The sequence below is a fragment of the Diadema setosum genome, chromosome 22, assembly GCF_964275005.1.
Source record: "Diadema setosum chromosome 22, eeDiaSeto1, whole genome shotgun sequence".
NCBI lineage: Eukaryota > Metazoa > Echinodermata > Echinoidea > Diadematoida > Diadematidae > Diadema > Diadema setosum.
In genome coordinates, this window is record NC_092706.1 from 13877794 (window position 1) to 13949882 (window position 72089).

At 36.2% G+C, this 72089-nt stretch overlaps 2 protein-coding genes across 2 annotated transcripts; both read right to left on the bottom strand.

Annotated features, from left to right (window-relative positions):
• Positions 1-2367: 2367 nt before the first annotated feature.
• LOC140245380 (uncharacterized) lies at positions 2368-25570 on the bottom strand. Its single transcript, XM_072324954.1, has 14 exons — positions 25436-25570; positions 23855-24040; positions 22628-22825; positions 21781-21978; positions 17557-17754; positions 16636-16779; positions 15245-15339; positions 10630-10672; positions 9797-9882; positions 9358-9525; positions 7918-8134; positions 4603-4902; positions 3426-3535; positions 2368-2574 (listed from the first exon to the last, which is right to left on the bottom strand). The coding sequence occupies exons 1-14, from the start codon at positions 25470-25472 to the stop codon at positions 2368-2370; spliced, it is 2187 nt and encodes a 728-aa protein (XP_072181055.1). The 5' UTR covers positions 25473-25570.
• Positions 25571-49794: 24224 nt separating this feature from the next.
• Positions 49795-59266, bottom strand: LOC140245155 (caspase-3-like). The gene is made up of 6 exons (XM_072324754.1): positions 59116-59266; positions 55663-55745; positions 52289-52505; positions 50676-50906; positions 50175-50284; positions 49795-49986 (listed from the first exon to the last, which is right to left on the bottom strand). The coding sequence occupies exons 1-6, from the start codon at positions 59264-59266 to the stop codon at positions 49795-49797; spliced, it is 984 nt and encodes a 327-aa protein (XP_072180855.1).
• Between the last annotated feature and the right edge of the window lie 12823 nt (positions 59267-72089).

Consider the following 72089-nt stretch of genomic DNA (forward strand, 5'->3'; position numbering starts at 1 on the left):
ACTATAAGAGCTAGCTTTAGATCGGAAACTAGCTATCTTATCATAAAGTTAACATTTCTGCCCAAATGAGAACGTGGCTGAGATGATTAGTCTTACTACCAGACACAGCCGAAAACGCAAACCACATTCCAAGATGAAAAATGACTTAAAAATGCGCCACAAATATGTTCGGCACGAATAGTATGAAAAAATTAAATGTTGATGAACTTTTCAGTTTGTCATTACCAATGTAGAGATGGCGGAAAATGTATAGTAAATGATTGTTATAGTGTAATCTACGGTGACTACGCTGTACTGCAATTGGCTTATTGCTAAAGGAATAAAGAAGAATCAATTTTCTAGTTTGGTTTTGGTTCGGTTGGGTTTATTTCTGCATTCAAACAAGTACAAATTCAAACTAAAAATACAAAATATACAATGACAACTATTACACAAGTAGACAAACATAAACAATAGTATCATACAATAAACATGTACCATACATATAAATAGATAAGAATATAGGAAGTATTTTTCCAGTAAACGACAGAGATAATTGAACGCAGGAGAGCGGTTAGGCTGGAAATATAATATGGGGCCTCAAGGCAGAGTTGTTTCTCAAAATGAAGCCCCCAAACAAGGAGTTCACATTGCATTCGGTTTATTGCATGCTTAGGTTTCTACACAAAATGAAGGAATGAGAGAACTATTTCGTAATTCACAAATATATTACATGACCTTGCGATCCATAAACAAGCCTACATGTTTGTAATTGCTAATAATAACACTACCATTTTGACTAGCCATTAAATGACCCGTGACAGCAATACCAAAATTTGACTAATTGTTAAGTGAATTTTATAAACAATCAACTGTGTTTCATACAATGAAACAATGTGACGTCAAATTTCACAACGATTTCTGCTCCCATTTTTCGTTTATTATGACCTTTACAAATCACTCTTACTTTTATAATTACTTTTATATTTCTATGTTATGTATTCAGAATGTATTCCCTAGGAGTGTAAATGTGCATTGTGACTTTTGATGTTGGTTTTTGAAAATAATTTGCAGTATACTTTCACACACTGCAGACAGAAGTATGGTCAAACTCATGCAACCCTGCTAGAAAAACATAGTGTTTCAGTGTGTGTTCACAATGTATTCACATAGTCGACAATGCGAAAACGTTCAATTTATAACAGAGTAAAGATGATTTCACACTGTGGTGTGGTTTTTCACAGAAAGTTCACATAGTAATGTTCTGTTTCCCACTGTGAATTGATGATTCAGAAACGCTCGGATTTAACAGCTTGAAGAGATTTCAAACTATGTTTACAATGTGTTCAAACTGTGTTTCATATTGTGTTTCACACTCGGGACACTGTGTTTTTTTTCCAGCAGTTAACACAAAACAACATTACACCGCCTATTATGTTGTAATCATATGTTATTATGAGTTTCATTTGAGAGGTGACACAAAAGAGCGGCTTGTGAAATAAAGTAACTCTATAAAATGTTGCAATTCCATGTGTCTGGGGATAATACTAGAAGATGAAATATAAGCTTCACTCTAAATCAATAGGTGCATTTTTCCACGAAGAGCGCAGTTACAATACTCGTCACTGAGTAAAACAAAAGAAGCAAAATCATTCTGCGGAAGGAAATCATTCTATGAAAGAGACTGTTCAAATGAAATAACGTTTATCATTCATTTTTGTTTGAGAAACAATGTTGTCTATCTTCAAGTTGTGAAGCATTTTAGTTGTATCCTGAAGTTTGCCAGTACCAGCATGTAAGCGTTTCAAAGAATGAGATTACAATTTTGGAAGCTTTGCAATTTCCGTCTCATTGGTTATCAAATCTAAATCACAATGATTGAAGCTATCTCTGAAATTAATAATAATCCGAGGTTGTTCTTCTTTGCTCAGGTACAGTTACTGCATGCTAAGCATCATTCTTCACCTCAAACATGTAAAAGGCGTCTGATAGAAACAAGCCATACAGCACAGTCATGAGGAATCATTATACACACCACAATTCCTTTTGAAATATCTATATATATACAATACATATATATATATATATATATATATATATATACATATATATATACATATATACATATATATATATATACATATATATATACATATATATATATAATTATATATATATATATACATATATATATACATATATACATATATATATATACATACATATATATATACATACATATATAGACATATATATACATATATATATATTATATATATATATATATGACCAGTTTTATAATGGCAACCTTTTATTGTATATATCATATACAATAAAGGGTTGCCATTATAAAACTGGTCATCTAGCCTTTCTGAACAGTCTCAGGCTTTACACCAATCTCGTTTGACTTGTCTGTCTTTTGACAGAGTTATTATTCCTTTCAGCCGGCATGTGTCTCCGTAAGGGCGGGTACTTTGGCAAGAAGTAGATTTTTTTCTCGATCCCTTGCTTGATTGCCTGTGGTGTTTGATAGGTGATGTGCTTGTACCCGTTGTATTCGATTTCTCCCTTTAACTTCTTTACACGCTTAGCCACCTAAAAAAAAAAAAAATCACAAAGGAGAAGATAGCGAAATGAAATCATTTTACGAATCGCAAACCTGAGATAAATTTACAGTCATTTCAGATCGTCTTCCAGTGGTGAAAGTTCGGAGCGTTGCACAAACTTGGGAATCAGGTTTATTAAATCTCCGTCGGGCTGATGAATTAGTATGATTTCTTAGTATCAATACTTGAACTTATAATATGAAACATCAGAACTACATAGATGCTCCAAATTTCAAAACATACTTGGACTTTTACAGTTTAGATATCAAGAGATCAAAGTGAAGATTTTTTTTTTTTTTTTTTTTTTTGCAGAAATTTGAGTTTTCCTGCAGTTTGACGAGACATACATAGCCACGTTCCTGAACTGTTACACTCAAGACTATATCTGGTTAAGCCGGTGGCGGGTCACATATCAAATGAAAACGATGCATTGTTCAACGTGACATGCGGGACATGAGCATTAAGGAGCTGTTATTCCGGTCATACAGCTTTGGTTTCTCTGTCTTGTAATATTTCACCATTTTCTTAGTGTGATTTTGGTTACGTGGTCATGATATTGTTATTACTCTTATTTTCGTGTTTGACTAGCTGGCTTTTTACTGCGGTTTGCAGCCTTAAGCTTCCCCGCAACAATATTCACCTAGATTTGATTAATTTACTATATTGGTCGCTTGCAGTGCATACCACGCGATAGCCATATCATTTACCCTTGTTAACGCGTAAGACGCTCATATCGTCTCCTTCGATATACCATGCAACATCGGTTAACTCTGAGCAGCGAACTCATGGGATATAATAATGATATGATTGACCCGGAAATAAACGATTTGACCTCTTTACCTTGGTCATTATTGTGTCGAGGTCATAAAGATGGGCCCCTGTAATGAGTTCTTCGCACAAAGCCTGGATGAACCACGAACCATTCACTCGGTCTCTGATCGCAAAGTAGCCTTTGACAAAAGAACAAGAAAAAAGAAACCACGGACGAAATCAAACACTATTTTTTTTTTTTACTTTTGCCTCGCTTAAAGGGAGGCAGTCCTGAGATTTTCACTGTACTGATAATTCAGAAGAGTAAAAAAATATAACCTTTCACCAGTTTATACGCATGGACATTAAAAATTATCTCCGTATGCGAATTTTGAAAAATAAATCGTGCAAGCGATCGTGTAAGAGCCTGCAAAAAGATGCTACGTCATGCATGCCCTACTCACCAAGTTGACAGCCGTGCCTCTAAAAACCAATTTAAGTGTTCAAATGATCAGTTGTAATTTTACCATAAAATGTGAACGTTTGTGATTTAATTATTCTAAACAAAATATTTCAAGCTTAGTTATATATAATTCATGTCAATTAATATTGTAAACAAAAATGTATATATATTCTAAAATCAAATAAACCATGTACTTGACATCAAATAGGCACGGTCCTTTTCTATATCTTCTGTCCGTGTTGCATACTACTTTACTAATTTACGAGCTTATTTGGTGATTTGAAAGTTTGTGTTTGGTGAAAGTAGTTCATTGGAGGTACCAACAACATATATATATATATTTTTAATTCGTGAGGACTGCCTCTCTTTAACTGTTGTTTTTTTTTTTGTCTTTTCCAGTTACACTATTATATGATAACAGCTTAATCGCCATCTTCATTTCATTGTTCAGTGTTCGTCCCACCACATGCTGTTAAATGTGTATTCAACGTTGATACAATGAACTGGATTTTGCGTATTAATTGTCATTTTCCATTACCAGTTCATGCAATGAACAGAAAACAGAGATAAAAACCAAAAAGAAAAACGGTCATAAGAGACGAATAATAACTAGTTTAGAATTTTTCATTATGCCTGATTCTCATAACTACAACTTTTCATGTTTTCACTTTAATGTGCTGATACAATCGCCACTGGGGTTACTTCATAGAATTATGTCACTACCTAACCTGACATTACAGCAGCATCTAGAATGGTGATGTCTTTGTTCTTGTTGCTTTTGTTCAACCTTGTTCAGAGTTTTACCTTCTGAGGTTGCATGGGCGATGTACATGTCGGCATTATCGGGGACGCCGTCCGTCTCGAGTGCTGCCAAGCAATTCGTTGCCGTATTTCCGGTACTCAGGGTTTGTAGTTCACCCCGTGCTTCCAAGCGATCCGTTGCCATACTTCCGGTATTCAGGGTTTGTAGTTCACTGTCTCTCGCTGGATCGATGCCTTCGGTTTCCTTCGCAAGTGTGTTGAGGAAGCCCCCGTCCTCCAGGTTGTGTGACGTTGGTACGACTGACAGAGTCCGGTCGTCGGTGGCGCTCTTTGTTAATTTGTCTATCGTAAAAGGGCAGTAAAAAAAATCAAACATTTTAGCACAGGATATGTTAATTTAATGATTAAAGCATCATTCTGTTCTCATCTGTTCCTTGGATGAGATTGTGATTCATACAATGATGTATATTGATGAATATGTGAAAACATTCCCTCCATGCAACAACACATTACCGAATTCCAGTCAAACGCATCATAACTTCATTTTAATAATGAGCTAACCACAATGAGGTAAAAAAATTGTCTGTTTTTGTTAATTCTCTCTTTCCTACTTACTTTTTTTTTTATCCGAAAACCGGCACATATTAGATCCCAAGGGAGCCGAAACGCACGTAAATGGGCAGTGAGTGTCCATCATCTTTCTTCATTTTCCATGTCCTATAGGACAGTAAGACCCGCGAAGGAGGATACTGTTCAATATTTCTCACATTTCTCTAACTGGAATGCTTTTAAAATGTATTGTCAGTTGAAACATGATAAATTGCACCTTTTCAGGAATGATTATACAATAAGGGAAAGGTCTTGACTCACGCAAACATCCCTTGTAGGATAATATTATAATAATGACTGCCTAGTATCCCATTCGTTAGAATGAATAATGAATTGTAGGACAACATGAGATTACCGTTAATAACAATGTATTAACCCTACTGTTTTCCTCGCTAATGCGGAATGCGGTTGGAATGAAAATTCTTCCTGCCTTCCTGCATATTCGAAGTGCATTCTTAAAATTCTGACGACATTCTGAGTGCGTTCCAAGCATTCGGGCCCATTCTTGTGGCCAGTCCGAATGTTTTAAGCATGCTTAAAACATTCGAGGAGCATTCGAAGTGGAGAAATATCGATTTTTATTCGAAGGATATTCTAACTGCATTCTAAATATTCCTACGGCATTTATTCTAACGGCATTTTAACAGCATTTGAAACAATCTGATCTCATTTGAGGGAGAATCGGAACGGTGTTGGACCTCAAATTTTGCCAAAATATCTCAAATGTTCATACAATTACCCTCAGTTAAATAATAGTTAATGAAAAGGTTAGAGTAATGGGTTAGGGTTAGGGTTAGGATTAGGTTCAGGATTAGGAGTAGGGTTAGGTTCACGGGAATGGTCTGGGGTAATTGCCCAGGGCCCCAGGGGGTAATAGCCTAGACACTTCCTGGAAAGTTCTGACTGCATTCGAAATGAGTTTGTACCGCATGCGAGACGCTTTCCGACTATCAGACTTCGGGCAGCCATCGAACCGCGCTCGTGCGGCATTCGAAGTGCTTTCTAAAGATTTTGACCCCAGTATTCTGAATATTCCTACAGCATTCCAAGTACATTCGAGCAGCATTCGAGAGCTAATTCGTTGGGAATGTGCCAGAATGGTTCGAGAATGATTCGAAGTACATTCCATGTATTCGAACAGCATTCCTTACCAAATTGTTAGAATTTGATTTTTTTTTTCCCGAATGTGGCACGAATTTGGATAATCTTTAATTCCGACTGGTTCTGCTTGATTCGTGCTGATTCCGAATAAGTGTGACGGGGGTAGCAATACATACTGTATGTCTGCATAATTATAGTGTGCAAACAATGTTCACTAATGTGGGGCTCCTACAATCTACCACAGCTTACCTGTGGGATGGTTAGGGTAGTTGAATATCAAAATATGTTTTAGGCATTATACTGTATATTTCCTTCTTATTAAATATTGCTGTGTTGCTTTTGTATGATAAAGTGTTGCTTTTGTATGATAAATTTTATCATACAAAAGCAACACCCCCCCCAAAAAAAAAAAAAAAAAAAAAAAAAACACACACAGCAAAACAACATTTCATTCAATTCAAACAACTTGTCGGCAGTATTGTTTGAAGGCCGTTTGAAGGCAGTATCCGGTGGGCTGTATTTTCCCCGACTACCGGAAAAAAAGGGGTGAGGTTGATACACCGTTATTTATGGTATATTCAGATTACCGCCCGCGCCAAGACAAGACGGCTGGATATCCAATATTCAGCTTTAGGCCCATATAAATTCATGTTCATTATACATTTTGATGCTTCCAAGCAAAATATTTATATTACATCACATTGCATGTCTCTCTCTTTTTTTTTTTTTTTTTTTTTTTTTTTTGGTACTGATCGTATACAAATGGACATTTTGTTATCCCAGCGTGGCTGTGTATTGCACGCATGTCAGATTTCACATGTTTCTTTGTACATTCTGTAGAAAAAAAAAGTGAAAATAAAATTTGAATCATTTTAACCATAAATGTTCGCTGTAACTGCTATATAGCCGTAATTAACACGGTTTTAGCTCTACAAAATTTGACTGCCACCCTTTTCCCAGTTAATATTATAGTACGAGCTGATTTCAGTGGGACTCTTTTTACGGTAAAAAAGAAAAGAGAGATGCATACTATATAGAAATGATCCATAAAAGTATGATTTCTGATCACCGCGTTCGTGGTGCTGTTCAGTATAAGAGAAGTATAACAAATGGTAATAATAATAATAATAATGATAATAAACTACTGCTAATACTAGTGCAAATTCGAGGGCATAAAGTAGCCTATGCCATATCGGATTCCATTAACGAAGTTGCACCTCCAAAAATGTTTAACATGACTCTCCTCACTTCATTAATCCTATCAAGGCCTGCGTCCTTCTTCAGTACAAGGATGAAAGTGACCCTGCTTCTTCCTCTTTCTGCAATTCCCTGTTTGGGCTCCCAGAGTACGAAGGAATTGGCAGATAGCTCATGAAGAGATATCTCTTTTTCACGGGCTGGGAGTTCTTTTGGTGCACTTCTTGTGAAAAGGTTCACGTTCATTCATTTACTTATTCTCTATCTCCAACAAAACATAGATATACAATTTTGTTTTTTACGTTACAACTTATAAGTGAAACTTATATGTATGCAAGGAAGGTAAAAAGGAAAACGACAAAAACATTGTGAAAATATGGTAATTTATATGGCATAATTATGCTTATCTGCTTTGAGTTCGGCTTTGGGACAGATATGAATAATTCTTACTTCCTCTGCATGCTTGGAAGAAGAATATCTTGGGTTTTCCGATGAGGGCGGGGCAGTTCTTTCCGGAGAACATCTCTTTGATATCCTCCACAGTGATGACGACACCGTCGCTGCCGTAGATCCCTTCCTGTACCCCATGACTCATGAAGACCAGTACCACTGATGTGTGAATCTTCCGGATGGCTCTCTTGACCTCAGCCAGAGCTCTTAGTATCTCCTTCAAATTGGAGCATCCAAATACAAATCGTGATTTCAACACGTGAACTGGGTTTATGGAAGAATTACAAACTGTCCTTTTTATCTCTTATCTATTGATATATGCATATATATATATATATATATATATATATATATGTATATATACAGGTTAAATTGTTCATACTTTTTTCTAGTTAGTTATACATTTATCTATTCATATTTACTTATCAATCCATCTGCCTCTATATGTTTTCTGGTTAACATGCTCTTTCATATTGCAGGGTCGACCACTATTAAAAACAAGATAATTCCTGTGAATGGCGTTCTATTTCTTTAACACTGCCCAGGCGAAAATGAAACTTTAATAGATACAAAGTATTGCATGTAAACTTTTAAACAGACTTTAAAAGAAAGAAACAGGGAATTAATCACACAATATTGGACAACGAAGCTACTCTATCGAAAATCTTAAGTTAATTTTATTTTTGTACGATTTTTAAAGCAAATAATCGAATATGCCATGTCTTTGTTTTCCCAATATCTGTTCCCAGGTATACAATATCCCTAGACAGTATAGATCACAAAGAAAAAGCAAAAATAACAGAATCAAGAAAGACTCCAGTTGTAGGCGAACTAAATTACTGTCGACCACTTCTGTTTATTATCACAATTACTATAAGGTTCCTCGATTATCAAAGCTCAGCTATCAAAGGAAGTTAAATGTATATGTTTTGTTGAAAAATGAAATTTACTTTGAAATTGAAATCAAATTTGAAGATACGAGAAATTAACATTAATGAATAAACAAACATGTAACTATACTTGACACTTTCGATTATAAATGTAGGACATGGAAACTGACAGAAAATTCAAGGTGGTGTAAGAAAACTAAAACACTGAATCCCAGGCACGAATTTAGGGACGAAACAAATTGATAACACAATTTATTTGATTGATTAAAGACTGGGTGAACGCTACATCTGGTTTGAAGAAGTAAACAAATAATGAAAATGATGGCGATGATAATAATAATGATAATAATAATCATAATCATACTATCATTACTATTAATAAAAAATAGTAATAATAATATGACACGCAACAAATACATCCAACAACAACGATAACAAAATAAACAGATTAAAACAAACAACAGAAATATCAGGCGATGTTTTGCCAGCACATGGTTTATTTTTTTTTATTTTTTTTAAATCTTTTTACAGTAGGTAATAAGGAACTAACCTGTCCGGTCAAATTTTGTTTGACAACAGGAGTGTAGCCGATCTCGTTGAACACGTGCGTCACATTGATGACGTCGATTTCTGACCCTTTCCTGACCCCTCTGTCTACGTAGTTGTTGTTGTTGAGAACGAATACAATTCCTTTATTTCTCAGGCTCATGCAGTAGCACTTCAAGAAAAAAGACAATAAAGAAGAAGAAGAAAAAAAAAACCGTTATAAGACATCCGAACATATAGTCGTGGACATCACCGTATTTAGCTATATCTACCATTACTTAGTACACATCCAGAAACATTATATACGTAAACGTTTGCTACTACAGACATGCAAACATATTACACATGTTTTATATATATATATATATATATATATATATATATATATATATATATCATATATATATATATATATATAGAGAGAGAGAGAGAGAGAGAGTTACCTCGCTAGGATCGAGCTGCTCCCTAGTGGGCGTGGCTGGAGTCACGTGTTCATGCTTGTAGTATCCGTCAACATCTGGAGAGATATCTTTTTACGAAGATCATACAAAAGTTCAGCACGAGATAGATCAAATCCTATTGCTTTTGTACACTGCATTATATCATACTATCGTCTCAAGTTATAGGAATATTTCATCTGAATGAATGTTTATCATAATCAAAAGGAAGGTAAAAATGCTAGTTTGGTGTACCTCTCAATTCTAAACATACATGTTCGCTGAATGGAAACGTAATGTGTGTTGCTTTTTCCGTTTTTGTTTTGTTGATTGTGCGTTAATCAGATCTTACATTCATATGCCTTCGTTTGTATACATTCATTCATTATATGACTGTGTATGTGTGTATATATATATATATATAATTTGGTTTTTGAAGTTTAACATTGTTGACGAGACACAAATTATCTACATAAGGTCACGCGTCTCCTAAAAAAATTGTATATAATAAATGAATATACATATACATATAATTATATATATATATATATATATATATATATATATATATATATATATATATAGTATACACATTTATGTGTGTATGTGTGTGTGTGTATAAGCATACACACATAAATAAATAAAATGTTAATGTTGAACCCTGCATGATTATTTCGAGCCAATACATTTCTCTCTTTCTCTCTCCCTCTCTCTCTTCGGGTCAAGTTAATGACTACGTTTATAAAAACTTTTTTTTTTCACTCGCTCTAAAATCGGTTACTGCTCCTACATTATTGTATCAGTGTTGGTATAACATCATAGAAAAACAATAAACTTACTTGGTAGGACACATTCTTGGGAGTTATCCAGGGGTTGGTAATTCTTAATAACAAAACAATACAAATAGAAATGAATAAAAATCATTATTACCTATACAAGGTAGTTTTGCGAGGCAATTACAGTTGGTATTTTGCAGGGTCGGGAGTTCAGCAGGCGACATTAGAGCATATCACGAGCATCCGGAGGTTTTACATATACAGTGGACTCCTGTTATAACGAAATCCTCGGGACCGGCAGTTTTCTTTCGTTAGATTGGAATGTTGTTATAACTGAACAAATAAACAATAGAAATACAGTATATATAGTGGATGACATTGCAGCCCAAATTTTTACTTCGTTATAACCAGAATTTTGTAATAAACGTGGTCGTTATAATAGGAGTGCACTGTAAAACAGGGAGGTGGGAAGAGAAAGAGTGGAATCTCTCTCCTCGTAAACATTCCGATCGACCACAAAAAGAAAATATTCCAGGACGTCCAGGGTGTCAGTTACACGCACCGCAGGAGAACGCTGATAAATCAATTCATACAAGGTCGACCACTTACAGCAGCACTAGGCGTCAAACAATGACTAGTCCATTTGTGCTCAGTAATTGCACAGTAACCATTAGTTTTACAACTCTCCAACTTCAAACAGAGAAGTAAAAATAAAGTGTAAGAGCGTTCAGATGTTTGAATTTTGCCTGTTACAACTACATATATATGTATCTTTGAATTTGGAGTTGAATGATATACATTGATGAACAATTTTGCAATTATTCAACATGTTGATGGTCTACAGGTAGTCAAATGTGGCTTGATCTGTATCATAGTGTATAGCCGTAATCACATATTTTCTTAATTAACCTAGAGGATAGGTAATAATTATGATATTGACTGGCCTTTCTCTCGGGAGGTACCAGATAAATATTGCCCGCACTGAAAACATATTGCCCTCGTCTTCGACTCGGGCAATATGCTTTCAGTTTGGGCAATATTTTCTGGTACCTCCCTCACGTCCAGTCAATATTATATAAATGTCACTACAGATTTTGCAATTCATATTTACCACACGACTTCATGGTTTGACTCTACGGGACAAGGATGTGAAATTGTTCATGATATCAGAGCCCTGATGTGAAAGGAGTTCCAGAGTGAGGGCAATTTCCCCTTGGCGCCATTTTGTATTCAAAGCTGCAATTTTGCTGACACATATTGCCAATATGTTGGAACTATTTCTCATTCCTCTCGAAAAAAATCCCAAAACTACAACCCGTACTTCATACGGTAACACTCCAATTCGTGCCCAGGCATAACTAGAGCAACAAGAACATCTCAGCTCAAATTGCTTTGTTCTAATTAGATTTGATGTGATTGCTATATTCCTTTTTCGTACGTTAATGTAGCACATAGTCAGTTAAACAAAGTTATTGAGTAACATTTGAATCTAACGGTGAAAAAGTGCAAGAAAACAGGTACATGCTTAACTGAAATGTACGGCATTGTTTTATGATGATTGCAAATAAAGACGAATAGGTGTCATTCTAAGCATATTCAGACTTTAAGATATCATGTTCCTATGCTTAGAAAGGCAAATTATGTAAATAAATTAAGGTGTAATAGAATGCAGGAGACTGTTATCAAAAGCAGACGCGAGGATAAGTGCCTCATCACAGATTATACAATGCGACAGTGTAAATGGATAATCGATTTACCACCGACCAAGAGGGAAAAATGTTCAGTGGTGCAGAGTGCAAATGTGTGGACAGTTCGTATGGCGATGATTTGTGCGTATGGTGTTTGAAAGGTCTAGATGTCATTTATAGCTAGTGCTTTTTTTGACAAAGCAATGGATAGAATGCGGTCTGAGTTCGCAATCAATAATTACACGGCTCATTTTCGTAGAATAGTATTGAGTTTGCTTTGACTGAACCCCAATTTCCACATAATGATGCTAACAGAACATTCAAGGCCTTTTGAGAGATTTTTCTTTCAGACGGTATAAAATAGAATTCCGATACCTCTAAAAACTGAGGTACGTAAATTATATGCTCATTCCACGACAAATTTGCATCAATGCATACCTTGTACCTAAAAAAAAAGTTCAGTAGATTTTTTTTTTGACAATGGGATGTCCGACAATTAAAACTAGTTATGAGTATAATTGACATTTGAAAAATTATGAAATGTATATTTTATAAGAAATGGAAATTGTTCAGAAATATATAGTAATGATTTGTTCCACCCCCTCAAACGTACTTTAAATATTTCTCAAGTTAATTTAGCCGTAAGACCTTCAAAGATTTTATCGGAATGAAAAAATATTTGTATCGTTAAAAAGTATAAACTTATAAGCAAAGGTGAATGTAATATTGTTAACAAAGTTATTTAATTGAACTCTGTCTGCACTCGGGTAGTAGAGTATTTATATCACCGTATTTTGTCTAATAGTATGGCCAAGTACATCGAAGAAGGCATCGCACTATTAAATGATAGCATTGTGTTCGACCGATCCGTAATATAAGATTAAATGTGTCAGGCGTGTTTATGAAACAAATTCGTGAAAAACCAAACAAAAGCAACCGGAAACATTTTTACGCCCATCAATGTCTTCACGATCGATAAAGGTGGGCAATCAACTCAACCCTCCTGTTTAAGTCCAAAGTTTGGATTGCTGCAATCTTACGTAAGCCTTTGGTATCGCAACTGAATACCAAAGTGCATTATATCTCTTCGAGGATGATGTCGATTAAGACTGGCTACCAAACTATACTTTGTGAAAGATGGGTAAACAAAAGAGGCAAGACAGTAGTGCAATAGTTCGAGAAGCTTCCTCATTACGCGAACTTTGGTCTGCTCCTAATTCAGGCAGTTGATTTGTTACACTGTAAAAACATCGGTGATAGATTTAACACCACGGGTGTTAAATCTAACACCGATCAAACTTCAATAAAGAACCACACCCACTGTGATGCACTGTGATGCACTGTGATGGTGTTGAAAAGTGTTCACCTGACACTTCATGGTGATAATTTGTACCTGGTGTTATTTTGACACTGTACTGGTGTTAATTCAAAAATGACACCACATGGTGTTGATTTGATATTTGTTGGTGTTAATATCAATGGTTTAACACCCGTCCAGCTTCAATAAGAGACCACACCAGCTGGTGTTACTTTGGTGTAAATTTATTTTCACATTTTTTCAAAAATCTAGTATTTTAATGTAAAATTCTTGATCGTCTTGTTTAAATTAAAAATCAACAAGAAGTGCAGTTACTGAGAAACTCTTCAAAAAAAAAAAAACAGTTTAAAATTTGGAAATGACACCCGGGGGTGTTAATTTAACACCATAAATGAGCACCGAAAATTTAACACCAGCTAGGTGTTCACTATTAAACACCGGACTTTTTGAAGTGTACGTTTCCCCAAATGACCCTGAAAATATATATCTGTGACGAATTACCCTTTCCTAATCTCTGTCTATACTTTTTCTGATTTCATCCCTTCTCTCTCTGTCTCTACCCTTTTATCTCTGTCATGATAATCTAACTTGATACTTGATAAGTATCGAAGGCAATGATTAGCGCTCAGAGCATTCGACATAGCTTTCGAAACTAGTTTCGAAGAAAGCACATTCTACTTTGTATGATACGTTAAAGGTCAGCAGTTCCTTAAAAAAATGACGTAACTTCAGACGTCCCCAAGTAAATCCTTTTTGCCAATAAGGATACTGTTGCATAATGATGAAAGCAGAAACTAAAGTAAAGTTCACCGCATGTTAAGGTTGACTTGAATAAAGAGAGTAAAATCACATAGAGAGAAGGTTGACGCTAAGAACATTTTGGAACTATCTCAACTTCGGTATTTTACACATTCTGATGTCAGTCACAAATAGGTCTTGCGTAGAGTATGAATGAGGCGATGTCATGTGGATTTTGCTCTCATGAATCATCTCACATTGCTTTGTAAATAATTATACACTGTCTCTCATGAAGGCAATTATTAAATTATATCGTTTGAATCACGTTATTATCTCAACTGGCTTTACTATGTAGCAGTAACGACAGCTTTTAGGCCAGATTATAGACACTATGTATGTATACACACACACACACACATACATACACACAAATGTATATATATATATATGTATATATATATGTGTGTGTTTGTGTATGTGTGTGTGTGTATTACTATACACTGTCTTTCATAAAGGTAATTATTAAATTATATCGTTTGAATCACGTTATTATCTCAAATGGCTTTACTATGTAGCAGTAACGACAGCTTTTAGGCCAGATTATAGACACTATGTATGTATGTATATATATATATATATATATATATATATATATGTATATATATGTATATATATATATATATGTATATATATATATATATATGTATATATATATATATATGTGTGTGTGTGTGTGTGGCGTCAAAAGCAACACTGAATATTAACATTGAAATTTTGTAGTAATTGTCATTTAGTATTGTCGTCTACAGCTAAAGCCTTATTAAAATCTCGCTGTTCCTAAGCTAACTTATGTACATACGATAACATAGGTGAAACCAGGTGGTAATTGGGCAACATGCTAAAGAGGGTTGCTATACCCTTTATGAATGCTTACCGTGACTACGCGTAATCTCCTCTTGATGTAAATTGCGATTGGAATAACGAGGAAGACCAGCGACAGAAATGCCAAATATGGCAGCCATGATTTACCTAAGAAGCAGGCAAGACAGAAACGAGCCATTTTATATGTTTACATGTTGAAACGCTTGAAACAACTGTAATATTAAAGCCTTAAACCAAAAGCATTAATCATGCTACTCATCCCACCCCAAGCAGGAAGGAGTAAAATGAATCTTATATCCAAAATAATGTATGTAATGACATTTGATACTTGCCTCCAACTTCCTAAAATTCATCATTTATCCGGATATTGTTGACTTTGCCATATCTCTCCCTCTCCCAGTTTAAAGAAACACATTTCACTGGCAAAGTGCAGCCTCCATCCACAGACATTGAATATGCCTTTTCTCTCTCCAGATTTAGCTATTTGAAATATAAAATAATGTTCTTAATATCTTTATATATATATATATATATATATATATATATATATATGTATATATATTTGGTCAGTTATTTTAGATTCCACAGGAGTTTCTTTTTCAGTCATTTGAAATTAAAATAAAGGTTATTACAGTAAGAAACACAAATTGTAATAACTCAACTACGGGAATACTCTCATGACGGCTTGAAAAGCAAACAGATGAAAAATACAATAATAATTATTTCATCATGTCTGAGTATTGAATACAGAATTGTTCAATACTTATCCTTTGGTATGAAAGAACAAATGAACGTCTGGAAGACTACAAATGAGAGCCATGTAATATATGATATTGATGTAATGAAAAAAAAAAAATTGGCGAAAATGCGAGATCGATGTCATTCCGTACACTGATTTTTTTTTTTTTTTTTTTGTTGTTTGTTTAACTGTTTCACCGCCATTCGTGATGCCGTCATGGATCTCCGTTCAGTGTTGAAAGTTCGAAATGATATTTGTTCTATGAAAGAAACCCAACTCTGTTTCTACATCATGTTAGCAATAGATTTCCCAACTCGATTGTCAATATGTTACAGACAAAGCGATGGACACATTTCATTAAGCAAAACTTTGCTGGAGTAAAGTTGTGTGATCAAACAAACACGAGATACAAAATTTCATGAAAAAATACATAGAAAATAAGAGAATTATGGAAAGTTAGACATATTCTGAGAAAAAAAAAGATGATGTCATCGCATACATTTCCTAACATTTAACAATAATACAATTAACATCTATGATAAGACTGAACTCAAGTACCAAAATTGCGAAGACATTTACAAGTTCCACCACCATGCCCCTTCTGTGTTTCGTTTTCTCTCTTTTCTTTTACACGAATGTTACAAGAATTGTACGTCTCTGTAGTTATTCCAAAGAAAAAGTAAATATTATGACAAGTTACCAACCTCGTAGATTGGTATGAGCGTTATGATTCTTGTCAGTAACGTGTGACACAGCGTTGCTGTCCGTGGTTGGAACGTCGGTCACATGTTTGGGTGAGGCAGACGAAATCGCGTGACTTGTTGGCGACTGTCGTGGGGTTGATGCGACTGGCAGGTAACGGTGACGTATTGCCAGGTGGTGATGAAAACATTACATTTGAAACACACACACACACACACACACAAAATAATCATTAGGTAACCTTTTTTCATGATTGTTGCAAGTCACTTTTTACAATGCTTTCATACCCATAGTGTACAAACTTTACTGTGTATTTATCGCTGTTGTTGTTTTTATATGAAAGTGATATGTACGTCAAGTGGACCCTTTTTTAAAATCAGCTGTGTTGAAAAGGGTTATCCACCCTATTGCTGGAAATAAATAAATAAAATAGTAACAATTTATCATTTTTTTCTGTCGTTGTCGTTGTCATCCTCCTCCTCCTCTTATTTATCGTTATCATTGTCGTATTCATAGTATTAAATCGAAGACACAGTGGGCCTTTTCCCTCGCTTTGCAAAGACCGGTTACTTATTCAGCATATTTTCCCCAAGCCTCGGTTAGGATACTGGAACACATGTAATTAAGCTATGTCGCTGAATGTTCTTCTTTTGAACGTAGCTTGGGAGGAAATCGCTCATATGATGAATTGGGTTTTAAGGATGCTTTTCCCTACAAGATTGTGAAGTCTTAGAAAGAAATCGTGGAATACATTTATAAACTTCGTCTATCTCGACATTTCTGTGATGAAAAATCACATGAAGACATGGTATTGTCAACATTCCGGTGACGCTTTAAGTTGGCTAAACGTTAAGTTAGCCCCAACACAAAAAACAACACAACAGTAACCTTATAATTAGGTAAGTTTTGAAAAACAGTCTTACTTGCGCAAGTTGGAAACGGTGACGAGAAGCTTCCGTCACTCCTGCAAGTTGAGAAGTCACTACCAGAAAGATGGTACCCCTCTTCGCAGGAGAAGTCGCACCTGGTTTCGATGTCGACTCGGCGATTGGCGTGACATTTGTCCGGTACGACAACGAGGTGGTCTGTTATCGATGACGGACTTACAAGGCAGGAATCAGCTGTACACGAAAGATTGAAGCCAGAAGATCAAAATAATCGACACGTAAAGATTTAGAGATCAAAATATGGCACAAGTTTTATATATATGTATATATATTATACATATATATATATATATATATATATATATATATATATATGAGAAGAACGAGTCTCAAATACGCCATGGATCCAACGAGAAGGTTTTTTATTTACAACATTTTCAGCCTGCCTGAGGCCTTCGTCAGTGTAGTGTATACTATGACATCACTGACGAAGGCCTGAGGCAGGCTGAAAATTTTGTAAATAAACAAAAACAAAAACAAAAAACATTCTTGTTGGATCCGTTCTTCTCATAGTTACAACATTCGATATCCAACACGTGGAAAGTACAAATATATATATATATATATATATATATATATATATATATACATATATATATATATATACTGTATATCATAAAAAATAGGTATATATATTGATAGATGGATACAAAAAGAGATAAAGAGAGAAATTCTGAGAGGGGAGAGGCCACGCAGTACATTTCATTATGCCCTTTCATGATTTGGTTGATTGAAGTAATGCTCTCTACATAATGTCAACACTGGATTGACAGCACAGTTCAGACTTAATTATGTAAACCTTGAAATGAATTCATAAATAATAGGCCACGCAGTACATTTCATTATGCCCTTTCATGATTTGGTTGATTGAAATAATGCTCTCTACATAAGGCCAAAAAAAAAAAAGTGTTTGTTTGCCCTTAATTGTCAAAACCCAAGAGGGTCGGTAGGTCGATTTTTTTTTTTTTTTTTTTTTTTTTTTTTTTAATACAGGGTACCCTTTTTTCCATGTCAATGCACTCAAAACTCCAAGAGATTCATTCAAATTTACGTCTTGCAAGGACCCGGTACGCGAGGCAGAAACGCTCACTGACAAACACTAACGTTCATCTTTGTTAAATTTTGCAAACAGCTTCAAAAAAGTACCTTCCAGTGAGATGCTGGCAACTGAACTCCAAACAGTTTTGGTGCCATGACAGCTGGTAACGGATGCTGCAAAAGTAGCCATCTTGTGAAGGGCTGCACACTAACCCATTTTTTTTGCCGGTCCGACCTGTCTCTGTCGGACCGGTAAATGCCCCGTTTTACCATTTTTTACAGGTCCGAACAGAAAATTTACCCGTCAACAACGACAACATAAAAAAACATTAAATGACTTGCAAACTTATTTTCTTGCTTTTTATGGATGTACCCCCCCCCATGTACATTTTACAGATTATTTTTTTTTTTTAAACTTGCATTATTTATTGCACAAGAAATTTAAAGACAGGAAAAAATAGAATGTTTGTTAATTAGTGTAAAATGATAATGAACAAAATCAGATTGTATCAAATGCGTTTGTGACTTTTTCTAAACATCAGCGCACGAACTTGCTGCGTAACCTGCTCTTGGTGGTCAATTGGATTGCGATGATTTAATGAATTATTTTAGCTGTGATATTTTCTGATGCAAGCGATACAAGGGGTTCTTTATTTTTCTCCCGATAATCTCTTCGCATTTGTGCATGCGTTCTTGAAAGGTACACGACATGCAGGGCCGAATTCGCAATCCTTTTTGCGCCCATTTCCACCTCAAATATAAGCGGGATTGTGACGATTTCATAAATTACTTCGGCTGTAATATTTTACGATGCACGCGCCAAAAGGGGTTGAAAATGCGTCCTTTATTTTTTCCCGATAAACTCTTCGAATTTCGTAAGTGCGTTCTTAAAAGATGTACCACGCGGCCGCATTCATGATACTTTTTTGCGCCTATTTCTACCTCAAATGTCAGCGGGATTGTGACGATTTCATAAATACTTCGGATGTAATCTTTTGTGATGCACGCACCAGCTAGAATGGTTGAAAATGCGTTCTTTATTTTTCTCCCCATAATCTCTTCGCATTCCGTAAATGCGTTCTTAAAAGATATACGACACGGTCAAAAATCATGATTCTTTTTGCGCCTATTGTTTCCTCAAACTTCAACGGGATTGCGATGATTTTATGAATTATTATTCGGCTGTAATCTTTATGATGCACGGGCCAAAAGGGGTTGAAAATGTGTCCTGTATTTTTCTCCCTATAATCTCTTCGCATTTCGTACATGCGTATACGACACGGCCGAATTTACGATCCTTTTAGCGCCTATTTCTACATCAAATATCAGCGGGATTGCGATATTTCGTTAATTATTTCGGCTGTAATCTTTTGTGATACATACACCAGAAGGGTTGAAAATGCGTTCTTTATTTTTCTCCCGATAATCTCTTCGCATTTGTGCATGCGTTTTCAAAACTATACACTGCATGCAGGGCCAAATTCGAGATTCTTTTTGCGCCTATTATTGTTTACTCAAATTTCAACGGGATTGCGAAATTTTCATGAATTATACTATACTCGGCTGTAATCTATATGATGCAAGCGCCAAAAGGGGATGAAAATGTGTCCTTTATTTTTCTCCCGCTAATCTCTTCCCATTTCGTACTAACGGCCGATTTCACGTTCCTTTTTGCGCCTATTTCTACCTCAAATATCAGCGGGTTTGTGGCGATTTCATTAATTACTTCGGATGTAATATTTTGTAATGCACGCACCAGAAGGGTAAAAATGTGTTTTTTATTTTTCTCCCGATAATCTCGTCGCATTTGTGCATGCGTTTTGATAACCAACACGGCATGCAGGACTGAATTCAAGATCCTTTTTGGGCCTATTATTTCCTCAAATTTCAACGGGATTGCTTTGATTTCATGAATTTTTATTCGGCTGTAATCTTTTATGATGCACGTACCAAATGTGTCCTTTATTTTTTTTTCTCCTCTATAATCTCTTCGCATTTCGTACCGTTGAGCTTTTGAAATGTGTACGACGCGGCCGGCCGAATTCATGATCCTTTTTGGGACGATTTCTACCTCAAATATGTAAGCGGGACTGCGATGATTTCATGATTTTTTTTTTCTCCCTAGTATTATCTCTTCACATTTTGTGCATGCGTTCTTAAAAAGTACACGGAAGGGCCGATTTCGTGATCCTTTTTGCGCCTATCTTCATTGTGAGATCATTCTGAACGAATGAAAATATTCATTTGTGAAATGACTGTGTAAAATGAAACTGAACGCAATCAGATCCATTTACTGTATCGCTGAATATCGAATATGTTTTTACTTTTCTAAAAATCGACACAAGTAAATCAGTTCTAACATGTCAACTGCCACGCTGCTGCGAAGCCGGGATCGGATCGTTAGTAAAATGACCCAGAAATGCGTGCGCTTCTAATTCTATCAATGCTTCTTGTCTGGCATGACCGCCGATCGCAAGCAAACGAAAAGCAGATACATGCTTTGCATGTATTGCATGGCATGGCAGTGCGTGAGCAGCGCCAATGCGCAAGCTGGCGCGAATACTGGTCGCCAGTGTGCAGCCCTGCATGCATTGATTGGATTTCGTGCGCGTGCACGCATGTGAGCCAAAAAGGTAGCTACATTGTAGCATGCAATGCATGCTATAAAACGTAGCCTGTGTACCCGTGCGGCCGAACACAATTACGACGGGTCGATGAGATGAAAAAACAAACATTTTTAGACTTTTTTTTTTTATTCTTTCTCTAGCTTAAAATGGAAAATTTTGGGTTTAAAACCATTCACAAATTTGTAGAAGATGAAATTTGTGGAAAAAAATAAACTTGAAATAGCAAAAAAAAAAAAAGAAAAAAAAAACGCGACCCGAAATTTCCGTGATTTTCGGTCGGTCGCGAAGGGCAAACAAACCATTTTTTTTTTTTTTTTGGCCTAATGTCAACACTGGATTGACAGCACAGTTAAGACCTAAGTGTGTAAACCTTGAAATGAAATCATAAATAATAGGCTTCAAGAAAATTCGTAGAATCCTTACTCATCTTCAAGAGGTGTGATCTACCAGTAGAAAAATTAACTAGTCGCCATTCTCAATTACATGTAGGTATTTAACAAACACGGATATGGCAGTTATAGTGGGCCATGCTTACCGATGCAAGTTGGAAATGGCGAGGAAAACGAACCGTCACTACCACAGGTCGACGTGTTGCTGCCCGAAAGATAAAACCCGACGTCGCACGAAAATTCGCACTGGCCATCGATGTCGATTCGGCTTCTGGCAAGGCAATTACCCGTTTGGACAATGAGGTGGTCTGTTATCCATGAGGGGTTGACTAGGCAAGAGTCCACTAGATATGAAAAAAAAGGTAGACTAATGTAGACGCAGGGCTATTTTGAGACAAGAGAAGATTATTGACGTGAATATGGAGAAAAAAACATTGTGAAACCAATGAAATGACGGCTGCAAAAACGCTGCTTTCAAGCAGCTGTACATTTATGCTTTCAGATGTAATTTCAAATTATAGCAAATTGAAGTCCTTGCTTCACACAATACCAACGTTTAAAAAATCAGCTTTGGCGACCACATAAGATAGTTTGACTATAACACTTTGAATGCACCAGGGTGAATTCGAACCCATGTTTTGTTTGCTTGTTTGTTTGTTTGTTTGTTTGTTAGAACAGAGCCTTATATCAGTAGACAATATAAACGTATCATTAAAATTGAAGACATGAGATATAAGAACGGCCCAAGTCCAAATTTGGCTATTGCCTTTGGAAACCATTTACGAAGTCATGCAAATAAAGATAATCATTCAAGTGGCTATTTTACATTCAAATTTGTATGAATAACATCCCAATAACTGAAAATACTAAAAGCAGTATGAAGTTATTTTTCATTTTTATTTTTCCAAAATTTTCTCTTATGGACTTGGGTCGTTCTTATATTCAGGTAATCAATTCTCAATGAAACTGTAGTGATAAGAAACAGGAGTCTACCTATGCAGGTTGGAAATGGAGGAGAAAATGTTCCGTCTCTCCCGCACGTCGAGACGGTGCTGCCTGAAAGCCGGTAACCGACGTCGCAAGAGAATTCACATCCGATATCGACGTCGACTCGTTGGCCGGCTGCGCAGTTGCCCTTACTCACAATGAGGTGCTTCGTCATCGACGACGTACTCACAACGCACGAATCAGCTGAAATAAATCAATTAGCATATGAAGCACAAATGACAGACTATTTGATCGAATTTGATGGACAAACAGAATATGAAGCATATCCACAGAAAATAAAACAGAACTCTCTCACGATATTCGTCTCAACCAAACCTTGACAGAGTTTGAGTATTAAAAAGGAGGCCGGCTTTAACCAAGGTGTTCAAAAAGTTGAAAATAGACTCATATATTACGCAGATACTATTGACTCAGTTGATGCAGCACATTATAGAGGCAAGCAGATTTGGTCAGCAATTTCAAAGTAAGGATATACAGCATGCCGCACTGAGACAAGGGGTGGGATGACGGTAGCGTGAAGGCTGGTTTATCAATGTTATAATATATAAAGACATATTTTTTTTTTTCAGCAATGCCTTATCATCCACAATGCCCCTTTTGTACAGACCACTCACATTTGTTCTAAAATTTGTCGGGATTTTCGCTTCTCGAAATGAGCACATTTCTTTTTTTAATCAATACCTTACAGAGCCAAATAAAGGTAAGATTCATCCAAGGCCGTTTATGATAGTGTTTAGTATGATCAGAGAAATTCTCACGAATCGTCACAATGTCGTTCGGTATTGAGCAAATAGTCAACCACGCAACAATGTACCAAACCAATACTATGCCACTTTTTTCTGTTAGGAGAACAAACATCCATTATACTGTATAGTTTTATATAAATGATGCACATGACAGAGTGGATCGGCGAGATTTGAATGAGCGAGTGGTTTAAGACTGTTTCAAAGTGTGTTTATACATGGGGCCCGTAAATTCATTGAATACAACCACTTTCCCCCATCATGCGTCCAGTAAACCTACAACACTATACAAGGTGTGAGCCACGCGTTAGGATTTTACCGGATGCATGGCCTGCGTTCGGATTTTTAATACCGGACGCATGGCTCAATGTGGATCAGCAAAAATCAATGCATAACAATTGACCAGTCAGTTGCAGAGATTCTAAAGCCCACTGTATAATCCTAAATGACTCAAACTTAGGATGCTTACCTTGACATGATGGCACGTTTGGGGCAAAACTCCCATTGTTACAGCACTGGATTTGAGGACTGCCTACCAACTGGAATCCCGGTGTTCTACACGAAAACGAGCACGTCTGTTCACAGCTTATGCTATCACCCGGCGCACACGAACTCAGCAAAGGATAGGAGTAGGTAGGGATGGTGCACGGTTTATCTATGTTTTTGCAAATTAGAAAAAGCAATTGTAATGTTCGGGCTATGGATGCGGGCGGAGGGGAGGGCGATGTTACAGCAACAGTCGCACTTTTTTTCGTTTTTTTCGGTTTTTTTTTTTTTTTTTTTTTTTTTTTTTTACATAATATTACCAAGCTCACCCTAGTTGTGCCGGTCTGAAGATGGAGATGAACAAATCTTAAGAACTTGCAGTAAACATCTTCATTTCCCTTATATTTAAACCTGAGTCCCAGTAATGGAGACAGTTCTTTCGTTCATATCACACGTCCAATGAGCAATGACAGTTACGTTACAGCAAGAATAGCAGTAAAATTAACGTAATTATTCCTGAGGTCACTACAGCTTGAAGACACTATTGAGCATTGTGGTGCTAACACATACACACACACACACACACACATAAACACACACGCACACATAAAATGCACACCTATACTTATGTAAGAATAAGAAAAAAGACATGTTTTCATTGTAAAGCAAGGTATGGATAATAATCATTATTCCCAAAGGAAGAGTAATTCACAACTGGAGTCCGTTGATGAGGTATGCAATAATGTCACTCACACTAATTCCAGATGTTGACAACTGAAATACTCCCAGGTAATTGGTGACTGTCAAGGTTTTTGAAGAAATTAGACACTTATGTAAAGCAAAGTGCATCCTTTCCATGCTTAAAAGATTGGTTTGCATATGAAGTGTGCGATTCTTAGTTGGTCAGCGAAATATTTGAGCATGTGATTCTACATGTTATGATGAGACATGGTACTTTTACTGAGTAGTAATTGAAAAGATGAGTTTTGTTTTTATGTTTTAGCTGAAGTATATACATGCATTTCATGGAAATACTTATGTGATTACACATATTGAATCGTGTGCAGCTACTTTATGATAAAAAAACCCCCAGCTTACACTTGTGTGAATGTGTAAGATTCATATTGCGGTGATGAACATTTCTTGTGAATTATTTTACTTTTTTGAACGCATGTTTTTATATGAAATTCTACCTTTGTATGCATTTATTGAGAGGTAGATAATGAAATGGATTATTAATTTGTGATAAATAATATCTATATGTGCAATACATTTGACACAGCGTTGGTATGAACGACAATCATTCCTTTAATATTAATGTGAAATTCTTCATTCACTTTGAGATAAATACAATAAGCACTTAGATAATTTCACGCCAGGGTATCTGAAATGAATACCGAAACGACTTTATCATATCGTCTGATCTTATTAGGTTATCTCTTTTATTATTGTATATAATTTAACTACATTGTTGTTGCTCTGCTTATGAGCAGAAACCTGTAGAAGCATAATATCTTTTATGCTTAATATGGATTAGATAAAAAGTATGGGAAAGGATACATACCGTGGAGAATTCCTAGTGACGTCAGATAATCTATCATCGCCAGGCCCAAAGCGTCGTAAGTTGGGCTAAGTCCGTGATGATGAGTAATAAGCAGCTTCTTCTGGGTCTCAACGTCAGTCGCAGTTCCATCGTAAACCCAGAGTTCACCCCAGCTATGTACTCTGCCCCTCACTAAGTATTTGATTGTGCGACAACATATAAAAACCTATCCCAGAGAAAAAAAAGGAAAACAGATAAACCAGAAACATCAAAGAAAAAAGGTTGATAAAAAAAAGAGTTATACTAAATTTACTGCAAATGTATCGAATAATATCAAGGCCTCATGGATAAATGATAATAATGTGACAAAGTAACAATGCATCAAAATCTCATCAAAATCATCAAAAGTCATATCAAGAAATACGAAAAATACATTGAAAAAAAAAAGAAAAGCAATGACCTTACAGAGAATTTGCAAGAGAGAAGATGTACTTACTGTTTTTTGGTGTGCTGGCGGTAACAATACACCTTCGAAATCAGAAATCTCGCCTGTGTCAGGGAATAGATGATATGTACAGATGAAATATTATCATCAATTCGGAGACTTTTATTTCCTGAGTTTCCTTTCGGGAAATATCGGTTTTATACTGTCTGTATTAATTTTCATTGAAACCTCTGTTATTGCATAATCAGAGTTCTTACAAATAGTCATCAACACGCATACGCTGTACGGCTCAATTCCATTGAGTTATTTTTTTTTTCCTCTCAACAAATCAGATAAAAAATGCAAACAGTATACATACCGGATTATTTTGTTACCCTTGGAAGAGGTAAACCTGTCTTGGGTACTGCAATCAGAGGTGAAAATATCACTCTTAATATGCACTTTTTCGACTCAAAGCCATTTTCACTTTTCTATGAATTTTGACAGCAATAGATATTTACTTGTGGTATGACTTGTCTGCAGCTTGTTTTTTCACCGTCATAAAAAAAATTGAAAGTTTCATGTCTGATATTTTTGATGTCTGATGCTTTCAGTATTGTCACCTACGCCACCTTGTAAGAATAATAATGGTAGAGACCAGAGGGCTGTACCAATATCATTACCATGGCGTTATTAATTTATATACCAGGGTAGAGAGGGATTTGGTTGGTTAAAAATTTTTGTCTAGGGATGCAGGTACTATTCGAACCATCGGGATTCGGACGTGCGATTGAAAGTCAAGAGTCTTATCCACTAGCTGCCACAGCACCCCCCCCAAAAAAAAAAAAAAGAAAAAAAAAAGAAAAAAGAAAACACAAAACAAAAACAAGAACACAAACAAAACAAACAAACAAACAAAAAACAGAAAATACAATTGGGTAGTTCGTGCAAAGGGCGATTGTATCACATGGATGAATTCTCCCTGAAAGTAATAACATTTTTTCATTAAGCCTCGTAAAGCAACGATCATTTATTACTTGCATAATTAAGAACAATCATACCTGGGTCTGTCACGTACTCTACAGGTCCTTCACCGTGTAAGGTCCTCAAACAACCTGTGGATTGTAAGATGCAAGAGACTGTCACATTCCGTGTCTCTCGCTATCGACTGTATTGAATGATTTTCTCTTTGCTTTTTCTTTTTACATGTTCTTTGAATATCTGGGCGTACCCAATCCGTTTATTACAAGCTACTGAAATCTCCGTAGGCTTTGATGCCCAGAATCCCCCAAGCACCCGTAGACGACCAGTCTACAAGTATTACGTACACTCTAAGAAAAATAAGAAGGGTGCATTTTTCGGACCCCAAAGGTGCAAAGTTTCATCTCTTGGTGCTACCATTGTGGCACTGGTGTGGAAGGTGCAAAGTTGCACCTGTAAAGGTGCTCCCGGTTTGACACTGGTAAAGGTGCAATGTTCAACCTATTTTACTTACAGTGTAAGCGTTTCTGCAATGTGAATGTATGTCATATGTTATACATTTCTAGTATTTTGTAGTCCTTGTTCATTTCATTCATTTAATTTCCAACAAAAGTATAAAGTACAATAAATCATTTGCATATGTTCTATAATAAAGAAAACATAGTTTACTAGTATGCAATCACAAAAGGCAAACTGTACTAAACTGAATTGTATCAAGGAAAAGTTAATGGAAATGGAGGAACCTGCTGAAAAGCCTGGTTTGTAGAATGCAGTCCCGTCATGAGCAATAACTTATAGTAATGAGTAAACAAAACCATAAGGGAAATTGCCTGAAAAACAGGGCAATTATAAAACAAATCAAATGCATACAACCGCACACACAAACGTAAAACAAAGCAGCTCTCTAATAAAGAGGACAGACGTTGAAAGAATAAACAGGAGATCAAAATGGACAAGAAAATGGGGACAGGGAAAGGGGCCAATGAAGAGGAGTTCAAGGGTCAATATCAACGCACTAACTTACAGATGTATAATAAAGAGACTGTGTTGTTAAGATAAATCAAGCAAAATTAATGACAATGGAGTAATGAAATAAATTAACGGCTTTCAAAAACGCAAATCCCTTTTGATATAGGAATGTAAAAAAAAAAAATCTGTAATTTCAAAATCAATTCTAATAAAACTTAGAATTCCAAAAATTAGGATCGCCGAAAGATGTATGATATAGATTTTGAAGAAATGGACCTAAACAATGGCAAAAGAAATTCATTAGATTGTTTGGTAGGATATGAATATACGCTTTTATTTTCAATAAACATAGAATCAAACACAAGAGGGAGGGAACGATTTGTTAGTTTGTACATAAACCGTTCTAAATGTAATCAATATATTAAATCATTAATTTTTAGAATGTTATTTTCATATAACATTAGTAAAACATTTAATGCATACACAATCAATTTCAAATGTGAGTAACTTGCATTTGTATGTTCACAAAATATAGCATGTTGAAGAAAGAATCATGCACACCAACAAAAAGCAAAATGCATACTCATAACATTAACTGTGATGGGTTCCATTCGTGTTACCTAAAATCGATTATTAATATAATTAAAAAAGGGTCTTAATATGTTAAAAGAAATTTATTTACTACTGCAAATTGTTAACAAACAATTCATTTTACAAGTGTTGCTGCTCTATCATGCACTATTCTGTACAAAAGTCATGCACAATGATATATATTTGTTTTATATATATGTATACGTATATACTCAATACATAATCAAATATCAATAAAAATGAATAGATATTAGAAAATTATGACATGTGTAAAATGTGTAATTGTTGCTATTGATATAAGACACTTTTTTTTAATATGATTCATTAAAAATAAAAATTACATGCTGTAAACAATAAAAACAAGTAACAAAGCACGTACCGATGAAGACGCAAATCGAAATAGCTGATGACACTTTCATTTTGTAGCCTAAGCGCTTTCGCGGTCAGACCCGAAATTTCTTGCCTGTGGACTGGACGTGGGATGCCCGCGTGAGGTCTTTCTGGACGAGAAATGGATTTGAAAAATCTGTTTAAATTTTTCTCTTTGTCTCTGCATTTTCTCGGAGTACGTTAATGAAGATTTCAGAAACTTAATACGCTTTTATAGCAAGATTAATTCAACAAGTTGTTTCATAAAGAAAGGGTCTATTCTGTCACACTGTAATCACGTTCATTTCAATGTTTGGTCCTACCATGACGCTTTATACACGCACTGCATAAAGCGTCATGGTAGCCTCTTTTTTACTTGTTTGATTTGTTTGTTTATTTTTTTTTTGACGGAAAAGAATGTAATATCAACAGCATATCTTCACAAGCTTACTCTTGACCATTTCTGCGCCAGGGACTCTGGGCTGTGTCTACAACGCTTTGTTGGTTTGTGTGTTCCAAACGGCATTCAAAGCATACAGAGGGTTATAGAAAATAGCTGGAATCTTGAACCATTGAGCATATGCTTGCATTCTTGTGTAGATTCTTTTTCGTATTGCGCAAACGTTAACAAAATGTAGCACTTTTCTGCGAGTTTGTCCCTTTAACATCAAGTTGGTTCATTTTTTAAAAAGTTATCAAATAGATTTTATTCGACTCTTCCGACCCCATTTCGGGGTATGAGAGTACAACACATAAATATGGTCATTACAATATAAAAAGAATACATGTTTGTGATATATTGCAATGATGTATATAAAATAGTCTATACCTACTAAACATATATACAGTGATATACAAATTGGCAAGCAAGGTTAAGTAATCGTATGAACCATACGACCAAACAATCGTCACATACAACAACAAAATATGTACTTGAGATCGAGTATCACTGGATGCTTAATTTTTCTACCACTACGAGTTACAATCTCCTTTCTTGACTACAGTACACTCAACTTGTTCAGGCTTCTGCAAACTTGCAAAATATGACATGATCAGCCTCACAAATAATACTAATCTTTTAAGTTGTCCTAAATGCGAGCATGAAAATAATCTGGACATGTGTAATGAGCAAGGACGTTTAACCAAATAATGATTGCTTAAATATAACTTTCTTTCCTTTTCAAAGAAGGGGCAAACGAAAACATAGTGAAATAAAGAAAATCATCCACTACATCAAGTTTGTCTTCACCAAAACTGAACAATGGAAAGTTACGTACTTTGCCTCTTGAGAAAATCAGGACTTTAGTTTTTGTAGTATTGACACTTAACTTCCAATCTATACAATATCGATGCAATGCATTCAAAGCCAACTGAAGCTCTTCTGCACTGTCGGCTAAAATAAGAGTGTCGTCTGCATATAACAATGATATAAATGTATAAAAAAAAATCCTCATTGACTTCTTTGTCTAAAATATCAACACAAACCTTTTCAAACAAAAACTGTAGTCCCTTGAAACGGCAACTCAAAAACGATTCAAAATCATTGAGATATAATTCAAAAAGCAGAGGTGATAAATTTTCACCCTGCCGTACACCAACATAACACTGAAAAGCCTCAGAATGTTGACCATCTACTAATACACAAGATTTGGCTTGAGCTTACATATTCTTTATAACTGTAAACCTATCAACCATATCAAAGGCTTGAATACTTGAATACTCTGATATTAGTGTACAACCTGAAAATGACTAATGTGATGTTATTGCTAATCTTTTAAAGGTCATTGCGTGACTAGTCTCGCAAACGAGGTTTCATGGTAACACCAATCTATAACGCAAAATATACGATCACTAGAATATCAGAGATGTTCCATTGCCCTAGTACTGCTAACATTGCAGTACTCTTGGTATTACTGACATCATGAAATACTGTATATTCAATGCATCTTCAATCTATTCGAATGCTAAACAATGAAAGACCACCTAAGTAAATTATGAAAGATTATACTAAAGCCACCAATAGGTTGATGTGCATAGGCCTTCTTCTGCAATCACTTTCTGCTTTCACTGTGTGCCAACAACTTGTACACCAGGGAGATGGAAACACTACCCTGTCCACGTATCGTGTTTAACGTCAATTAATACTATATACTTAATAGCCATTGATAGGGTTCTTACGAAGTCTACTTAGGTTATTATATGTTAACTGTTTACATAAGGGAAAGGATATAAAAATTGATTAAACCTTCCCGATATTCTGCCAGATCCAAAACTCTCATGATAAGGGTACAGTATCGTGCCAAAATGGGGCTATAGTTCTTCCATACTCGTTTAAGCACCTTCAGGATTTTTTTTTTCTCTTAAGCTAATTCATGAAACATGATATTGATAAGCAAGACAGAATAAAGGAGAAATACATGCGTTACAAATCAACGACTGAATGACGTGACAAAGAATGAGAAGTGACCACCTGTCCTGGGATACTGTATTAAGTAGGGTATCATGCTAGCCACCATGACTGCCAAGGAATTATATGCCACCAATTTGATCATTGCATTCAGCAAAACTGCACCACAGATATTGAGTGGACAGTGTTGAGAACTAAAAATGTCAACAATTGAAAAACGTCACTGTCTTTTGCGCAAAATAAAAACTGTATTACATATTGTACTTCAGAGATGAAATTGATAAATGATGTAGAGCTGAAACTTGATATATTGTAGATTAGAGTATCATATACAGTTATAAAGAATATCAGTCAAGGGGAAGACCCTTTATACTACGTGGAAAATAGTAATTAGCCTTTAGTTTTATTGTAAATATAATTCTTCAAGCTGGTTGTCTTTAAACGTGTCACTCTTGAGTAGGCTTACTCTTTTTTTTTCTTCTTTTTTTAATGAACAGCCGACTAGCCGAGGATCAAGAAAGCATGTCAGCGGTTTTAAATTTGGGAATCTGGAAAATTGAATATTCCAGGAAACTACCAACTCGATATTCACTGCAATATGATAACAATGCCGGAACAAGATACATGTACTTTCAACCATAATGTGCGTAAAGTACCGAGTATGTTAGTGATGTGACCGTGCACCTCAAAACGAACATAAAGTCGCAAACACTGATTTTGCGTGAAGACTGAAAATAAGTGAAATGGGTCAACCTAGCCGAACTTGACTTTTTCATATTTTCTGAAAGAGCAGGTCTTCTTTTATGCTAAAATTTGGTATCATAAAACGGACAGGAAAGTGTGGTCTTTTAGCAGTTTATCTCGAACATTTTGGTAGAATAGTGCGATTAGGTATGTCTTTAGAATCCCCTTTTCATTTCTGAAAAACCTTGTCCACACTCTTCAATTTCAACTCTAATAACTTTTGAAAAGATAATGCTACTGCTTTGAAAGTTGGCACTAATTATGGACAGAATGTGTTAATGAGGCATGCTTAATTTCAGTTTAATCTGATAATCCTTTCATTGTTGTTACTCTGATGGTTTACTTCCTGTTTTTAGTCCCATTCATTGCACAGCCGGCACGGTTTGGTAAAGATTAAGCGCTTGAATAGACACTGTACTTCAGAGCCTCTTTTCTCAGTTCACACTTTTCCCGAGTTTGTGCTTTCTTTCCAATATTTAGATAGGTTAGGAGAGTCCATTTGATTTGAGTTATACATCATTTTAAAGCTTAAAGTCTGCTCTTTCAGAATGTGGCCTTAACTAAAAATTCATGTTTGGCGACTTTTTGTTTGTTTTGAGGTGCAGGGTCACATATTACGTACGTTTGAAAAGCATAGTGGGTTTTTCTGATCTCTGACCCCTGTGAGATTGGCCATAGACAGTCACGCAGAGCGTATAGTTCTCATGACTGTAAGTGCATGGATGACGTCAGTAAACCAACAGCTACCTGATCAATGAAGGCCAGAGGCATCTCTGACAAAAGATTACGTCACGGGTTTCAATTCTAACCCGAGGTGGACTGGCTCACAATGATCGGTGGCCGATTTCCTATTCCAAACAATTTGTATGGGAATTATTTCAATTCGTAATTTGTTTAACAGGTAATGATGTATATATATATATATATATATATATATATATATATATATATATCATATATATATATATATATATATATATATAGAGAGAGAGAGAGAGAGAGAGAAAGGCTTATCTGCTTTAAATCAAGAAATGTAAGTTCAACAAGTAACGACGGGGTTTTAAATGGTGAAGGCCATTGAAAAATCATCTTTTGATAATCTTACAATAATCTTACAACTTCAGTAAGAACAACAAAACACATCGTTCGGGCCTAGTTCCATTTTCATTCCTTCAATAAGTAGATTTTGTAATCATTGTATTGTAACTTTTCTCACTCACGATAGGAGATAGCCTTTGCTAACCCTTTCCAAGCCAAGGAAGTCCTATAACGTATTGCTCGTGAGAGGTTTTTCACAGCTAAACGAATATTGCATGTTTGTATGTAAGCGAACCTTGACATTGTCGCCTGACATTTGTAAGCATGGTTACTGCTTTATTCGTGAACTTGTAAGAGTTACAATTCTCTTATATGCATATCATTGTTCGATGGTTAAGATTTCGGAACTCTGAAAACATTTCGACAAGCATTTCTGGGATTTTTAGTGAAATATTCCGCACAAAAGATTTCAGCCTTTTTCGTTTGTGGATCATCAGCAGTTAAGAATATATGCATCACTGACCGAGCAGACTTCTACTGGACCATGTACAAGTATGTCATTATCATTTGGGACTGGACCACACGCCTTATCGCTTTTAAGTGTGTTTATTGTAACACCCACAGATGAAACGAATTTGTTGTGAGTATTCCCATGTTGAGGAGTGAGGATCATTGGAATTCGGATAATATACCCAAGTTATTGTCATCTGTATTTTTTTGTAATCGTTGAAATGATTTATGTCTTGTCTTTGCTAAAAAGTCTAATGGAAAGAAAAAGCACCAAACATAATACATTTGATATATTTTGATCCTTTCTCATTCTGTGGGGATCCTTCTGGTCCTTCTGTTTGTTGTTTCTTCTGTTATACTCGCGCTTTTGAATTACCGACTGCGTTTGGTACAGTCAATTAGCAGATTTCCGTCCGACGAAGCTCATGCATATCATGCATATAACGTTTTGCACTGGGCGTATCGGGCAATTTCACCGTTCAGAGCATGTTCAGAGTGACTATCAGAGTGAAATATTCAGTGGAATTCAGAAGAATTTCCTGCGTGGGTTACAATAGGCTTTCTAATGCAGCAAATAATAATCACTTAAACGGGGGCAGCGGTACATTCCTTTAGCGGGGTGGGGGTGGGAGAACTGGTGGCAAGTCAAGGGTTAATGGCACCCCCTTGCTTAGACGTTAAGAATGGATGGACTTCTTTTTTTCCCAATTTTTATCTGATTCCCCCTCCCGGATTTTCATTTTAACACCTAAAAAGTGGGGGTTGCAACCCCCCTCCCCTTCTTCCACCACATATGGTTCCATAAACCCTGTTAAAGTCCTCGTGCTGACGTACTCGGCTTTGGATCTCCAACTCTTCGCCCATAGCATTCAATACCAACAACTAAAGTGAGGGTTTTAACCCTAACCAGGCCGGGCTTTTTGGCCTGTTCTGTGGTCGGGGGAGAGTTGATTCAACCACCCCCATCCCCGTCGAGATCCCGGCCATCGATCGTGTAATCGCCCTGAAAATTGGCACATACATTACCTGTTGCGTAATCTACCACACTATAAAAGAAACAATTGAATTTGTCATTTCTTATATCTTATATTAATTGATATGGGTGAAATTATAAATTTTGCTCTATTAGAAAATAAAGTTAATGGCATCCTAATGTTTGGTGACATTATTCCTTATACAATATTCCTATACAATGTACTTCAAAAAAATCTGGTATCAAAATTAATTTCTTATATATTCTATTGTTTTATGAATTTCTTGTGTATTGTTTTGCTTTTCGACCTTTTTTTCTTCGTCTTTTCCACAATATCTATTACAGAACCTATATTAAGCATAATAATGGTAAAATTAATTGATTTCAGCCACTGAAAGTGAAAATAATCATATCTTTTTGAATAAGGTGAGAAAACTATTTGCGTAGACTTTGTACACAAAATCACGTTTTTGAGCCATTTTCGGTCTGACAAGCATGTATAAAAGGTCGTGCAGCGTCGTAACGGTACGTTCGATTTTTACGAAAATGGTGTGATAAGATGTGCGAGACTTGAAAGTATAAAGTCAGCGAGCGGCGCGGTCACAAAAAAAAAAAAAAAAAAATCGTGCGGCAGAATAGTCGCGGAAAATGTCGGGGGGGGGGGAGGGTTGATTCACCCCCCGCCCTTTTAGGGTTAAAGGTAGGCTAGATTAGAAAAAAAAAACAACAACAACAATCAACAAACAAAAGGGCTTATCTAAACACTGTCCATTCACAGTTGTATGTGTGTGAGAGTTTGTATGTGCATGCCGTGCTTGCAAGTTAGAAGAGCTGGACGTAATGAAAGCGAGAGACAGATCGCGAAGAACAAACATGTTTGCCAAGTTTCCTGCCGGGTTCAAAGTACATAATTATGTACTTTCCTGTTTATGGTGGATGACATTGTGCAAGCGCTCAGAAATGATGTTTTAATGGAAACCAAGACACAAGGGAAACTGGATTGAATGAAAGCAACAACATTAGTAGGACACATCAGAGAAAGTTTGAGGAAAATCCGACAATCGATTGAAAAGTTATGAGTTTTTAAAGTTTGGCGTTGGAACACCTGGATTAGGAGACTACTAGAGGTTATGACGTCATGTGTGGACAACAATATAATGAAAATATAAAGACAATTCCACAAAAAAAAATCACTTTTCTAGCACAATGAACGAGCACTTAGCTAATCGCTTTCAGAAAGCTAGGGGAATAATTGCTACTCTTAACATAATGTCAGTATCAAGTTTATGGAATGTGTAATTTTCATGAAAAATATATATTTTTTTTTCTGAATTCTCTATTATACTTCCTTTATATTGTTGTCCACACATGATATCATAACCTCTAGTAGTCTCCTCATCCAGCGGTTCCAACACCAAAACTAAAAATTCATAACTTTTGCATCAAACTTTCACTAATGTGTTCTACTAATGTTGCTGCTTTCACTCAATCCACATTTCTCTTTGTTTTTTGGTTTCCTTTGAAATTCACTTTACACACACACACACACTGCATGGATTACCAAAATCTCAGATTTTCAAAAACTTGGAAAATAGATTTTGTGTCTTTGTTTTGCAGTGATGATGTATAAATGAAAGCCAGATAGTTACCCTTTTCCTGTGATTCAAACGGTATCAAATTTTTGCATTTTCAAATGACTGCCCTTTGAATTTCGACAACCATGTCTTCATTTGTTTAACACTCTGATTGTGCCAATTTAACGTTGATTTAATCAACTGACTATAGTGCTTTCTCCACCTGTCTCCCTTAGCACTTGGCTACAAGGATTTTAACAGTCAAGCGACTTTTAAGTTTCGCTTTCATTTCCTGATCTAAAATTTGTTTTGTTTTTGTTTTGTTTTGATTTTTAGTTCTCGATGTGTCTAGCAACCATCGGGAAAGACAATAACAGAAGATTTGGTGAATCATAAGGAAGTCACTGGAAATAAATAAAACCATGACGTGCTATCTTATCTTTCTAAACTGTATTTTGACTCACAAATTTATCAAAATCACCAGCTGAAGATTAAGAAGAAATCGGACATTGCTGATTATCAAAGACTTTAATGGTGACAGCATGTTTTTGTGTGGAGACATATTTCGTTGCTGTCTTCTTCTCAGAGGAAGTCTAATGTGCTGAATGCATGAGAAATATTATGTTATTCTTTGATTGAAATTTACATGCTGATTGAGTCATTATAACAGTATAACCCACTTGTCAGAACCACTAAGCCAAACTGATTTCATATTGTGTACAAGCATTTTGTCAAAGGTAATAACAGAGTTCAACAAAGGCTTATCGAGACTTATTGTTACAGCTACAACCTAAATAATTAAATGCTTCTGTTAAAAATTACAGGGTCACAAATAAATAAACAGCAACAACAAAAACACAAAAATTGCCCGTGAGCTAACGTAGAGCTGATCTTTCAGCAGCAAATGAAAACAATTCATGACAGTGTACTTATGTAATAATTATACAAAATGACACAACTAATCACTACAGGACAGTCGAATAGAGATATTTGTGGTCATGACGATTTTATGCTTCTCTCACATGCTTTTTTTTTTAGCCCTCACATTTTTTTTTTCATTCTTCAACATGGAAATTGGTTCACCCCGGAGTTTACATAAACACTCCCGTTTCCTGACATTGTGCGGTCTATAAAGTACGTAATTCGTAGAGAACGACAATGCTAGCAACACTTCACATCCCTTTCAACGCACAACGGGGAACATTAACTCATGAAAAAAAAGTATTGCCAAGTCAATTCAACAGACATAATCATTACAAACAAAATTTGATTTAAAACTAGAAATGTCGCAATGGCGACTGGTATGCCTCCGCCAAGTTATGCATGGTTCTTCCAACAAGTCTATAGTACGTCTTGATAATGTGTGATGACAGTTTGGCAAAAAATTAAAATGACATGTTTGTCGAGGATGGTGATTGTTCTCCTTCCTCGAAGTAGATTTAATTGGATTAATGGCTATATTGTTTAAGAGAGCAGGTATTAGGGGATTTGACGATTATTACTTGGCCTTTAACCCTTTTATATGCATTGACTAAGTGCCAAAGTATGGAGAAAAGGTGTAATTTCAGCATTGAATAGTAACATTTTAGCATTTCAGCCTGGCTTTGACCCTTGACCTTTGACCCCATGACCCTAAAATTACCCAAAGAATCACTGACAGGCAGTACATAATGTGCGAAGTTCCATGATGATACCTTGGGCCACTTCCGAAGATATGGAGGAAGAAGTGAAATGTAGCCTTTTCACGTGACCTTTAACATTTGACCTTTCGGTCAAAAAACTTTCCAAGAGAAATTCCATTTCGTGATACACGTATACACTGAGTTTAAAGGAAGAACAAACTCTGAGCTTTAAAATAATGTATAACTCAATTTACCCAGACTCTCCTTACCTGACAAAGCAATGGAAAGAAAGCATACCCTCTAGAAAAAAAAAAAAAAAAATGTGGACTGAGAAAAATAGGCTCTAAAGTACAGTGCACTCCCGTTATCCGCGGTTATAAAGAAATTCCGGTTATAACGAAGTAAGAATTCGGACCGCAACATGTTTTGCTCTTTGTTTTTTATTATTTGTTTATTCGGTTATAACGAAATTTGGATATAACGAAAGAAAATTGCCGGTCCCGAGGACTTCGTTATAACGGGAGTCCACTGTATAGGGTCTATTTTAGCGCTTAATCTACCCGAGCCGTGCACTGTGCAATGAATGGGACAAAAAACAGGATGTCATGCTACATAACAACAACATGAAGGGATTATAAGTCAATCTTGAATTGAAAATCGTCTGTTAACACATTCTATCGATGACTAATAGCAAATTTCCAAGCAGTAGCAATAACTTTTCAAAAGTTTGAAAGAGTTGAAAGTGAAGACTAGTTTTTTTGATAAATGAAAAAGGGATCTCTTGGGCACACCTGACTACACTATTCTATTAAAAGATGTTCTACAAAAAAAAAAATGCTAAAAACACAAATCACATTTGTTGTTTTATGATCCTAAACTTTAGCATAATGTAGGAGAAGAATTCCTCTTTCAGAAAATACGAACAACTCAAGATTGACTACGCTGACCCATTTCACCTTTGTTGAGTCTTCATGTTATAGCAGGACTAGAGACTTTGTGTTGGTTTTGTGATGCACGGTTACATATCTAAGATAACAAAACAAATATGTCCCGGTGTCAGGAAGCTGCCCGACCTACTAGTATTCTCTCAATAACACAATCTTCCTGTCACATACACTTACACACACACACACACACTCACCCACACACACACACACACACACACACGCGCGCGCGCGCACACACACAAATATAATGGAAGTCGAGTCGGCCATTTTGAGGTTTGGAGCCGACATCGCTTCCCCTTTGCAAAGCATTATGTGAATAACAAGGTTACAACGACAAGGTTCTCTGTTGTACTACAGCTAAATGTGACCCAAGACAGGATTTTAGCACTTAGAATGCATCTGGTTTTTCACCTCCTCGAATACTTTTGTTTTATTTCCCCGCTTCCCCTGCCCTTTGCCTTTACAATTACAGATAGTGCCATTGGGTCTGGAAATATTTTCTCTAAGATACAAAGATCCAGTTGAGCTGAAACTACAATGCTATAAATATATCAGAAGTATCTAAAAAAAAAAAAAATCCTGTCTTTGCCGCCAAATAAAACAACAAAAATCAATTCAATTAAATGAAATTCAGATTCATTTTCATTTTTGACAAAAACATAGGATACACTTCACTTTCTTTTGTAACAGATAATAATGTAAACAAGGCATTGTGAAATGAACAGAGTACATAACAATAGCAATGAATAATCAAAATGAATGATATGCAATGCACGAAAAATAGAGGATCCCACTGAAAAGAAAATGCGTATGGCATGTATGGTATGTGGGCCCCTCTGGCAGCTGTCTGAGAATTAAAATCAATGGAAAAATAAATTGAAAAATGTGGAATGCCACAAACAAGTTACAAATACTAAATGAAGTGAAACTGGGACAACATGACGACTTGAAAGAAAACTGGCATAAAATGAGACAAGACAAACATGACAAACCCAAATGTGTTTGGGCAAAAGTGGCAAATAAGTGGCCATGCAGATTCTGCCAGCGAGTATTAAACCAAGTACGCTTACAAGTTAGCTCGATTCAGTTCAATCATGAAATTGTACATTAGAAAGCTTCAATCTCTTTTAAAATTAATATAGAAGGAACAATTTTATATCATGATTCAGAGAATTATATTTTAATGCTCATCTTGATTTGATTTACTTTGATTTGATTTATTCACAAAATGCATATACATACATTATTCACAAATATGCACATAGTTTGTACATGAAACATATTACACATTTTGTCTGGATTGTCATAAGTTATGACAAGCTTGACTGGGACGTCCAGTATGGATAACGTACACATATAATGTACATAAACATCATTAAAAAATGTATTATGCGCGTTCAATATGTTCATAGATAGGAAGATGAGAGAAGGAGTGAAAAAGAAGGAAAAGTGAGAGGAAGAGATAAGAAGAGGGATACTCTACTGATATCTTAGGATATAATTTTCACTTTACAACTCAAATGACGGACTCAAAAGAGCTCATTTGTTGCCCATTGCGTATACCTATCAGTTGCCCATTAGGCATATTCATGCTTATCATCCCTATAATTTTGGAAGAAATATACCAGTTTGATCACCCCTCTCATGTTGACTTTTCTCCTTAATCAATACATGAAAAGACTTTGCATCTGCCTGTCGCTCGCAAGATACTTATTATAATGTTTGTTCTCGGTTTGCCTGAAGCATGCGCATCCAACTCTCAACTTAACTGCCATTTGCATGCATTCCACACGTGATATAGCATATAGTTTCACCGACAGAGAATGGAAGATGATATACTTGGAGCCTTCAGCTCAGATGGTCCAGCAGAAAGGTGATGACCAAGACTTAAAAAAGAAAAGAAGAAGAAGAAGAAGAAGAAGAAGAAGAAGAAGAAACCAAACACTCACCTTGCGTATCGTTCAAGCTTTCTTCTTGTGGCTAGATTTTGGTGGGACTTCACATCCTCAATTTACAATAGAAATCGGCAGTCAAAAGTGAAAGTTTCCGACACGCGATTCACAAGGGCATATTCAATAGGTAGACCGCTAGTGCTATCAATGTAGGTCGGTCCGGATGGGCTCATGTGATTGCGCATGCTCATAACTGTTGCCATTATTACACTGGTGTGTTATCACTAATCTCTGCGTAAATAGAGATCAGTATGTGTTTTGCACAGTACTCGGGGTGAGGTATAGGGTTTCCAGTCGAACGCAGACTGTACCGTAAAATATGGCCATGGATGGGGATTTCCCCGATGACGTATTCCCCTCAGTGCTCCCGACACACACACACTCTCTCTCTTCTCTCCCAACATCTCTCCCCCCCTCTCTCTCTCTCTCTCTCTCTCTCTCCTTCTCTCTCGATCACAATGTGTTTGCCAGCGCACCCGAGGCCCTATGTACAGAACATCTGTGGCTAGCGTATTCTTTGATCCGTGCACGTAGCTCGCCATACATCTGCCATAATTCAGGTCCCACACCTAATACGTGTACCTACATATAGTGGACCATCCCAAACCTCATCACTTTCATATACCAGCGATTCCAGATTATGGAAGATTATGGAGATTATCAAGGAAAAGTCATGAAAAGCAGCATCAGGATTCATACTGAGGAAGGAAATTCATATTCAGGACTGGATTCACAGCAATCTGCTATTGCTGATAACCCGCATGGATTCCTTTACAAACAGCACCTCTTGTTGAGGCTCGGCAGTCTATCCCGTGAATACCTAGAAAATATTTGTTTTGGCGGCGTAATACATTCTCTTGTTAAAGGGCTGGTGTAGTTTTGTTTGAGATGGGGCTTCATGTTTCTAACTTTTTTGAGATAATGTGAAACCTGTTATGAAGTATTAAAGACCATATAATTCAAGAGAAATTCAAAGTTTAGTTGATACAAATCGGTTTTGAAACGGCCGAGATATATTCAAAAACAACGAAATCCTAATAAAAGCTGGGACCCACCTTTTATTAAGACCACATTGTTTTACTTTGTTTTTGGATATCTCGGCCATTTCAAAAACGATTTTCATCATATAGACTTTCAATACCTTTTACAAATTTCATAAATGGTTTCTAATCATCTCACAAAAAGTTAATCTGAACTCCTACCCAAACCAAAACCATACCAAACATTTAAACAGAGAGACATTGAATATTCCATGTATGTGAATTTTGCTGAAATTTTGACTGAAAAGTTCTAAAGCCTTAAAGACATAATTTACCGTTTGCAGATGAAACAAAAACCCAGCATTAGTGCTTTGAAATATTTCTAAAATGTGAGTTAGGGATAGAAACAACAACTGTACAAATTTGAATCTGCATAATTGATGTTAAGAGGCCCGGGATGATGAAAAAAGGGGCCTTGTTTCACCAGGGTTTCTCCAGGGTATCCATTAGTGGTTGCGATGGCAACCGGCCTTTCGCGACTGTGGCTTCTAACTCGATCAGTACCTACCATATCCACCAGGCCTAATTAGTCCCGTCGAACTTTCAAGTCTTTCAAAATCTTTTAAAAAAATGGTTTGGCCGGACTACGCTACATCACCGATGAGGTCATTGATGCTGCCCACTGATATCTGGAGGACAAACCAACGGACTTCTACTCGCGGCACCGCTGAGGGAAGTGTGCGTGGATACACGAGGGGACTGCGTTGATGAATAGGGCAATTAAAAAACTTTTGCCTTATAACATTTTTCTGAGGAGTAAAACTTTTCGGTCGCCCCTTGTATTATCATTTTTTTTTTTTTTTTTTACACGCATCTCCATGGAGGTTTATTTTTTCAATTTCAATTTCAATTTATTTTAATTTTTCCTCACATATATCACAATAAAGTATATAAATACGAAAATTATACAAAACATAATTCAGATGAGACTTCATCGGAATGTACAGAAGTTTGATTTGGTATAAACACAAGGTCTGTATGCATGCGAATTAAACTGTGGTCATGATGCGAAGAAAATATGATGGGGCCTGCGTAAAAGCATTAGCTTGTACAGCCGCAGGTCCCGTGAGTAATCAGATTAGGGGAAGTTTAAAATACGGATGTTTTTTTTTTAGACCAAATATAACTGGGAAAACCGATTAAAACAAACAAAACAAGAAATCCAATTAAATATATGTCAATAAATAAAAATACAGAAAGGTCACATGTTGCAGCAGTATAACCTACTTAGTAAGGACATTGGTAGAACAACAACTGCAGAGATTCAAGGGGTGTGTTGCAGAGTATAGAAGATGGCGTAACTGTATGACATAAATACATAAGTAGAAGGTAGAATAATGAGATTTGTCGTGAATGTAAACAATACCGAAAGCTCAGGAGTAACATTCCAGCATGGGTCCTAAAACCAAGCATTCCGTGTGACCATAGTAACCGACAGCTGTCACGCGCGAGAATTTCAATAACCGTGTGGAACAATAGGTGCATGAAGAGCGCAACAGGCAGACTGATCAAAAATAGTGTTCATGGTTAGGATCCCGCCGGACTAAGATGGGATAGACAAGGGGTGACATAAAGAGCAACAAGAACTATACACTATGCATGCCGTACAATGTAGCTGCTAAGAAGATATTGCTTCAGTTTTCGTTTGAATGAGGTTACAGTGGTACAACTTACAAGTTCCATAGGGAGTTCGTTCCAATATTTGGGCCCAGCGAACATAATGGTTTTTTTCGCGAAAATTGTTCGGGTACGTGGAAGGTGATATGCGTAACGTTGACGAGTTGGATAATCATGAACTGTATAATTTCTTGTAAACATTTGGGAAAATACGTCTGGTAATTGGCCAGTTGAAAATTGAAACATAAACAGGCCAACGTTGTATTAAAATAACTCGGGAATTTTCAAAATGTTATTACTAACAAAAAGTTCGTTCGTGTGGGATAAATATCCAGTGTGGTTAACAATTCTAACAGCGCGTTTTTATACAAGAAATAACGAATCGATAAGGTTTTTAGAGGCATTTCCCCACGCCAGAATCCCATAATTGAGATAGGGAGATATCAAAGTTGAATATATGCTCTGTAGAATATTACATGGAAAATAATAGCTTAGTTTGTTAAGAACCCCGGTATTTCTAGCAATAATTCTGCTTACATAATTAACATGGGTTCTCCAAGATAAATCACTATCGATATGAAGACCCCAAAATTTTGTACTGTTGACCTGTGACAAATCAATGTTGTTTATCTTGACAGGGAGAGGTAACACAGGTGGCGAATTACTGAATAACATATACTGAGTTTTATCAATGTTTAAGGATAATTTGTTAGCAAAAATCCAAGATTGAACAGAAACAAGTTCTTTATTTATTATATTTATAAGCGCATCAGGATTTTGATGAGAGAAGAACAAAGTTGTATCATCTGCAAAACAAACGAAGGAAAGAATCTTAGAGGAGTTCTGGATATCGTTAATATATAAAATAAATAGAAGTGGGCCTAACAAGGAACCCTGTGGAACACCACAAGAAATCAGTTTTGGTTGGGAGTCGTGACCGTGAATACTTACAAATTGTTTGCTATTCGTTAAATAATCAGTGAACCATTCTAGCGCCCTTCCCCGAATTCCGTAATGATTTAACTTATAAAGCAAAATGTCATGGTCTATTGTATCAAACGCCTTGGAGAAGTCAAGGAAAACACCGACAGTGTGAGAAACATCATCTATAGCATGAGCTATCTTATCAATAAACTTGAGTAATGCGTGAGTTGTACTATGTTTTTTCCAAAATCCAAATTGAGATTCAGTAAATATTTTTGCCTGAAGAAAAAAATTAAGGGTGCGTTTATACACAAGTCTTTCGAGTATCTTTGAAAAAGAAGTTAAAAGAGAAATGGGGCGATAATTATTGACAAGGTCTTTTCGCCCTTTTTTAAAAATGGGAACAACTCTGGCTACTTTCATTTTTTGAGGAACTTTACCAGTAGATAAAGATTGATTAAAAATATAAGAGGCGAAATTATTTCATGAATCACATTTTTTACCAAGAAGTTTGTGATTCCATCATATCCCGAACTTTTTTTATTATTTAACTTATCAATAATCTTTATTATTTCATCTTCGACAATCGGGACAAAAAATAAAGATTCCGTATCCTACCACCCAGGAAAGAGTGGAATTCTCGCTGCGCTTCAGGAATTTTATCAGCCAGATTTGGCCCAATGTTTACAAAAAAAAAATCATTAAAAACTTCAGCTATATCTATGGGGTCATCAATACGAACATCATCCTCTTGAATATAACTAGGCGCGTTATTATCAGTATTACGTTTCAACGCCCGGTTTATCACCCTCCACGTACCCTTCACATCAAATTTACATTTGTCGAATTGATTCATAAAATACATCCGTTTGGCTGACCGTAATGCAGAAGTGAGGATATTACGATACTGAGTATATCTGGACTTATTTGCAACTGTGGGTACTTTGCGATATTTATAATAAAGTTTATTTTTCTTATTGATTGATTTTAAAAGTGATTTTGTAACCCATGGCTGCCGGGTACTTTTTTATGATTTGAATTACAGAATTTACGACAAGGGATAGCAATATTAAGCTGAGTTATCAAAATATCTATAAAAATATCAAAAGATAGATTTACGTCATTTTGATTATATACAGTCGACCAATCAACGAGTTTCAACCTTTCTCTAAAACTATTGATGTTTGAGTCTGACATAACATGAAAGCCGGAATTTTTTTGCACACTGTCAGCAAGAGGGTGGATACTACCAATAAGTGCATATACAGGAAAATGATCAGAGATATCCGTAACAACAATACCAGATGAAATATCAGAAAATGACTTGTTAACAAATATATTATCTATTAAAGTAGAAGAGAGGTCGGTGATTCTTGTAGGTCTTCTTATAAGAGGAACAAAAGACTTAGACAACAGTTGATTAAGAAACTCTTGACAATTATGATTATCATAATTTAAAAGATTTAAATTAAAATCACCCATAAAAAAACATGATTTATTCTTGAAATACTTATTCGACAAAATACCGTGGAGTAATTCACCAAATTCAGTAAAATTATTGGTGGCCTATAAATTTCTCCAACAATTACATTTCCTTTATTTGGTGCTGTTATCTCAATGAAAATACTTTCAAAAAATTCTGTCATAAAACTAAACTCTTCTAATAACCGATGGTTTAAGTTTTCTGCTACATAAAAACCAACTCCACCTCCTTTCTTGCACAATCTATTGTTTGTAATCAGTTTGAATCTATCAATATGAAACAATGAAGAAGGAGACACCTCCTGTAACCATGTTTCACTGAGGCCGATGACACCATGTGTGAATCGTAATTCATCAATGAATAAGCGAAATTGATCAAAATGTTGGTTTAAGCTCCTAATATTAAAATGAGAAACAAAGATTTGATTTGGGTCCGAATGGGATAATGAAATGACATCTTTTTCTAAGCAGTAACTTGTAGAAAACATGTGAGGTGGAATATCATTAGGATCAAAATCAAGTTTTAATTCATCGGTTTCTGTGGTTGTAAAAAAATTTGAGTCAGAATTATCACCGTTTTCATTATTTGTAATGGTTACATTGTTTGTAATGGTTTTACTTATCGATGCAAAACGTTCGGTGTGTATTTTGCTCGATTTGTATAGTAGGTAGAGTTAACCGTGATGCATATAGTCTGTTATTCAGTTATAGGAACGAATTTCCTTGAGTTCACTATCCGAGTTTGATTTTCAACTGTTTTTATTTCTGCAGGCTTTATAAAGACTGGCGGTGGCTCGCCGTAGATGGGGTATTTGCAGTCTTGAGGTCCGAGGGAATAAGAATTTCCATTCGTTAGAGATATCTTGTATTCCCCTTGGGGCAACTGACGTGCATATTAAACTGATATACACATGCCTCTTTCTTAAATGAAATGGAAAACAATAAATTTCTCTCCTGTATCATATCACAAACATAAAAGCAACATAGGAATGGTGTTACTGAAGGGAATTGGGTTGTAATTGGTAGGTCAGCGAAGAGAATTTCGCTAATTTGACTTTCTTGTGCCATGATTTGCTTCACAAACCTGTATAATAGCTGTGAGAAGGTGTGATCGCGTCATATCAAGAGTTTATTTCCTAGAACATGTTATATGAACTTATTAATTATTTATTCAGGCCTATTTGGATATGGTATAGTCCCCTTAGTTTGTTAACAGTGGGTCCTGCGTACAAACACATGATAAAACAATGATGTACATTTCATTTTATATAAGTTTAATTTCCGACAAATATATAGGGTACAATATGACATTTGCATATACGAACACTTAGAGTACAGTATAACTTTTGCATATTCAAACATATCACAATTTTCACACAATCATAAATGACATGTGCAAGTTGTCATTTTTACATAGTACAAAATTGTGTTTATATGCGGATGATGCTTCAGTTTTTTGTAAAGACAGAAATATTAATGTTGTTTCTAGATTGTTGCAAAAGGAGTTTAAGAAGATATGCAAATGGGTGGAATTTAATGATTTAGAATTGAATGTTAAAAAATGTAAATGTATGTTGATTGGTACAAAACGGAGAGTCAATAATGCTGTTTTAGTTATCAAATATAATAAGGACATAATTGACCAAGTTCATGAATTCAAATATTTGGGTGTTGTATTGGATGAGTGTTTCACATGGAATAAACAAATTGAGAAGGTATATGTGAAGGTTTCTAAAATCATAGGGTATATCCGACAGTTAAGAAAGAACATTCCACGAAATATTTTAATTATGTTATATAATGCATTAATTTTGCCGCATATTGATTATGGTCTTGTAATCTGGGGCAGAAGTTCAAAGTGCAATATCAAGAAATTACAAAAATTGCAAAATAGGTATGCTCGTTTGGTTTTAAATGCTGATTTTTCAATATCCAGTACTACTCTTTTAAGACAATTAAACTGGCAAAAGATTATACAAAGGAGGCAATACCAAACGTATCTTATTATGTATAAATTGATCAATGATATGGTGCCAGTGTATTTAAAAGAAATAGTTGTTTTTCGTCATGTCAATTTGCGAACTCGATATGCACTCTCTTGCCCACTAAAAATCAATACACCCCGTACGGAATATTATAAGAGATCTTTGCATTATCAAGGGTCAAACCTTTGGAACGACTTACCTCGTTTTATGCAAGTTTTGTCATCTTTTTCTATATTTAAAAAGCAGAGTAGAATCTTATCTCTCAAGTTTTGTGATATTTTACGAGGAAGAACAGAGTGCAATACATATTATGTTTATTTCTATGACACCGGGAACTGAGATATCATTTGTTTTGTTGTTGTTGTTATAGTTGTTTGTTAACTCGCGTTATATTCTCTCGGTTTCTTTCATTCTTATTCATGTTGTATTTTTATCATACTATAATTTTGTAACACACCTTTTTTTCTATCTGGTTGATATGTTTACGTTTGTTTTGATTGATTGTAACGTTGTGCATTTGAATATATGTTTTGTATCTTTTTATTGTGCAGGGCCCATTGGTAGAGCAGTTTTTTTAACTGAAAGGGCTACCCTGTTGAAATAAAACGGAAATAAAATAAATAAATAAATAATACAATCATTATGCCATATAGATAAAAAGTAGTACATACAAAAGACTGACAAAATAAAGAAAGTAATTAAGATGAAATGAATTAATCAAAAGTTATTAACGTTTGTATACATTTGCTGTAAAACTAATGAAAAAAATAAAAAGCTAGTATAAAATTTCAACCAAAAAAAAATCCATTATAATCTTTAAACTTCAATTCCGATTCCGATTAAACTTGCGCCATTGTCTGTTTTTATATTTTGAACTTAACAAATTAATTCAATATTGCTGTATTTTACACAGCATCATTCGTGACATCATGTGACACGTTCTAGCACCAACAATCTTTGACATAGCATAGTTCTCTGAGGAGGTAATCCATGAGAAGAGGATATACCCCCCCCCCCCGACAGCGACCATCTCCCAATCATTATGAAAAATAGACATTTTGAGATTCCTTTAAAAAAAGAAGAAGAGATGCTTTCCGATCCACATACACTTAAGCAGTATGACTTTAATAAACTATTTTCTGTGATACGACTGACTATCCCGGAGAGCAAATAATCCAAAATACGCCTAGTTGCAATACGTTCCAGTTCAGAAATAAGTGTCGGCAGATTTCACGTGGGATGTAGTCATTGTAAACTTTAACAATATAGATTTGTTCTGCTCTTTAACTCCATAGCGCCTATCACCCTGTCGATTCTCGTTCTGGAACTATGGCAGGGCACGAATGGTTAAATGGTTTATTTCCATGTTCTGGTTGTCCGTTTCCAAGGTCTGGACTAGGTTTAGTAACATTCCCTAATTTGTCATATACGTAGAAAATTTGCACAAGAAAATAAGTGTTGATGTAATTCATAGGGTTCAGTGAAGAGGGAATACCAAGGGTATTCCACTTGAGTGCAGGATACGTCTACTTGAACTTTACCACCACGTGCATGATTGAGATCTATGCTCGTATGGGTTAGAAGATTGAGCCTACATTAACAGCCATTTCGACCTGACAGCCAGAAGACTTCAGACGCCCAAGTGAATAATATGAATCCCCCAATCCTTCTTTTCAAGGGGATTCCGCTTCCAGTCTTAATTTTAGGGCGCTCCCACAGCTGGTTCACTGCCCCTCCGTTAGCAGGCAAGGTCCTGTAAATCCGCGCTTTTCAACCTATCAGCCGCGAAGCGATGCCGGCCAAGAATGACATTAAAAAAAAAAAATTCATATGTGACCTAACTGGTTCTCATATATATATATATATATATATATATATATATGAGTCAACGTGGTTGTTGTTGTTATTGTTTTAAAGAAAAAAAGAAAGAAAGAAGAGAGAGAGAAAAAGGTTGAGATGCACGGATGTAAATAATTCTCCATAAACACACATAAATAACACTTGACTGTAAAAAAAAAAAACAACCCAAAACACATGAATACTTTTTATAAGGTTCCAATATACCAAGCCAACATCCTTTCATACGACTATCAGTTATGGGGCTTGAGCTAAACATTACTTACAGACGTGACATCTCAAGCTGCTTTGAAAGCGGCTAGTGTAATAGTCGTTCTACAATATTCTGTATAGATTGATCTTGAGCTCACAACACAGAGGATGAGTGGATGATGTCACACTATATGATTCCGAGACGCTGTATCCATGCTCCGAGAGACTGCAGGGAATCTTTCGGGAGGATACTTGGGCAAGAAGTATATCTTCTTCACTATCCCCTGGCTGATCGTCTGCGTTGTCTGGTAGGTGATCACCATACCACTGTCCTGGCGTACGCAGCCTCGCTGTCTTTGGACACGCCAACTCACCTTTGTGAGAAATTCGAAATAAAAAAAGGACACGCTGAGATGGAAAATAAACGTTTCAAAAAGCAACGAAAGTAACAATAATGATATTGCTATCGGATTATCAGAATACACTATAACTACTTGTCGGCTACTTAATGCATTTTTTTTGTCGTTTTTTTTTTTAAATCTCGTCTTTGTCATGACCTTACCTTTGTCATTATGGTGCTAAGGTCATAGAGGTGTGCCCCAGCGAGAAGTTCCTCGCACAACGCCTGAATGAACCAAGACCCGTTGACGTTATTCCTCAGTGCAACATAGCCTGAGATGGGTTAGTAGAGAATTGGAGAATGAATCTTTAAGACTTTCTCAATTTATGAGCGTGAAATACTGATTTATCTGGGATTTAAAAAAAAATAAACATTTCAATTGGTTTTTGTTTTGTTTTTTGTGTGTGAATAGACAATGTTTATTTGGCTTCCATTTGCTGAAATGTCACTTCGAGTATTTTCCAAGTCTTCTCGGAGGAGATTGTGTCACAACGTTCATTACCCCACAAGAACTACCAACAGAATCAGTGCAAGCAAATTATACAGCAGCGGAGGAAAAGAAAGCCGTTAATGTTACCAATGATACTATTATCACGATTATTGTTTACGTAATAATGACACAACGTAGGTATAGTTGTAATTTTGCCATGAGCACTCCTTTACCTTCGCAAGTCGCATGAGCGATGAACATGTGCGCATTGTCAGGAACATTGTCGAACTCGACAGGTTGAGGGCTCCCCGAACTCTGGCACGCCGCATAAGCACCGTCATCGACTCCCTTTCCCGATTCATCTCCAATGTCAACTGGGTTGAAAGAGCCGGTACCATTAGTACCCATTTCAGAGCGTGATTCCTGCTGTGCCGATTTATCAGTTGCACTCATCGTCACTTTATCTGGAGATAAAGCAAGTCATACATGTTTCTGTCATCTCACTAAAGTTGATGGCTCCATATCACCTATTAGTCCATGGGCCAAGAGCCGAAAAATGCGTTGTTGGTACCACCCGAGGTGGCAAAACCTTTTTTGTGTCATTTTGTTTGTCGGACAAAGATACGCTTATCAAGCTATGATAGCATTTCCAAATGAGTAGCTTAGTCATAATAAATGAATTTTTAACCAATTTGGTCTCGTTTTTATATCCCTATACTTCTGAATCGAAACTAACCGCTATACAAATACGAGCACTGCCTTCTGTATGTCCACAGGTGTTCTGTTGTAAACGCGGTGCGCTTAGTCTTCATTCAAGGCAGCGAAGGGAATATCCAAAGGGTTATGATGTCCACAGCTGTCACGCGGTGCGCTTAGTCTTTATCTAGAACAATATACCGTTATCATATCTAAAGTTGCTAATAAAAGGGATTATCTATACTGTTTTTATACCACCCTCTTAACAAATACATCAGTTTTAAACAAAAATCACTCTGTTCATTTACAACATTATTAATTATAATGTATTGTAGTGTACCGGTACATTGTTTTTGCATAATTTTTCATTGTTGGATGGAAATAAGGCGACATTGGCGTGGTATTAGCGTTTTCAACCCAGCGTTTTCACCGGAAAATGATAAATAATTGAAAAAGACGCTAAAATTCACGAGAAATTGCTTTGTTGTTGTTGTTGTTTTTAGATAAAGGGATATACACTGTATCATAAGCTTTGGATATTCCCTTCGCCGTCTTGAATATTAGACTAAGCGCTGCGGACATCATAACCCTTGGATATTCCCTTCGCTGCCTTAAATAAAGACCTGTGAACATACAGAAGACAGTGCTCTTCTTTGTATAGCGGTTGGTCTCGATTCAGAAGTACAGGGATATAACAACGAAACCAAATTGGTTTAAAATTCATTTACTATGACTAAGCTACTCATTTGGAAATGCTATCATAGCTTGATAAGCATATCTATGCCCGACAAACAAAATGACACCAAAAAGGTATTGCCACCTCAGATGGTACCAATATCTGGCCTGGCCCATGGACTATATTCTCATATTGCAAGGTTACGAAAGAAGAAATAAGTGAAAAATGCTATCATATTTTTGGCACTTTTTATGAATTCACAATAAGCAATCCAGCATACAAATTCAAGTAAAAAATCAATTAGTCTCCGACCCCCCCCCCGAATTTGACCAGATGGTAACTACCGACTCAATTTTATATGTCAGCGCGTGTGTGTTCGTACACTTACGACTGAAAAAAAAAAGATCTTGACTGATCCAGACCGCTTGCTACAGGCCACCACCATTCACACATTGAAAGCAGAAGTTCAATTACCTCCTCTGCAAGCTTGGAAGAAAATTATTTTGGGTTTTTCTCTTAAGTTTGGACAGTTCCTCCCGGAAAACGTCTCCTTGATTTCCTCCACAGTGATGACGCTTCCGTCCTTCCCACAAATCCCTTCGCTGTCTCCGTGACTCATGAATACGAGAACGGCCGATGTGTGAGATGGGCGAATCTTTGTCTTCAGTGAGGCGAGCGAGTCCCTGATCTCCTATCACACGAAATGGATTTCATAGTCCCAAGGCAGTTAACACAGTTTTACTCTTTAACCAAAACCATGCATACTTATAGTAGATAGTAGACGTTACCGAAGGAATGACAGTTGTTGGAGGTGGATCATGTATTACAATTCGTTAATCGGTAGTCGTGATATGTTTTGGGTTTAATATTAAGTTCGTTATTCCGAAGGTTTGTTATTCGGATGACTATTACATTATACGACAAGGGTGAGCATTTCCACACTAAAATGGTATCTTCTTGATTGAACATGAAGGTAGAACTAAGAGATAAGCAGAATGTACTGTTCATCTGGGTTTTTTTTTTTTCTATTTTAATATTACTGCCTTGAATAAAAAAAAAAAACTCTCAAGTATTGTTGTTATTTTGCAATATAACCAGCAATTTTACTGACTAATGTATTTTAGCCTGTGTTTTTTTTTTCTGCTGACAATGACTGACTTTTCGGAAAACAATCTTTACAATCATGACAATCTTACATTTGCTGTGAGGTCTTGGACTACCATGATCTTGTAGCCGATTTCTTGGAAGACGTGGGTTACATTTATTACGTCAACTTCTGATCCCCTCCTCTTTCGTCGGTCCACGAAGTTGTTGTTGTTAAGAATAAATGCCATACCTTTGTTCCTCAAATTCATCAAGTAATTCTAAGAGAAAACATGCATTTGAATTTATTCATAAATCCCTTTACCACAGTTAGAACATACACAAGCTCCGGTGAAGACAGAATGTAAGCCGCAAGAAAAATTGTATTACATTGTGCTTTCATAGCCTTTGATGGCAAATTATTTAATGACCCTCTTTACCATGTTAACGCAGTACGCCTAATCAATATCCCTGGCATGATACATGTATTATACATGGCCAGCGAAACCATGGGGGCCGTGGGGGCTCGCCCCCCCCCCCCCGCACACACACACTTTTTGTGCACCATACAAAGGAATACATATGGTGTCATCACTTTGGGGCTCCACACTTTTTTTTTTAAAACCCGGAAGTACGTAAGTGGCAATGAATAGAAATAAATAGAGATTTTGAAGTGTGAGCGTGGTAAGGTTAAGGTGTTTGTTTGTGTGTTTGTTTGTTTTTTTGGCTTGCTTGTCAGCTAAAGAAATCCGGAAATGGAGGATCTGTTATACATGTATGAGATATGACGAAAAAGAAAAAAAAAAAAAAAAAAAGATTAACTTGGAATTGTTATTCCTCATTTATACTGTTCCTCCTTTTTGGGAAAGGGTGCATGCGTTGAAAAAAAAAAATGATCTCGAATTGGAATCGAACCCGGGTTGTCTAGCGTGGAACGCCAATGTCTCAACCGCTCGACACGGTTCAGGCAGATCCAACCTCGATTACCCAGTGGACCTATTCTTCAACCCTTTATTTGCGTATTCTTTTGGGGGTAGAGAATTATGAATAATAGATGAGACGGTCGCTTCAAGCTTGACCTCTTAGTGAGATTAAAGTACCAGTGAGACATACAGCTTTGACTTCTCCTGAAAATAATTTGGATATGTGAGATATGACGAAAGAGAAAACGTTGCGCAGCTTTCTAATTATTATTCTTTTTACTGTTCCTCCGTTTTTGGAAAAGGCGCACGAGTTGAAAAAGAAAAAAAAAAATCGACTCCCGCCAACGTTTTAAAGTGCCAGAAAAAATTGAATGCCGGACCCTATCTAACGAAGTGCATTACATATTGTGTGTGTTTTTTCTTTCAGAAGCAAGTTCGCTGTCACACTCACGCACACACACACACACACACGAACAGTCCCATTCCCACAAACTTCCAATTTCATTTAAACATGAAAATTAACTTTTTATAACTTTCAATTAACATAATGCCTTGATACAAGTTTGGTGCATTAACATCACAGTTGTTTCTCCCAAATGATCCAGTCTGCATCAAAATGTTCTATGTAATGTGCGTGGTGTGTGTGTGTGTGTGTGTGTGTGTGTGTATGTTCCTCGTATGCTTGTTTGTGTATGTGTGCGAGCGTGTACATTTCTTTAGTGTGTGTGTGTGTGTGTGTGCGAGAGAGAGAGAGAGAGAGAGAGACTTCACTTCTGAAAAAACCCCACACATAATGCATTTTATTAAATATGTGACCCGCTACAACAAAAAGGTCCTAAAGTCGCGCACGGCCGAAGCCGTGAAAATCGAGTTTGAAGTCAGAGCATCATAATTGGTCAAAACTTACGATTTTCTGATCTTGACATATTATTGGAGTCTGACATGTCTTCTATCATCTGTCGAAATTTTGAAGCAAAATGATGAAAAGAAAGACCAAAAAATAGCGTTTTTCTGGGCCATGTTTTTGGCGTTTCAACCAAGCAGAAACCGGTTCGAAAATTTGGATTGAGCGCCACAGATAGGCTCCGCCCCTAACAACGACCGGAGTGATCTCATTGGTCAGTTTGCTGCTTGCCGCTAACCGAAGCGTGAAGCTCGCACACTGCCAAGTCGACTGGTGCGTGCGGGCGGGGTGCACTTTGCCCAGCCGCTTCTCCTGGCATCCTGGTCACTGATTGGTCGGTGAGGAGACCGCCGACGCTGTGCTTGAATGAGCATTTCGGGGGTTGCTAGGGTTTACCTTCTATTGTCCGGAGGTGAAAACTAACTTGCGTGTCCCTTGATCGCGATTGCGTCGCAAGGAAAACTTTTAGGGCGCTTTTCTCGAAACAGTGATTTCCCATACGTCTCGACATGCTCTCTTTTAAACATCGATATCTCCGCAGCCGGTTATTTTCATAAAATGTGTTATATATCAATTTAAAGCAGAAAGATCAGGGAATTTTGCCATGCAATTTTCAAATAATCGACCTCACCCGACTTTAGGATCATTTTGTTGTAGCGGGTCACATATGGTCCTACATTCAATTCGTTCTCTCGATTCTATTTATTGCCCTCTCACAATGCCTCCTGTTTATCCAGACGTGAACACATACCACACAAAAATGATGCCAAATACTCGGCTTACACACTCTATTGAACCATGAATGATAATCGTTTTAATGACTGGTTTTTAGAATGAATGACCATTTTCTCTTTTTTTTTTTTCTTCAGCTGTCAATTTTTTTTTTTCTGAGTTAAGTGCCGTAGATAAGGTCTCCTAACAACAAGTACTCTTTATACCTCTTTCGGGTCTAGCTGTTCGCTCGTTGGCTGTGCAGGAGTCATCTTCTGCGTGTAGGAACCGTCAGTATCTGGGAAAATTCCTGAAAATGTCAACAGAAAATGCTTCATAAGCAAGGCAATACATTCAACTGTAACATAACATTAAAAATTCTCTGCATTGTGACGAAAGGTGCACAATATTTGTATCTCTCCGTCTAGTTTAATGTATAAACAACGCTTACCTCATCCACTCCTCTAATTGTGATGCAGAAATGGTCTTTGGTAGATAAATGAATATATATATATATATATATATATATATATATATATATATATACATATATACTGTATATGTATAACAATGACTTTAAGAGATGGTCACTTCCTTTGAATATTTGCATTGATAAACAAACAATATTTCTGGTGCTACTTCCGGGTTTCATCTCATTTTTTAAATTTCTTTTGTTTTAACAACAAATAAAGAAGGGGCGCGCGCCCGGTGCGCCCTCTCTGGATCCGCCACTGCGTCCGGAGGTAAAGAGACCAATGGAAATTGGATAACCTGTAAGCTGTAATATACTTGCCCAAAAACACAGAAAGGTTTTTAGCTGTATTGGCGTCATGGGAATGATGGTATTGATTCGAAACAGAACAAGAGAGTGGTTTTGATGATTAGGAGCGAAACCACTGGTAAAGAAGATGAAATAAGATGCTGTATAAAACAAGAAATCCTGTAATGAATCTGGAGTATAAATATTAGTATACCGGCTTGACAGGAAAAAAATTATACGTTGGCATATGTATACGCTACATGGTCAAGGATGACAGAGTCATACACACGTCAACGAGGAGGATAAATAAATGGATAATTGAAAATATGTGCGTGACAGACACAAAGCTTGCTGCATTCATGACAGATATCATTAAGTATGTGATTCATAACACGACTTTTTCGTGATTTTTATATGACTTGTGATATACCAGTGCTTGCGATACAGAGAACTCTTCTCCTCGTCAGTACTTTGTAATTGGAGGGTAGAAAATCAACCGAATCGCTATTTCATCTAAAAATGTTCTGGAAATCTTTTGATATCAATACACACTATTTACCTCCAGAATCTTATCGACGGTCAATAAATTAGGGTGAAGACGGGTCAGTCTGCTGATGAACACCGTAGCAATGACAGCTGATGTTTCGGGAGGCAAATACTGTGTATTGAGACCAAAATCTTAACACCAATATCAGACTTTGTTATTTGTCGAGTTCTTTTTCCTTTTTGTGATCTAATCGACTGTAGTTGGACAGTCAAAAGCTGTAAAAGTAAACGTTTGATACTGTCATCTTGATTTCACTTTGAAAATAGAGCACAGGTAAAGTTATTAAGTTAGTTACTTTTTTTGGAACTAGCATTTTGATTTTGATAAGCATACTAACCAACATCTTCTAATGAGTGGGATTCATCCAGCGTTTCATCCAGAGGTTCGTATCTCTTGATATTGAAACATAAATGAAAATAAAAAGCGTTAAGAATATATAATTATCTTCGTTATTCATTGAACCACAAATGTTAATTCAGCCAGGAATGAATTATCGAGTGTTATGAAACAAATTAGAATTACTGATTTCAGAATTAAAGGGGCACTCGAGACGATTAACTTATATAATTTCACATTATGTACTACATGAATAGATAATGCTCTTTATAGGTTTGTTGAATTTATAATGGTCCTTCAGCAGATAATACTCAATACTCTAAAATGAAAAAAAAAACACTCAACATATTACACTGAAAAAGGACGATGACATAGGAGGCTCACATAATTATTCTATTAATGTAGCAATGTAACTCCATTACAATACCACTTAAAACTTCTTCTTCTCTATCTGTGTAGAATCTATGCATACTTTCTTCTTTTGTTCGGCTTCCATGAGCACCCACTCATGCATTCTTACATGAAGCTGCTATGTCATCCTTGTTTACTGTGTTTTGTTATGAATTTTGAAAACAATCCTGTTCCTTTATATCACAATCGCTATAGATTCAATTACCCTGAAGTCAGTGCAGCCAATTTATAGATGTTCAAATGCAACTGTCTGGAAAATCATCCTGCGTTCTCCTTTAAACATGTAGACACGGTATGTCATGTGCATTGAGTTTGAAATCTCTGCACCGTTGACGATATTGCAAAGAACTTGCATTTTGCTAGAAATGACAGTTTGTGATTTCTCCCTTTTGAAATTGAGCGAGTTTACTTGTGCAAAGTATGAATGCCCGGGGTAAATAGAATAATTTTTGATGTAACATTTTGATCTTTGAAATTTAATATCTGACACCTTTACCTCTGCCATATTGTTGTGAACCGACTCTTCTTCTCTTCGTCCTCCTTAAAGAGTTAATCTTATTCTACATTTTTTTTTTTAACACGAGCTTATGGACAGTATAACATCAACAATACCTTGTTACGTTTGCACTTCCGAATGAGACACATGACAACAGGAACCAACAATGAGAGCAGCAAAAAGTAAAGGAATGACGTATGAAAGGAATCTGAAATTGAAAAACAAAATGTCAAAACACCGTATGAAATATTTATTTCGTCAAAACGTTAATCCTTCAAACAAGATCTACGTAAACGTGCTTACACTACTGAACTGATATTTTGCAAATTCAAGACAGCACGATTTGTAGGTTTGAGCTCATGTAATACGACTGCAAACAGTGCTTTTAATAACTTTTAATTTTAGATTGCAGTTTTGCAATGCAAATGTTAGTAATCCCTGTGTATATTAGAATGTACCAATGAGGGAAATGTGCGATAAAGATTGATTTCTAATCATTTTGTAATCATAGGTAGGGATCGACTACCATATGACATGACAGTGGATGAAGATAAGTTTGTCCATGATTTTTTCTTTTGTTTTCTATTTCTGTAAAATAGTGTTGTAGTGACCTGTACGACCTCCAGTATGATAAGTCACTTTTGTAGCCATTTTTGATGCCGTTTTTCCTGCGGAAGTCGCTGTAGAATTATCGTGACTGATAGTCCGGTCCGATGTCATCACTGTAGTCATCGACGGTATAGGTTGGTACGATGTCGTTACTGTTGTCATTGACCGTGTCGACGGGCTCAGCGTCTCTGTTACTCTTTCACTGGTAACATCAGTGTCAGCTTCAATTGCACATACCAACAGCATGAAAGGAAAACCAGAGACATTTTTTTAATCATCCCGAACATTCAAGAAGGTATGCTTCTGGTAAAAATCACCTCACACGGTATAATATTTATCCAGATATTTCTACCCGTTTCGTTTTGAAAACTAGTCTTTCTTCCTTTCGTAATCTTTATCACTGAAGATGATTACGTAAGAAGTTAGCAACTCTTGACATGAGTTTCCTCCCCAAATGACTCAGAATTGCTTAAGGTTAACTTTTTAAAGAAATGACAAACGGCTTGGTCATTAACTCCTACCTTTGCAGGTGGGAAATGCATCTGACCAGGCTCCGTTCTCACAGCAAACTAGCTCCGTGTCTCCAGCAAGATCGGGCTCGGGAACGCTACACGAGAAAGTACACTTCTGGTCGCACTTCACAATATCCCCGGGGGCACATGAGCTTGCCATCAAGGCTGAATATGACTGGACTGTACACGGTTTAACTGCAGTGACATTAAAAGGCATAATGCGATATCTGGGCGTGGCTTGAACGTTGTCTGTCTAACGTTACCATTATTTAGCGATTATTTGATGAAAGTCGGTGTGAAGCGGTTAGTGTATTGCTTATTTTCCGTATTTCTTTGTTCTTTACCGAATTTTTTAAAAGACTTTGAATGTGTTTGCTGAGACATTAAAGGTTGTATGTGATTTAGATTCACGCCATAAACTTCAAATATTTCTTGAGTTGAGTCCCTCTTCTCCGCCCCAGACACACATGACGATGTAGGGCCTACCCTGGAAGACAACTGCAATGATGCAAATTATTTCTCGTTCATATGAAAGTGATCCAGTACTTTCACGACGTATAACCTCTCCGCTGGAAGACTATCAGAACTTCATCTCTTACTGCTAAATGGTCCTATGAGGTTTACCATACCGTTTCGATGTGAACCTTTGGGAGAAATATTTTGAGAGAAATGTAATATTTGTTTTGTTTGCATTGTGTCGGGAGGCAGAAAAAGAATAAAATAATAACCTAGAGTTGAGATATCTATAATCATTTTTATCAAATTACTAGACCTTAAACATTGGTTTGATGCTTTTGAATATTTCAAGAACATCTAATGCAAAACTAAGATTTTGAATAGCATGAAAATCATCTGGAATAAACGCAGTGTTTTCAGAGACTCGGTTGCTGGAGATTTGTTGAAACTGTAAGGATGCTTCGTGTATGTATTATTCAGTCGAATTTGAGATGGGAAGCACATACTGCAGATTTTATTTATTTTTTTTTAATTTTTTTAAGGTATCAAAAAACTGTATGTTCAGAATGATATAACGTTCCAACATCAGATCTTATACGTGTCTGTATCGGGTTAACAGCATTCGCCCAACTTTGGAATTATTGTTTTGATACGAGTTCTTAATGGTGGACTTATGACATTCAAACAAGTAGAAAAAAAAGGGTACAAAATTCTTTATGTAAGTTATGAAAAAAGAGCACAAAATTCTTGATGTAAATTGTGAAAATGCTTTTCCAAACTGACTTGAACTGCTAGAAGCTAGACTAAAAGCTTTGTATTGAGTTTACTAAATCCTTATCAAATAGTCTACAAGATGAGGACGGCTACCAAACAGGGAAAATGCTTACATTTCTTTCAGGCATGTATCAACATGTACACAGTTCAAATGTAAAACGGTCGGATTCATACAATTGCTGAACACCGCGTTTTAAAATTCTATTAGAATCCACGTAAATTTCTGTACTAGTATATCTGTCGCTATAAAATTGTACAGATTTTCATTAAAAGTTCAATATTAGGTCCTACTCCAGTATTTCCATGAAGTCATATTTTGTAGTTATCTTTTCGTTATGTACATTCTTAGTTTGATTTCATATGCTATATATTATCATTATACATCAGTACTTAGTCTTTATGCCATTTACATTGTAAGGATGATATTTTCATCCTTTCAGCAATAATTTAGCTGGTAATCGTGTATTGTTTTTACACAAAGAATTAAACCATTTCTTGAAAATCGGGATGAGGAGGGCAAATACCATTTTTCATTTATAACTGTGCTCGTCATCCCTGTCTCTACACGAGTTGTAGTTGACTACGATGTAGACGCACCGTTCAGTATTTTCTGCTTAATGAGGTAATCAACCATCGCCAACTCCAGAATTGGCCACACTTGCTTTAAGGAACCTTTGCCAGTTACAACAACCTGCAAACCAGTTGCACCATCTTCTGCGAGCCCGTCATATACCCAAGGACGTTCGAAGCTGTGGAAGCGGCCTTTTGCCTTGAACTTGAAATGGCGGCAACATTTTACTCCCTGTGGAAAAAAAAGGACAATACAATTGTATTTGATATTAGTAAGTCTGATGATAGTGAAAACATTTATCTGCATGACTTATCCATGTACAGCATGACTCATATTAAATTTGTTTCTACGTCAGGAAACTAACGAAAAGAAAACCATTTAAACGTCAAATTCTCCTTAAAAAAAGTTGCATACATTCTATTGTGTAAATGCAACTAAACTAAAGACCAAAATAAACTTTAACGATGGATAGAAATTCTCCCTTTTTAATTTTCTTTTCTAGAATTTTTTGTTCTTTCACTTTTTATCTTTTATTACGCCAAGACCATTCGGTTTAGAGGAAAAAAAAAATTTTCTATTTTTTAATTTTTTATTCTGATTCTGATTCATTTTCATATGATGTTCTTTCTGTTCATTCTGATGTTCATTCATGATGTTCATTCTGATTCATTTTGATAATAAATGATGTTCTAGTTAAATTTCTTATTAGACAAAGTCAGATAAAAAGGTGAAAGTTCATTACCCGAACAAACATGCACAGACTTATGGAATTCAATTTTTCTACGAAACAATGTTGTTTGTACAATATGTTATCTAGGTAAAGTAGTGATGTAACGTTTTCATTGTGCTTTATCTAGGTCTTACATCAAATCCTACAAATAAATAAAAAATCTGTTACTTACCGTTAAAGCAAACATACAATAAAACCTATATCAAACTTTACGCAGGGCCCCTTTGTAAATCAGTTTTTTAACTGAAAGGGCTTCCCTGTGGAAATAAAACGGAATAAATAAATATGATTACGACTGATTTTACTGTTGAATAAAAGTATGTGTCATTTTGTACTGGAAGATTTTTCACTTTTTTTTGTATTCACCTTCTAACTGTTCTGATTGTATGAAGTAAATTTTATCGTCGTCATTGTTATGATGACAATATCAAGAGTACATTTGATTTGATTTGATTTGATTTATTGGTTTCTGTATCAGCATTGTACATATACACATTCATGTACAAGCATAAATATAATAATATATATAAATATTTTCTTGTTCATTGCCTGTGTACAATGTACAGCAAAAGTACAACAAAACATACAACAATGAATAATACAGAGGGGCTACAGCATAAGCGTAGCTTGATTTGCGTGCAGCCCCCGTAGCATAACATAATATTATAATATACATTGGAAGGAGAATAGGAGGGAGGGATGATTTGCATAGAGATAGGATAGTTGAAAGGAGAAAGGGAAAGAAGAGGTTTGTCTGCTTTCACTAAAGGTTTACACAAAGTAAAGTCACGTCCTGTATCACTGATTAGCAAGACATGACAAACTATTTCCTCACCGAGGTACAGGTGGATAGTTGATACAGTTCATGGTCGGTTACATAATCATTATTATATAATAGATTAATTGCGTCGATATTTCTACGAAAAAATTTCGTGTATAAAACATTAACAATGACAATGGAATTACTGATATTCAGATAACAACATTAACATCGTAGTTACGACCGAGTCATGTAATTCCCTTTTTGAACAGCAATCGGTCAAGAGTACAAGTTTACAATTGGGCTATTTGAACAACGCACCTGACTATTTTTTTTTCCTTTCACTTCATTTCATTTTATTTCATTTCCGACGAAAGTATACAATATGGCAATTGCATATGAACAAAGTAAAGTACAATGTAACTTATGCATATAAAAATGAGATTTAAATGCACGTCATTTGTTTACAATGAGACAGTCCTTTAAGAGAGTCCTGGTCATCACAGATGAAAAAAAAAACAAACAACAACACAAAAACAAAAACATGCACCGTATGCGCAACATGCAGTCGGGCTAGCAGGGCTGAGCATGCCGATACGTCAAATAGTGGCCACTGGACCTTTATCGCCAGAGCAGTGCAGAGTACCAGATCTGCAGGCTTCTAGGAGGTACTATGAGACTAACCGCGATTCGCGGATGAATCAGTAAATGTAAGCGTACAGATTTCAGAGCCACAGAAGTTTGTTTCTTTTCTGTTTTGTTTTAATTGTTCCATATTCCATCTTTGCGAAAACCAATTTTGCTGTTATGAATGAATTACAGTCGCTTAAAATGGAATCTCGTGTGAATACCAGTGGAACAATCTACCACAAAAAAAAAAAAAAAAAATCGATGTGCACCCAGTGTTTCAAAATTCAAATCTGGTCTTAAAACTCACCTTTTTCGTCTTCCTTGATAAACATTCATTACTCCTTTTGTTAATTATTGTATCTATTATGTTGAGTTATATAGAGAAGCATGTGCTTATTATGCGCTTTATAAATGTATTATTATTATTATTATTATTTCCAAGTAATTTGGAAAAAGATGCCACTAACGATATTGGGCGATAATTTCCCTGTTCATCCTCTGTGCCCCTCGTACTACTTTAACGATTTTCATCCTGTTAGGCACTACACCAATCCAGAGGTATAAGTTGATGAATCTCTAAAACCATTGTTTCCCAGAATTACACACACAATTTTGATAGATTATGACAATGCAGGATTATGTCATAATATTAAAACACCGCACTAGGCTGGCTTGGTAGGGGAACGTTATTTTTCAAAATGTCCGTACACGAAGCATGTAACTGCGGGTTGTTGACATGATTTGGTCCAAGGAATGTCAGGAATTCACAGTTTAAAAAGGAGCCATCCACCATTATTTTTTCAGTTACCTCACATCCGCTCTTGGCCAAATTCTCTTTTTCCGTAAACATATTCAAAATATAGATGGGTTTTTCGCTGGGTTTACATCAGAGTAAAATTAAGGATATAACGCATTGTTTAGTAAACACCTAGTTATTAACGACAAGAATCTCGGGTTAATTTCGATGACTGACAACATAGCAAGGAACGACAATGTCCAATCCTGCATATTAAAGCAGCAATACTTGTTCGTCAAATTAGTTCACAAACAAACCACGTAAATTTGATACTTACATTTTTGAAACTAACAAGGGCAGGCTGGTTTGAGAACCCCGCAATATGATCTGCATTAGAAATACAAATATGGATTAATTTTATTTTTATAGATACCACAATAGGGGCTTTTCCCAAGTTGAGCATACTACCTAGAGTTAAGAAGCATGATGTAATTGTATAATTATTGTATAATATCAAACAACTGGCACAGATTAGGCAAAGTGTAATCTACAAGGATTACCACCTTAGATCTTGAGATGTGTATTTATATGTGTATGCGTGTTCATATTAGGTATTATCTACTAATCACTTGTTGAAAGTTCCTGCCCGCTGGAAACAGAGATTAACGTTGATAATATTACATCTGTATTGCAGTTGATTCAGACATATTTTTTTTTCGTAACTGCATGACCTCAAATTCGGTTACAAACAGGCAACCAAAACATGTATCATTGATCTATACCAAGTTATGTGATTTTAGAATGTGCGTAATTCGATTGTTAACCGATGGTTTTGCAAGAACCCTGATTTACGTATTACATATACTGTTATGTAAGTTGCCTTCTGTTGTCAACATTTGCGAATTGGTTCATGACCAGGTCCTGCCATGTGTCTAGAATATAGGATATTGATTTGGTTGGTAAGTTGACATGTTCTTTCTCTTGTTTTTGTTGTCGATATGGAATGATCACAAAAAGCAAAAGGCCAACAAAATCGGGTATTTGCATGCACACATGACTACACACGTGTGCGTGTATAATGCATATACATTTATACGTGTATATGAAGGCCAATATGCATACATTACAAACATGTGCGTGTGAGTGTGTGTGTATTAAAATTCTCTCCGCTTTCGCAGAAGAAATTTTAAGGCAAATACAATGTGTTTTACACGAAGGATCAATTTCATTATAAAGGAAGTTATCGCGCCTTGTTTGTATATTTTACAGGTATCTTAAAAAATATCTGACCTTCTTTCGTTTTTTCCCTTAAATTTAACAAGAAAACAAATGTATTTGAATTTACTTTTAATTATGGAGATTATCTTTTTTGTGCAGTAGCTATTAAATCTCTAAAGGGTATTTCGCTCATTGAATATTCATATGGACTGATTTTCTCCAAAAAAAAAAACGTGAAAATTCAAAATGTCATATCTTCCTTTGATATTTCTTATCCGATTTTAGGCATTTTTGTATCCTTCTGGAAGAAATATTTTCCTCTTTCTTTTGCAGTTTATCCATTTTTTTTTTTTGGGGGGGTGGATTTCTTATTTAAGTGCCTAACCCTTCTTTCAAAGACGAAATCCCGTGATCATTCCTATCTCCATTTTCAAGTTTCAAGCCCGAAAAAATATTAATGAGCTTTTTCCACCAATTTTCACTGAACAGAGTTTCACGAGCGGTGATCTTGTGGGCATAGTCAATTAGGGCTCGTTTCAGGGACAACATTAGGCAAAGGTAAGATGCATTTCATGATCGTTTCTTCACAATCAACCATCTTCCAATAGTTTGATTCCGCCCACCCCTATACCCACCTCAACATTAGAGGGCATAATTATCAAATACTGCGAATGTGAGGATACATAAAGAATAGAGCAGTAATACCTACCTTCGTCAGTGTAATATGTTTCCGACCCAATTTCTGTCTCTTCTCCATTTACGCGTAGCATGAAGGCTACGAACAAAAAAATTCGTAGCAAAGCAGACGAGTAAATCATAAGTGTTCAAGAACACATACGATACCGGCAATAATAATAAGACCTGCTATGTAATTTCATTACATCCAATCGTTGATACGTGTAGGTTTAAATTCACTGTCACTTATGTTCAGTCTTTAGGACCTATCTTTAGTGGCACCCCCAAAAAATGTTAATAATGATGGATGGATAAGATATCTCAGAGGCACAAATATGTTAAGAAACTTTGGCATTCATCAAAACATAGTGCATATCGATATTACACATGATTTTTATATATGCAGTGACCTAATGCATTTAACAATACGCTAAAAGTGACAATGGAAACATCAGGGAAGTAATGTTATCAAAAGTCCAATCGAGAACTACATAGGAAACTGCAATAATGCATGTAGAAAGATTAAAAAACTTAAGAACAGAAAACGAACAAACAAACAAACAAACAAACAAGCAATCATTCAAAGAAGGGAGTGGCGGAACGAAGTCAAATGAAATATCAACCTGGATACTGTGTTTCAAGATGACGTCTACACCAAGGGCTCGCCAACTTTCAGTACACGTATAAGGGACACGAGCCCTCTTGAGAGCATGATATTGTGTACTGCAACTCAATGCAAAAGGCTCCACGAGCGCCAAGACCAACGTCGTCGAACATCTGCAAGGATATCTAACAAATCAGGAATGATCTTTCTCTGTGTAGACCGACGGCACAGAAAGCTTTGCCCTGAAAATACTTGGCTACACTTTAACAGCATGAACTAATCAGTGAAATTTCGACATCTGTCAAGTAAAAAGCGGTAGTCATAATCAGTGGTCTATGGTTCACCATGCATGTAGGCAGGAGATTTCAGTTGCGGCAGGACGACTTCGGACTACGCAGCAACCAGTGCAGATCGTAGGCCACTAAAAGAATGGACATATGCGCGTGGAGTATTAAATTTTGTATAAAGCCAAAACATCTTGAAAGCTATCCAATCCTACTTTGGTCTCTGTTAACCCTTGCCATTCTCAGAAATTACTTCTGATTCCAGCAAAGAACGATTATCTTTTATAGTCTCAGTAGCCTAACTGAGCTCGTCCCGACCGAACCAGGCAAAGTGTTATAGACTCTAAACAAATTTCACTGCTTATTGAGAAAGTGAATAGCATCCTTCCAGCTAAAAATCTACACAGCTGCGATTTACCATACTGAATTGTTATAACGCAGCAAGGACCAACAACCCCTTGACATTGATCGCAAGTAGTTCCCAAGGAGGACGAAGAGTGTTATCCTCACTGCAAAGATATTCTGCAAGACGAATCTGGCTACAACGAAGCAGCAGAGGTCGCAAACCTCACCGACTGCCATAACAAGAAAGGCAGAAAACGCTGGAAGGAGACACTATAAGGCCATTGATTTCACATAGTATTCCATGCCGAAAACGTTCCCACCGAAGGAGATGTCCTCCGCATTGCCAAGAGTTGAGTGAGGCAAAAGCAAGAGACCTGAAAACATTACCCGCTTCCAGTATTCTTGGTACATTGAGGATGAACTTCACTAGCTGGAAAAATCTTGCAAAAAAAAATTAATCTTCAAAAGCTCTATGTAGTGCTGCTGTTACTCTTATATATGTTGGTTGTGTCGTCAGCAAACCTGAACTTCTTCAGTGCTTCTCTTATTATGTGTTCAGAATAAACATAACGTCAGTCAAACCTGTCTTAGCGGCCACCTCTCTATGTTTAAGTCCCTTTGAATAAGGACAATATGGTACTTGTCTGGGTATTGTTTGTTGTTTACGTAAGCTTCGGACATTATCAATCTCCGTCGAACTCAGCACTCGTGAAACCCATTCATGGAAACCGGTATGAACCAAAGAACTTCCTCAGGCCCGAAATATCATTTTTAACATCAAAAGAACAGAAGCAGGCAAAGAAAAAAAAAATGATATGAAGTGAACTGTACAACAAAAATCCCCACAATAGCACTGCTGCTGTTGTTGTTTGTTTTTTTTTTTAGAATAGCATGCGGTATTTTCTGCTATTATTAAATGCAAGTATTGAAATTCAAAATGGCTGCCAACCTGTCTATAGCGGTCACTTTTGTTGTTTCCCTTGGGTGGCCACTATAGACAGGTTTGACTGTATTAGGCTTGTGACACCACACAACCTTGTGGTACTCCACGAACAATCTTTATCCAATCAGACTCTCCTAATGATATGCTTAAAGCTGATTCTTGGTCTTTATAAAGGCATTTGAATTTGATCAACTGATGTGACTAGGGAATCTCTTTTCTGCGTGATGAACCACTGCTTCTTATGACCTATGCAGTCATATGCCGGTGAATAATCCATTAAAAAGCGAACGTACAGTGTAAGTTTATGCTAACGACATTTTTCAATGAAATTCCTGACATTTAGGACTTGCTCCTATATTCTTGCCCTCTACCAAGAAAACTTGCATGTTCTATTGTCATCTCTTGTTTGTATTTCAGTTTAATCCCGTTCGCAATTAATTTTACGTTTTCCTTTCTAGCTTGTTTGATCAAGTTGATTGTGTTATGGTGGGGGCCCTCGTTTAGATCTCGTTTCCTTGGATGTGAAACAAAATGTTGCTGGACACAAATCTGTTGCCCGTTCTCATGTTTCACACTCCATTCTACGTAGTTTCCAGCAAATAGTCATCCCATCTTCTGATGCTTTCCGAAGTTCAATTGGTATTCTATCTACCCCAGCTAGGTGACTTCCCGTTGATAACTTCTTTTAAAGCATTTTCTACCTCTAATTTCAGTGCAGAGGTTCTTAACTACCGGATCTGCATGATCAGCAGGAGTATACATGTACATTGACACAGTGTTTTGCACATAATTAGGGAGCTTTAGATTTTGACGCGCGGACGTTTGAGCCGACGCTTGCGCTGGACGTTCTCCTCTCCCTGCGTCGTGTGGAAAAGTAGCTTTAGATTACGCTGGGACGCAACGTATAAAAAATAAAATCGCGCCCCTATATGATTAGTGCATGAAGAAGCTCTCTACGTCGCAAACTGTGCGGACGTGAAAATAGCCTAGTACGCGTAGTGAAAAACTCAGGCGACGCAAGCTAAAAATAGATTGACTTTACGCGCGCTACTGCGCACGCTCAGAACATGTTTTTTTTTTTTCCTTTGAACGTCCGCGCGTCTAAAATCTAAAGCTCCCTATTATTTCCTCTATGTCCATGCCTTCCGCCAGTGCATTTCTATGCTGATCGTTTGTGACGAAAGACTTGGAAGTTCTTGTCCCTGTTATTCAACTCAAAAAAAAAAAAAAAAAAAAACGTTCTTGGAGTGTATATTCTCCATTCTCAAGCATTTTTTTTTTGTCTCATGAAATGTGTTTTTGTCAGTCATTACCAACTTTGTAAATTTCTTGTCAGGTTCTTTCCATCAATCATTTCCCCATCGCTCTTTGCTCTTGAAATACTGAGAGAATGTCTGAGATGATTTGGTTGAAATCATTGGGACGCTACTGAGGGTGCTGCGTTTGAGGAAGGGTTGTCTTCGCAACTCCAGCTTTTGCTACCTGCGCCCTACTACTTGTGGCCAACCATCGCGTTACACTGATAAAGTCATATACAATGTAGGAAGGTAAACTTCCGAGAATTGTGATTTGATTGGGGAGTAGATTCAAGGATCGAAATCGTGATTTACTGAAGGAATTTTGCTTAATTTTGGAATGCAATGTTCTAAAAGGAAACAATCTTAAAGGTTTACACGGAAAATGATTATGACGTTTGGAATTGTCCTAGTTGGTTTCACAAATTTATTTTATTTGTGTGTGTTTGTGGGGTCAAATCTGTTATTTCCTGACCTTCTGCAACTTCAGCATGCTTTAAATTTTCACATTTATACATGATAACAGTTATCGTTGGCTGGCCACCATACTGTCAGAATGGAGCTACTTCTTTCAAGTAAGTGATTGGTGTGATAAAATTAGTTGAGTCAGGAAATTAATCTGTGATGACAACTTATAATTTTCAAAAGAAAATACTAAAACTTGGAGCATGTGAATAGGTACACTGCTATCTTGAGTAATATCATTATTAGGAAATCTATGAAATTATTATTTTAATTGTGATGGAGAATCACCAAGATATGGTCAAATGAACGTCAATGAAAATTAGACGAATGAATAAAAATGGATTCAAGAATGTCAGACAAACATAAGGAGGTTATAAATTGATTAGTCTTTCATATTTGATAAAATGCTTGAAAAAAAAGTACAATACTTTATATCACACAGGCTGGCTAGAATTTCGTTAACTCACAAATTTCTTCAAACAGTCCTTTACTTAAATTTCTTCTCTGGGATCAATTTAAGTGAATGAGATCTTATTCTTTGCACACATGCCATCTTAACGAAATTTGAGGAATTTCGTTCAACTAATTTCGTCTTGGTCTAACTCTTATTAAGCCGCAATCGGTTCGTCTGTTTCAGTGGTTGTCGGAACACATCATGATTTTTCTTTTTTTTTTTTTTTTGGGGGGGGGGGGTACATTCCTGCTGCTTAAATATGCGGAATGACACACAGTGCTCACCTGCATTATAAGAGATCATTTCCAAGATATAGCCCAATGAGGGATTGAACAACAACGACAAAACGTATAAAAGGGGACATTTTTGAATGCTATTCTTTACATTTTATCTTCTTTCATAGAAGTCGAAAACCTACTTTGTGTAATAGGACCCCTAAGTGGCTATAAAACAGATGAAGAAAAAGAAAGAGAGACAACCTATTTCAAAGGGAAACGTCGGCGAAGCCTTATATCTAAAGCCCCCCCCCCCCTCTTCTCCATCCCCGTAAGTGAACGTGGTACGTCCTGTCCTAAGTCTACGCTGAATTTACAATTTTGGGAACATTATTTTTACTTACCCAACATCGAGACGTGCAGTACAGCTGTTTGAAGTGACTTCATCTTTGTCACAGGAGCTCGTGCTTCTTTTCACTTACTCTGTACGAGAAGAGAAAAAATGACATATGACTCCGCACAATTGCGATAGCTGCTTTCTTCCTCTCAGTTTATCTTTAACGTAGACATGATATCTAAACACATCTTTGGTACCGTATTCTTGATTAATCTCTGCATAATAACTGTTTTTCAACACAATTGAGTAATGTCAAAAAAAAACCTCAAACAAACAAAGAAACAATAAAGCAACAGAAAACTGCTTAGGCAATAATGACGAGCAAGTAAAGTGAAATGGAGACTAGTTTTGTCAAAGGCATAATGATAAGACACCAATTATAATCGAGCGGACTACAGACACAAAAATGCATAAACACACATATTATACACACCAACACACACAATCCCATACATTCAAGTGTAACTAAGTGCACTCTTTATATGGACTAGTAACATACTCATTTGTGATAGAGAGAGAGAGAGAGAGAGAGAGAGAGTGTGTGTGTGTGTGTGTGTATGTGTACAATGTAGGCAACCTATGTGTGTTTTCGATAGAGGTAAAGGTCCCCTGACGTCCATTGCCATGTCGATATCTTTAAAAAAATCCCTGAATTCCTGACTTTTGATAGAAATAATATTTTGTTACGTGGATTTTTTAACATTTTACTCTTTTTCTACATATAAGTTCAACCCCTATAGGAATAGCTCTCTTGCGTTTTGTGATGTCATTAAGAGGATATTAAGCTTTAATAAATAAGTATTTAATTAAGCTTAAATAAGTGTTTGAAAGATGCAACTTACCTTTACTAGTTTACATGTTCATAATAGCATGACAAGAGGTGCCACAGAATTACTCATCAGACAGTATTCAGCACGATGGTTATTACTGTTCCAGGATTGTGAGTATGACAGAAGAAGGTGAGCAACTTGATCATACGAACCCGTTCTTCCTTTTGTAATGTGATGGACCTGGTTTGGAAACATAGTAGAAACAGTCGATACCCGTTCCAAGGAAATTGTGACTGACTTTGTAACTTGGAAGACTTATTCATATCAGCAGAAATCATCATCGACACATGTCCAGAATTTGGTGTCACACCTCTCCCCCTCCCCATTTTCTCTTTGCGTATCTTTTCATTGTCTCGAGACCACCATCCTCTTCAAACTGTGTTTGTGATAGCAGTCTTCTGTTGTTCCCTTTCTGTCTGTTTTCCGTCGGCACGATAGAATCAACTTTTCGTCATAATGATTGCCATAAAATATCGTCGAAATTTTCATTAAAGTACAATTTATCAACTTGAGATAATCATCATAATGATATATAACATAATATATATGTAAATTTACATCACGATGTGCTTTCTTAACCCCACGCGACGATCCAAGAATG

What these genes read in the sequence shown, in the direction of transcription:
- LOC140245380 (XM_072324954.1), bottom strand. Translation starts at nt 25,472, where the DNA reads ATGATAGATTATCTGACGTCACTAGGAATTCTCCACG. An exon ending in GTCACTAGGAATTCTCCACG is followed by an intron (nt 24,041 to 25,435) that starts GTATGTATCCTT and finishes GCAAAAACATAG; the next exon opens with ATAAACCGTGCACCATCCCT. An exon ending in GCCATTTCCAACTTGCATCG is followed by an intron (nt 17,755 to 21,780) that starts GTAAGCATGGCC and finishes TTTCGTGTACAG; the next exon opens with CTGATTCCTGCCTTGTAAGT.
- LOC140245155 (XM_072324754.1), bottom strand. Translation starts at nt 59,266, where the DNA reads ATGGCAAGCTCATGTGCCCCCGGGGATATTGTGAAGTGCGACCAGAAG. An exon ending in AACAGCTAGACCCGAAAGAG is followed by an intron (nt 52,506 to 55,662) that starts GTATAAAGAGTA and finishes TTCGTGTGATAG; the next exon opens with GAGATCAGGGACTCGCTCGC. An exon ending in CGCTCATGCGACTTGCGAAG is followed by an intron (nt 50,285 to 50,675) that starts GTAAAGGAGTGC and finishes AACCCATCTCAG; the next exon opens with GCTATGTTGCACTGAGGAAT.